This window comes from Charadrius vociferus, unplaced genomic scaffold, assembly GCF_000708025.1.
Source record: "Charadrius vociferus isolate BGI_N301 unplaced genomic scaffold, ASM70802v2 scaffold448, whole genome shotgun sequence".
Taxonomy (NCBI): domain Eukaryota; kingdom Metazoa; phylum Chordata; class Aves; order Charadriiformes; family Charadriidae; genus Charadrius; species Charadrius vociferus.
Window position 1 is genome coordinate 1,938 of NW_009649753.1, and position 72,089 is coordinate 74,026.

At 38.4% G+C, this 72,089-nt stretch overlaps 1 protein-coding gene across 1 annotated transcript; it reads right to left on the bottom strand.

Annotated features, from left to right (window-relative positions):
* Nucleotides 1-2,067: 2,067 nt before the first annotated feature.
* Nucleotides 2,068-33,247, bottom strand: MUC6 (mucin 6, oligomeric mucus/gel-forming). The gene is made up of 27 exons (XM_009890869.1): nucleotides 33,220-33,247; nucleotides 31,991-32,231; nucleotides 30,280-30,406; nucleotides 29,035-29,122; nucleotides 27,557-27,666; nucleotides 25,486-25,693; nucleotides 23,161-23,283; nucleotides 22,074-22,194; nucleotides 21,049-21,187; nucleotides 20,785-20,889; nucleotides 20,361-20,433; nucleotides 19,958-20,095; nucleotides 18,907-19,068; nucleotides 18,252-18,346; nucleotides 17,458-17,590; nucleotides 16,282-16,531; nucleotides 15,147-15,199; nucleotides 14,937-15,046; nucleotides 14,004-14,155; nucleotides 13,117-13,258; nucleotides 12,525-12,635; nucleotides 9,862-10,047; nucleotides 9,166-9,405; nucleotides 8,041-8,197; nucleotides 7,138-7,281; nucleotides 6,532-6,625; nucleotides 2,068-2,320 (listed from the first exon to the last, which is right to left on the bottom strand). Exons 1-27 carry the CDS (start codon nucleotides 33,245-33,247, stop codon nucleotides 2,068-2,070), a joined length of 3,783 nt encoding a protein of 1,260 aa, XP_009889171.1.
* Between the last annotated feature and the right edge of the window lie 38,842 nt (nucleotides 33,248-72,089).

Consider the following 72,089-nt stretch of genomic DNA (forward strand, 5'->3'; position numbering starts at 1 on the left):
AAGATACTCTTAGCTGTCTCCTGACCAGAGCACTCATCTGTTACTACTTTACTAGTTGGAGTCTTAGCTCTGGTTGGCTCCCTTGCTACAAAGAAAGGGATGAGAGAAAAGAATGGTTGAGTCTTGGGAACGATTCTAGGCAAAGCATGTTGTGTTATCTCCTCAGAGGAGACTTTCTGTTCAACGCCAGGACAACCCAGGCACATGGAGCCCGAGGGGTCTTAGTGGGAAAACTTTAGCCTGGATTTGAGTGTACACCTTCTTGCCCACCCTCCACTGGTGACTCGTTTGTGCCCAGGGTCAGCATTGGCCAAGGAGGTGGCATTTATTGACCATCATTGTAATGGGTGTGCCAGGGCCTGGGCATCCATTGGATGGAAAGCATGCCTTGTGTTCTTTCTTCCACCCCAAACTGTCCTGAGGTGTAAACTAGATACAAGTTGCCAGTTTCACTGCCTTCTGTTCCCCACACTGTGCCTCCTCAGGGCACCACTGAAAAGGGAGGGAGTGTGTGTTAGCTTGTTTCTGATTGCTAGCTGTGGGGCAGGAAGTCACAAATGTCTGTACCCTAATAAAGGTCTGTCCCCCAGAGCCAAAACCCTGAAGTGGCAAGGGAGGAGGATGCTGTCCGGGTCACATTCAGGGTCATGTCCCAGGACCTGCCTGGATCCCAGGTGTCCCATGGCAAGGGTAGTGGGAATTGAGAATGAACACCAAAACTGAAGCCTGGGTGGGACATGCTGCTTAGGAGAGAATGGTGGGAGCTGGAAGGAGCAGGCAGAGGAGCAGGCAGGGCCAGGAGAGAGCCTTACCAGGATGTGATGGTCTCAACCATGTTGAGGGCACAGTTGAGGAGGGGGAAGAAGCAGATAAGGCTGAGGTGACAGGTAAAGATCTGGGGCTTGGAGATATCCTTGTCAGTGGAACTTCTGGGCTGCTGGCAGGGCTGGCCTCTCTCAGGACAGAGGTGCTGCTGGTGGATGTGGAAGGGGTAGTCTTCTCTGTGACCACATGCTGCACATGGGTGACAACTACAGAGAGAAAAGCACAGGTTGATTGAAGGTGGCAGGGCAAGAGGGGAAGGCAAAGGAGGTGGGTAATTCCCAGGCAGAAACCCCAGGGTATGGGTTGGGGCAAGAAAGGCAGGACTGGACCCCACTGAGTCTTACTGGGCAAGAGGGTGAAATGGGCTAATGGCTCCCTCCCAAAGAAATATGGGGCAAGAACCGGGCCTGAAGTGTGCCCTCTGACAATTCAGCACCCCCTGCCTCTTCCTGGAGCTCCTGAGGGAAGAAGAACCTCTCTGGATGTGCATGTCTCCCCTCCAAGGTGTTCCAGTCTGCGCAAGAACACCCTCTGGGAGATCTGGGGTAAGTGAAGTCTTGGTTGGTAAGAAGAGTTGGTAATGTTCCTAGTCAAAGTGAGTTGAGATACTTCCTCAGAGGAAGCTGTAATTGCTGTCACAAGAAGACCCAGATGTGTGCCCCCCAACAGTACTTTGTGGGAGATGCATGGATTGGGACAGAGTGTACACCTGTCCTCCCACTACAGTAGACTTCCACACACACACTGTCATAGCCTTTCATGTTAGTTGCTAACCTAGCAATTCATGTTGTCATACAGACTCAGAGGACAGTTATGTTGTTAGCATATGGAGTACCGGACATCCTGAAGTGCAATTTCCTTTTTTCAATGTTCATTTTTGGCAGAATTCATTACAATGGCTAGGGAACACACATATTCTGCCATCTGTGAGTTTTCAAGAACTTTTAAGCATAGTGAATTTTTGCCTAAATTTGGAGGAAGTGTAGAGTATGGCCTCAAAGAGAAATGTTAGGTTTAAGATGGTATTTTGATGTCAGATGCTTGCTCCATTGGCAAGACACATAAATTTTCAATTTTATCACACTTCTTTAGTTATCCATGTCCTTTTCTATCTATTTGCAGTGTTACGACAACTAGTAAGAATGCTTGTTCTTTTTATAAGGAATACATTGACATATGTCTTGTGAGTGATGGCTTCACCTGGCAGATATCAAAAAGTCATATTTACCTACTGTTGTTTGTTTAGGCTTGCTGAACATTGTGATCCGAGATGTGGTTTGAGTAGATATTGAGGTGGTTGCCGTTTCCTTTTTGATAGTGGTCTTGAAGGGTGGTATGGTGAATCTTACTTTTTCCATCTCTGTTGAAGCTGCAGTTGAGGCAACAGGTGTAGGCGTTGGTTTGGTGGTCGTGGTTCTTTTTGTTGAGGTAGTTATGGAAGGGGTAGTGATGGTTGTAGTCATGTTTGGTGTGGTAAAAATTGATGTTGTATGTTCTTTTGGAGAAAAGGTAAATAAATAATGTGAGTAATCAATTCATGGAATAGTTAAAAATAGATAAATTATGAAGAAGCTACCCATATGCCAGAGATCTAGTTTTCACCCTTGATCTTTTGAATATTTTCCATGTAATTTTTTTGTATTCATGTTCTCATAAGCTTGCCAAATCTTTCTCTACTCGTTTCTATTGTCTCATATCTTTCTTTGTTCTCATTTTCTATGTTTTTCCTATATTAGATTATTTTTATATGACTTTTAAAAAAAAATTTAGCTTTGTTGTCACTTATCAGCTAAAGTCTGTATGGACTTTGCCCAAATGACAATTTCATTGGTTATTCAGATGTTCCGAATCAGCCACAGTTTCAACTTTCTGTAATTTGTATTACAAAGCTAAATAACATCATACTGCAGGACTTCCCTTGTTCCAGTGCATAAGTCATCTGTCACAATGGCAGCCTTTGAAGTTGTGTTTTGACTCCTGTGGGACCTCTTTTTAACTTTGCTTTCCTGATGGCCTGGGTCCAGGATGGCTTATTAGTTGAAGTGCATGTTGGTGGGAAGCTACATGTTTTTATGAGTCTCCACAAGCAATAGAATCAGAAAGTAATTTATGTTGTAGGAGTCATCCTCCTGAGAGCAGGACTCTAGAATCCTAGATCTGTTGCATTGATACTTGTGTGATTCTGCTTTGGAGCCTGCTTACATTAATTAGACTTAATAGGTTGGGTGCTCTTTGAATATGACAGCATAACTGAACCAGTTGTGGAAAAGAGGCTGAAGCTGAGCTAATAAATCCAACTGGAGCTGAGCTGGCTCAATACTTGTCGAACTTCTAATGTGCTTCCCAGATGAGCCACGCAAGGAATTTTCGGTTGTATTTTTAACCTAGTGCCTACATCCTTTCTCTTTCCGTGCACTTTTGATCTACACTTCTGAACATTTCTGATTTACAAACTCCTTTCTGGAAGCCTGCTTTGCCTGCTTCATGATTTGGAGTCTTATTCTTGGGTGTTGAGACAGCTTGCAATGCTTTCCTAATAGAGTGATATCTCAACTATGTATTGAGTGGGTTTGCTATAATTTTAGACAGTAACACTAAAAACATACCAGTTGTTGACTTTGTTGTGACAAGAGGTGATACTGATGAAGTTCTTGGAACTGTGATTTTTGAGGTTATTGTTGGATTTATAGACTCAGTTGATACAATAGCTACAGAAGAAGAAATACTGGGTACTGTTGGTAAGGTACTCGTGGTAGAGCTTCTTGTTACTTTAGGCTGTGTTGTTGTTACTAAAAGAAAAAAATAATTACAGGATAAAAAGTAGTTCTTGATAATCTATTGATAACATACCTATATAAATTGAAAATTATTTTTTTTAAAGTAAAAACACTCTCTCTATAAATATTAGTAGTAACTACTATCAAAAATCGTTACCTTTTAGAGGAAACATTTGACAGAAGTTATCCATCTACTCCTTTGCTGTTATATGCAGTGAATACAATAAACAGGAATTCTTGCAGAAGCTTTATACATTTTTCTTTATCACTTTAAAGTGAATTCGGTATAAATACTTGCGCATAGAACAGAGATGGAATTGTATTTTATTATTCCCACAGCCAGCAGTGTAATGTTTTCCAAATACCATCTGTCTTCAGGGAAATTAATGGAATTTCTAACAAATTTAAGATAAGTACAAATAGATCCCTTTCCTGGATCAGGCTATGGGATTTTGGTATACTCAGTCATACATTTCCATGAAGACCTTCTTAAATTGTTAGTGTTATATGGCCATTCACCACTAAGAACTGTGATGGAATTTTTGAGGGATTTTGTGCATCATAGAATGGTTTGGGTTGGAAGGGGCCTTTAAACGTCATCTAGTCCAACGCTCCTGCAATAAGCAGGGACACCTTCAACTAGATCATGCTGCTCAGAGCCCTGTCCAACCCGACCTTCAATGTTTCCAGGGACGAGGCATCTACCACCTCTCTGGGCAACCTCTTGCAGGGTTTCATCACCCTCAGCGTAAAAAATTTCTTCCTTCTATCTAGTCTGAATCTACCTGCCAGAGGCCCTACTAAGTCTGTCTCCATATCTCTTATAAGGACCCCTTCAAGTATTGAAAGGCAGCAATGAGGTCTCCCCAGAGCCTTCTCTTTGCCAGGCTGAACAACCCCAACTCTCTCAGCCTTTCCTCATAGGACAGGTGTTCCATCCGTCTGATTATTTATGTGGCCCTCCTCTGGACCCAATCCAACAGGTCCATGTCTTTCCTGTACAGAGGGCTCCAGAGCTGGATGCAGTACTCCAGGTGGTGTCTCACCAGAGCGGAGTACAGGGGCAGAATCACCTCCCCTGACCTGCTGGCCACACTTCTTTTGATGCAGCGATGCAGCCCAGGATACACCTGGCTTTCTGAGCTGCTAGCGCACATTGCCAGGCCATGTCCAGCTTTTCATGTACTGGTACCCCCAAGTCCTTCTCGGTAGGGCTGCTCTCAATCCTTTTGTCCCCCAGCCTGTATTGATACTGGGGGTGGCTCCAACCCAGGTACAGGATCCTGCACTTGGCCTTGTTGAGCCTCATGAGGTTCACATAGGCCCACTTCTTGAGCTTGTCCAGGTCCGTCTGAATGGCATCCCATCTCTCAGGTATGTCAACTGCACTACTCAGCTTGGTGTCATCTGTAAATTTGCTGAGAGTGTGCTCGATCTGACCATCCAACAGAGTCAAGACAGAAGTCCTTATTCACTAACAAAGATATTTCATTACTGATATCTGGAAGTGCCTAAGTACACTCAGAAAACACTGTTCTCTCAACAATTTTTTTCTTAAGATGTCTAAAAAATATATCTGGTAAAATTTTTGTGATAATTATGATGCCAATTTATTTTTCATCATTGTAAGTTATGCATGTGAAAGTGGCGAAGTCACTATATCACACAAAAAACGATATTACCTCATAAATACTTATCAGGACATATATCAGTGTGTAAGTACTAGTTTGGTCAACTACATAAACTAACCTGTTGAAGGTGAAGACGTTTCAGGTGTGGTACTAGTGCTCTCATATCCTGTTGTGTAAAGGTAGAACAGGTTAAGTTTGTGAATGAAAGCATATTAAAGTAATCCAAACAGGGCAAATTTCATATTGGATTCTAGGGGTTATATTAGTAAGATATACCCGAAAATACATAATACTACATATTACAGTGGTAAAGTTCACATCAAATGACTTAAACAATGACAATCAATACATCTTATAGTAACAATGAACCTGGGTAAGTTTTTGCTACTGTTCTTATGATTTTTATGTTTAAGGGCACCCCATTTTCCACAGAAAATGAAAACGTTGGGTTTTGTATGAAAATGAGATCTCTAGCTGACACAGGTTACAAGGTTAGAATTCTGTAATATGAGAAAAATTGTCCTTGACGTTTTTACATCTGCATGAAAATCCAAACTGTGCAGATAGTCTATCCAAAAAATTATTTAACAAGATAGGTTTTCATTGAAGTAAACCATATGGTAATAAACCTTAAGTTAAAACAATTTTAAAGAAAATCTCTAAAAAGAGATTTGCTAAGAAGAGTCCATTAGCTAGGTCTGATCCTATTGTGTATGTCCTCTTTTTTAATGAAAGATGTTGAATATATCTGAGACCCACAGCTCTGCTGGGGCAGCCCCTCATGTAGATCAGAACACCAATACACTTTCAGGAAGAGCCACATTTTGAAAAGTACTCACATTTACAATGAACATAATTTTTCATGTTGCTAACTAACATCAGTAAGGTTCATCCAGCTTCTGTATTATAGCTTTTCCTGTGCTAATCCTTCTTTTAATTAGTTCTTTTCATTCCTTTATTTACCAACTGAAGTTTTACATACTAGCAGTACAGTTAATAGGGTTATTTTGAATGAAAGTTATGTTTGGATGAACACTCATTATTCACATAGAATAGCTTGGGTTGGAAGGGACCTTTAAAGGTCATCTAGTTCAACCCTCCTGGAATAAGCAGGGACACCTTCAACTAGATCATGTTGTTCAGAGCCCTGTCCAACCTGACCTTCAATGTTTCCAGGGATGGGGCATCTACCACCTCTCTGGGCAACCTCTTCCAGTGTTTCACCTTTAATTAAGAGGTACTAGGAAAAATATCTTCTTTGAGAATATACAAATGTTTCAGTATTGTTTTCCAGTTACAGTAAGACAGAGTGTATAGGTTGCTGCTTACCACATGGCATGCATCTTTCCTTCTCATGGTCAAAGTATTCATTACGAGAGCAATTGTAACAGCCTGAAAAAAGGGGAAGAGAGGTTTCTGTTACATTTCTCAGACAACATAATTTAATTAATACTATTTATAATCTAATACCTTACATTTCTGTTATTAAAAGTTGTATCGACTGCAACATCATCTATTCAGTTAAGCATTTCCAATGCATTTCCTCTCTCAGAAGAAGGGTCTGCCTATGTAGGTTTTTTTTTTTATTTCTCCAACTATATCCATTTGTCTAATAAGTCTACTAACTGCTCTCTCCACATGTTTTCTTACCTATGTACAGTGTATTCTTTTGATTTGGTGCAAGTCAGAAAACTTCTCCTCAATTTAGGTTGAGCTCAATATAAAGCTAGATGTAGTACAGCTACTGAATTGATTATGTGTCTAAAACAGTAGTAGTAAGGTGAAGACCAGCAAAACTGCTTCAAAAATGGCATCAATTAGAATACCATGACTGATTTAAAAAATAACATTAAAAATAATTACTATGTTACTGTTTCCTGGTTTACACTAATATGGCTTATTACCTTCAATGTTGACATATTTGTAGTTTTGATTTGGACAATTACAAGGCCTGTAATGCCAGGTGCAGTTGTCAGTGTTGTAGCCATAGGAATAAGCATCACCACTTCCTGTTTTTTTATGAGAATTGTAATACTCACAATAGACAGCTAAAAAAGGCAAAAGCAAGAGAGAAATCAGAATTTTTCAAATTAATGGCATGTTATTTTCAAAGGACTAAGGGGAAGACAAAATTAATAAACAGTTTGAAGCAAAAAATTTCATCACTGAAGTTATCAGCTTCTGATGTAAATTGAAATTTAGGCTCCAGTGAAGTCAGTTTCCTTTTTGCAAATGCACTATGCAGGCATTTCCACAATTTTTAATGCATAATATAGTGAAATGTTGAAAATAAACCATCAAAGATGACAACTCTAGCATTGATTTATAACATACTCATTCTCTTTTTTCCTTCATACACGGTGTTCTGGAACACCTTGGTATCTTTTTCCTGTTTTACAGTGTTCCAGCCAACACAGCTGTCTTTATTTCCTTGACATGCACACAGAAGGTGATTTCATCATAGCTAAAATTAAATATATTTTTTTACAACTTCATACTCCCTCTGCTGACAAACTGACAGTTCACTGTACAGTGGCAGCAGAAGAAACAGCCTGCCTTCTGTGGCCACATTATTTTCTCTCTCGTTACTCCATGGTGAAAAGAGATAGAATATTTTGGTTAATTTAAGCGTAAATGAAAACCACAGATTTAAAAACCCAGGTGACTGAAGTCAACTATTTGCCCATAAAGAAAATGCAACTTAGGAGGTGCTTATTAAGCCATTACCTATGTAGCCATGTTAATAATACTCACTGTATCAATAATAATCTTTTAAACCTGTTTAAAGAGAACTTAAAGAAACTTACGACAGAACTCAGGGGTCCTCCAGTCAATGCAGATACCTTTATCTAAGCATGCCATGGCATATACTGCAATGGCATCGCACATGCATTCACAGTCCCCTCCAATATCACAACCACAAGAGTCTCGAACACAGGCCTCATAATAGGGCATACGATTCACCTGCATTGGAAAATGAATTAATGAATTTTCTAGGATTCTTTTGTGCCTGTTTGTTAAGAAGGTATTTTTTCCTGGGCTAAACGATATGTGTTCCATTAAGTGAGTGTAACTATTATTTCCTCTGAACACTTGTCAAAGCAATTGCAGTCCCACTTTATAGAAATCTTCTTAGCAAGAACGAAGGTGTCTCCACATCAACACCGGAAACTGATGATGATATGTTGCCAGGTACATATTTCTAAATTCATACTCATATACATATTATGTATAGTCAGCCAAAAAAAACATGCAAAACCCCACATTCATTCAGGCACAAGTGTCTAAGTTTGTTAGCTGTGCACTCTCCATGGCTGTGGACGAGTACAGCAGCATTATCCACATTTCTCACTTGTTTTCACCTCCTGAAAATGAAAGTTTTCCTTCAGAAGGCCTGGTTCTGATGAACCTTGTGATATTTTCATTTCGACAAAGTGGGCAATTTAAAACAAATAGAGGGGCTGATGATATCTTGCTCTTGGACTGATCTGCATCTTCTAAGTAGTGCTGTTGATTTACTGATAAGAACAAGTGTTTTCAGGCTTTCTTTAAGTTTAAGTATTCTAACAAAGGCTAAATGGTTTTAAAAGAGTAAATGGTGGATTGATCAGTGCCACATATCATGAACAGATTGACTAATTTCTGGTACTTTTTCACTCTGATATTTTTAACTAATCAGTTAAGGCCATACTTAGCATTTGTGCTTGCAAAAGGGCTGGTGAAGTGCAAATAAGAAAAGATGCAGATTAACATAAATGACAACCCCCAAACATTTTTTATATATTTTATTAAAACATAGCCATAAAATATCTTTTTAATATATATATTATTAAAGCACTTTGGGGAAGAGAAAATCAAGTGTTGGAGTGTTAGCATTTTTGTCAAATACAGATTGTGCCTATAAATAAAAAGAAAGCCAAATCAATTCTTACCTTATTGTGACAGGCAGAAAAGACTTGGCTGTTGATGATGGAACATGTCTTTTCTGCCCATGCTTTACGATAAGGGTTCTTGCTACAAGGGTCCACTACAAAGTATACATCCCCACAGAGAGGATTCTCTTTCCAAGAATTGACAAATTCCAATTCATTTGATGCCACGTATTTGCTTCGAGTTTCAAAATCATCCTTCATATTGCCATTATAGTTCCCACATAAACCACATATAGTTTCCTAGTTTAAATGAAAGCAACAATGTCAGTTCAGCAAGTTACAATTACTTGCCTTCCCTTTTGATCTGACAGTTTCCTGTGCTTTGGTGGTGAATGTGATCTACAAATACTCTCTTATACATTCTTAGCACCTTTTGCATGAGGTTTTGTCCACCAGTGGATGAATGTGTTTCTCCTCTAAAATGTAAACTGTCTTCATTTCGATATGAAATTCGACCATGCAGTTGTATAGAATACAAGCACTTCACTCAAAAATTTCATGAATGCAGTAGGAGAATCACTTAAAAATCAGCCTCAAGTGAAAATCTCTGCTGTTTTGGAGGTAGTGATGAAAATTAATTGCCAGTACAATCTCTGAAAAACCTTTGCCATTATATAGAGTCAAGGCAACTGTCATCAAATGTGCAGTTCAATCTGAATTGAAGGACAGTTTACTGAGGAAGTTATTCTGCAATACCTGTGTTTCTCTAGAAATCTTGATGAAGAAGTTCATGTGCTTATTCCAGATAAGGGTCATGTTATATTTTCCTGGGATAATGATATCAAACATCAGGTGAAGGGCGTTCTTTTTCACGTTATATCTTACTCCAGGATTTTCCCCAGAAATAGTGAAGGTTTCATCTCGCAGTATAAATGTCAAATTCTGGAATTAAATTTATCTGGATGTTAGAATGTAGCCAGTTTCAGTATTTTCCTTACTCTGTGTCACATTGTATTTGATCAGATGCTGTGCTATTACAGACTGTCTTGACATTCCCACTTAGTTTTGAAAAGTCCTGGCAGTTAGGAGAAGTCCCCAGTGAAAGGGAAAAGGGAAATATTGCACCCATTTTGAAAAAGCGTAGAAAGGAGGACCCTGGGAACTACCAGCCTTTCAGCCTCACCTCCGTGCCTGGGAAGATCATGGAACAGATCCTCCTAGAAGCTATGCTAAGGCAATATGGAGGACAGGAAGGTGATTCGAGACAGCCATCATGGCTTCACCAAGGGCAAGTCCTGCCTGACCAACATAGTGGCCTTCTGTGATGGAGTGACTACGTCAGCGGACAAGGGAAGACCTATGGATGTAATCTATCTGGACTTCTGTAAAGCCTTTGACATAGTTCCCCACAAGATCCTTCTCTTTATATTGGAGAGATATGGATTTGATGGGGAGAGATATGGGTTTGACTGGTGGATGAGGAACTGGTTGGATGGTCACATCCAGAGAGTAGTTGTCAAGGGCTCAACATCTGGATGGACGAGTGGCGTTTAATATCTTCATCAATAACATAGCAGAAGCTCAAGAAGTGGGCCTATGTGAACCTCATGAGGCTCAACAAGGCCAAGTGCAGGATCCTGTACCTGGGTTGGAGCCACCCCCAGTATCAATACAGGCTGGGGGACAAAAGGATTGAGAGCAGCCCTACCGAGAAGGACTTGGGGGTACCAGTACATGAAAAGCTGGACATGGCCTGGCAATGTGCGCTAGCAGCTCAGAAAGCCAGGTGTATCCTGGGCTGCATCGCTGCATCAAAAGAAGTGTGGCCAGCAGGTCAGGGGAGGTGATTCTGCCCCTGTACTCCGCTCTGGTGAGACACCACCTGGAGTACTGCATCCAGCTCTGGAGCCCTCTGTACAGGAAAGACATGGACCTGTTGGATTGGGTCCAGAGGAGGGCCACATAAATAATCAGACGGATGGAACACCTGTCCTATGAGGAAAGGCTGAGAGAGTTGGGGTTGTTCAGCCTGGCAAAGAGAAGGCTCTGGGGAGACCTTATTGCTGCCTTTCAATACTTGAAGGGGTCCTTATAAGAGATATGGAGACAGACTTAGTAGGGCCTCTGGCAGGTAGATTCAGACTAGATAGAAGGAAGAAATTTTTTACGCTGAGGGTGATGAAACCCTGCAAGAGGTTGCCCAGAGAAGTGGTAGATGCCTCGTCCCTGGAAACATTGAAGGTCGGGTTGGACAGGGCTCTGAGCAGCGTGATCTAGTTGAAGGTGTCCCTGCTTATTGCAGGAGCGTTGGACTAGATGACGTTTAAAGGCCCCTTCCAACCCAAACCATTCTATGATTCTATTATATTCTACGATTCTATTCTACAGACTGTTTTACCCCCTTGGAATTATCTTGTATGCTTATGCAAATCCTCATGGGAAACAAAAATATCTGTCATTGTTCCACTATCATTGTTAGGTGTGCTAGCACTCTGACTGCATTTGGTGGAAATATCATCATCTACATGCATCCAGCAGAGTAGAGGAAGTATTTTTTCATGTGTTCCTAACAATAATCAAAAAGTTACAGAGCTAATAGCACTGTCTTGAGCTCTTTTACTATCTCCCACCTTTATGTGTACTCTCATAACTTTACTCTGGTCACACTGCAGTGTTTCAACAGAAAGGTTTGGCTGGAGAATGCATTTATGAAACTGGATCCTAAGGAAACAAACTTTTTCAGCACTGCACTGACCAGGTGAAACTGCCAGTATTTAGTCAGCAATGTGGCAAAATTATACTGCTTGTAGTGACTGTTTCTTGGGATAAAATCTCGTCTGTTCGTAATCTTCTCTCTGTCAGATAATGAAGGGCTCTAAGATGATCTGACGCTATTGGGCATTACTGTCCCATAGAACTGAGAACAGTAAAACTTACCCACTTCTGGAAGCTGTCACACAGCAGTGGAAATGGGATAACTGCTCATTGCTGTAGTTTCACAGATATATCTCAGGTAAGATCTGGATATATTTTGAATTGCAGATAATTCCCTGGACTTAGGGAAACTTGGAGAGATTTTGCTAATCATCCATGATGAGAATTCCTCAATTTTATGCTATTGTTTTCCTGACTTTGGCAGGGAGGGAAGTCATATCTTTTGACTGAGCAATTCACCACTGCGTCAGTAAAGTTCGAAATTTTACAGCTTCTACATAGGCAAGAAGTTTGGGGACTGAAACATTGACATGAGAATTGAAAAAAAAAAAAAAAAAGATGGCAATTCCTACTAAAACTGAAGTTTAGCAGTAATTTCACTTACAAGACATCACTTCAAAGACTCAGCTAAAGCTTCCAAAAGGGAAGCAAACATGGGCTTAAAATACCTATTCAACTGCATAACAGCAGAATGAAGATCTTACCCCAAGATAAATGCTGATGGATCTGGAGCACGTAACCCCTGATTTCCCACAGATGACATTCTCGGTAACAATTTTGAAAGAGGAAACAGGTCTATTAACACTGCAGCCATCCTAAAAAAATCAAAACAAACCGCAAAAAGCACAAAGACCCAATAGACTCTGGGTCTAGAGTCTTCCAACTTAAAACATAAAAGCATAAAAAATTAACAAAAGCTTAAACATGTCATGACTCAGAATCATTCTGCCTGTTCTGGGAGCTGATGACCTCTGATTTGGTAGTCAAATTGACATCGCTTCCCTAAAAGATATGGGTTGCCAATATGGAATACATATGTATCAATGACTATTTAAACATGTTATTAAATCTAAAATTGGTTGCAATTACATGAAAAAACTGTGTTTTGAGAAGTAAAATCTTTTCATCTCAAGTATTGAAATAAGCAGAAAGTATAAAACCACATTAAGTATTTATAAAGATTCAAAGTGCTCTATTGGTTATAGATGCATCCTACGATATTTACATTAGCCATTTAAATCAAGCTATTTCTTGATGCTAAGATACCGCCAAAGTAAGCAGTAAGAGGTAGATTACCATAGCTAATATGTATTCACAGTTGCCATCAAACACAAAACGCTGTCCATCAAAAGTGGTGATGTGGCCTTCTCCATACAGATTACATGTTGAGGAACACTTTGATTTCTGAACACATTTCCATTTGCCTTTTGTGCAAGTGCTGGGAGTGAGAAGAGAAATCATATTCAGATTGCAACGAAATGCCACCTTAACCTACCTCTTTTTTGATACATGCACTTTCACAGATAAAATGTTCATTTAATTGACTTGTGTACACTGTGACCAAGTTACAATTAATCTAAGATCCACAACTAAAGGTTATGGACTGCCTAGAAAATTAATTCGTGATAAAGAGGAAATCTTAAGCCATTTTTGCTTTCTTTTTTTGTGAAAGAAAGAATATAAAACCCATTTATTTTTGCTCTAAATGAGAACAGATGTTACTGTTCTGTGTAGTTTGGGTGGTGTTTTTTTAATACTAGATTAGTAACTGAAAAGGGAATAAAGTACTTTGAAAATGCTGCTAAAGAGATGAAAACAATCTTTTGGGGGGTGTTGCTTCCATCTACAGAAAAGAAGGAAGATTTTGCCCTGGTCTTTGTTTAGGTGGAGTTGTTAATCCTTAACCTTATGTAGTTTACACGTACAGGCCCTACTGGATGGCCTTATTCCTGGATGTGCATATGGCAGAAATTATCCCTGAAGCCAGTACCATGACTCATTTGTCTATACATAGATATTGTCAAATGTTAAGCTTCTCTTTATGACCTCTGTGCTTTGTCACCATACTCCTTCCATTCAGCTGTTGCTGTTTCCTACTTTCCTGTCAACTAAATGCTTTTGTTATGTAGTTGTACAGGTTAGTGAAACAGAGGTTCCACAACAGAAATCTGTGTGATTCTTACCAGATCTCACATTCAGTTTGGATCTGTTCACCTTTTCCATAAGCAAGACCACCATATTCACATGGACACTCCTCAGCTGGAACACATCTGCCATCGAGATTTTCATATAGCCCATCAGCACAGACGCAGCCTGATTCACATTTAGTGGGTATCTGGTAAAGATCAACAGGTTGCAAAATGAAAAGAAGCATGAGGCATGTTTTATCTTGTATGTGAATGGTGTCAAGAGTGAACCTGTGCTAAGTTCTAGTTTTCACTTGATTTCAGTTTTGGAATTTTCTTTGTACTAATACACTAGTCAATTGAACTAGTTTCACTGAAGTTGTCAGATATACCTGTTGTGTGAGATATTAAACATACTTGAAGACTCTAAAAAATTGATCTTTTATTACTACCAATTTTCCAAACAAAGTACAACAGAAGTTTTTTTATATCAGGAAGCTTATTTCAATTCTTCCAATTAGTCTGTTGCCTTAATATAAAGGCATAAGATAACCCTATCAGGACAGAGCAGAAGGCCAGGTAGCCTAGGTCTCCTGTATCCTGTGACCATCAGCAGCAGACAGTTGGAAAAGAATAGAACAGGAAGCATAAACGTGCTTCCTGTTCTACCAGTTTCTACATGCAGCTTATGGAATACCTGAGCCAGAGGCGATAGCCATGTAGTTAAGAACCCTTAATGGATACTTATTCTATTCATTTAATAGAATCTCATTCATTAATTCATAAAATTTAATTCCTTTAATCTCTTCTTGAATATATGTAAATTTTTAGTGTCCACAGTCTGTGGAAAAAAGTCTGATATTTAATTGTTCATGTTAGAAAAAGTACGTCCTTTCCTTTCACTTGAAGGAACATAGTCAAGTTCTGAGTAACAACTAGACCATTCTTCCTCTCTCAAGACGATAAATATCCCAGAGCTGTGAAACTCACACATTCAATTCCTGTAGCCAGCATCTGACAGGTAGGGGCACATGCAGCTCCATACTTATTTTCTAAAGTGTCAGAACATGATACATATTTCTTAGGAGCTTTGCAGCTTTCTAGGAAAAAGGAGGAAAAAAATTGAGAGATTGTGAAGTAGCAATTTTACAACACAGGGGAAAAGAATACTCTTTTAAGTAAACCATATCAGACCCATACCTGCAGGATTTTGAGGTTTGCCTGTGCAACTTAGCCTCCCATTAATGCAGTAGCTAGGGGAAAAAATAAAAGGAATTTCAATGCAATTCTCTCCTAAGAAAGAATTATTTTTAATTTTTTTTCAAAATGGCTTCATGTTTCTCACCATTGGAAATATTTAATTTATGTTGCTAGCTCCTCCCCATCCTTCAAAATGGAATGAGGGTCAACTTGCCTCTCTTTACTTTTTGTAGTATACAGTAACATCAGTTTTGAAAGTGACTATTATGATGGCCTATCAAGTCATCCTTCAGGTTTGTATATAGCTGTCCAGATGCTGTTGACAAAATCTCCTACTAGGAATAATCAGATCTTACCTATTTCTAACTTTTTTCCTTAATATTTCAAAGCTTAAGTCAATTTTTTTTCGTTCATTGAAGAATTTTTGTATTTTAGGAAAGGGCAGAAGAGATGTCTTAAAAAATAAACCTTTGCTATTAAAAGAAAGGAGACTGTACTGATTTGGGCTGGAATGGAGTTAATTTTCTTCATAGCAGCTTGATGGTGACCAAAGTAGTGTTGATAACACAATGTTGTTTTAGCCATTGCTGCACAATGTCAAGGCCATCTCTGCTTCCTACACTGCCCCGCCAGTGAGTAAGCTGGGAGTGCACAAGAAGCTGGGAGGGGACACAGCAGGACATCTGACTTGAACTGACCAAAGTGATATTCCATACTATACAACGTCATGCTCAGCAATAAAAGCTCAGGTAAAGAAGGAAGAAGGAGGAATGTTCAGAGTTATGGTGCTTGTCTTCCCAAGTAACTATTATGAACGACAAAGTCATGCTTTCCTGGAAACGTCTAAACATCTGCCTGCTGACCGGAAGTAGTGAATTAATTCCTTACTTAGCTTTGATTGCACATGTCATTTTGCTTATGAAATAAGCTTATTTTTGCTTCTTAATAATAAAGAAAGTTCTTAAACTGTCTTTATCTCAGCCCACAAATTTTCTTGCCTTTGCCCTTCTGATTCTCTTCTGCCATCTGGCTGTGTGGTGCTTAGCTGCTTACTGCTATTAACCCTCAATAGAGACACATGAAGACCCCTCGTCTCCATTTTCAGTTTGTTAATCTTTAAACTCGACACACTTACCAGGTAATTCCACCAGTTATTGTTGACTGGTCAGGCAAGATGTACTTTCTATCTTCTAAATAGCAGGGACAATGAGATTTTCGAACACACTCATTCTTGTGGTTCAAGTACATTCCTTTAGGACAATGGCAGCCTTCAATAGGGATGTCAGTTGGATGACATTCCAGGGCTCTGTTGGAGAGTGACAAGCATGTCCTGTCACATGCCTGAGTGTTGTAGCTGAATGTTTGATTGCCAGTACAAGTAATGGCTGTAAAACAAGGCAAGAGCGCGTGTTAAACTTCATTTATTTATCCTCTTCTTGTGAATGATAACTGTGCTCATAATGTGCTGCATATACTATGTCAACAGCTTAAATGCTTAATGTTTCCTATTGGTTTTCTTCCTGTGGATGTGGATGTGGAGCTCTAGCAAAAAATATTGCAGACGAGGGCTTAACACAAACCATGTAGCTGTTTGAAAGTTTTATGAAGGTTAAATGTCGTATTGCTTCTTGGTGTATCTTGGAATAAAATGATGCAAAGAGAAGCTTTGAAGCTTTGCAGAAACAACAATGTATTTTTGAGTCACTGTGAAACCTGTGCCTATGTCTAAGTTGCGTAATAGCAAAATCGTATCTGCAACCAGAGTTTTTCCTAGTTCTTTCTCATGTGCAGTACAGTATAGCTTTATTTATCTGTCTGTTCCATCACTTAATTATCAAGTCCTGGAAGCTTCCACATGCTCACCTTAAAGCATATGACTAATCTTTTTCAGGTAGTCTTAAAATAACAAACCTTTTCTGAAACAGACTAGACAAGTATTCAGAAGTTGGATATCTGTTATCCCATTTCTGCTGTCCTCTTCTTTCTGTTCACTACTTTCCTCATTATTCTTAAGATGATTTGGACACTGTTTAGAAAACTGTTTTACTATTTATGTTTTTTGTTGCGTTATGACACATCTGTGAAGTCAGCAGCTCCCGGGAATATGACTTTTATACCTGTTGGTTGGCTTACTTGAACAATAAGTAGTTATTTTCTAATAACTGACAAGCAGTTTTAAAATATGTTCTTGCTCTTATTCAATTTTGTACTAGGTGAATCAAACATGAGAATATGCTAAATGAAAACAGATAGACCTGTATGAGTGCATTCATCTGATGGCAGACTATTAAGAGTTGATTCAGGTACTTACTACAATTGTCCATACTGTTTCTCCAGTTCTCAAGGATTAAACCCATTGAACTGCATGTTCGTGCATACGATCCCAGAGCAGAACAAATATAAGGAAAGGTCTCTTCGTAATTACAGGCTTGGTAGACACATCTCTGAAACCCAATAGATGGAGAGTACTCTGTTACTGGGGAGCAGACATTTGAAAGTGCTAAACCCTGGAAGTATTTAAAAAACATGCAGATTTGCTGCTTATGGACATGGTTTAGTGGTGGACCTGGAAGTGTTAGGTTTACAGTTGGACTCAATGATCTTAAAGGTCTTTTCCAACCTAAATTATTCTATGATTCTGTGCTGAATTGCAGAGGTAAGTAATGCAAAATACATATTATTGCATAGCTAAAACTGATCAGAAAGATCAGATTAATTGCCTGATTTACAGGAACAAAATATACTTAGTGCTCCAAAATGCATTTGTTTATTCGCTGCTTTTCTTTTTTAATTTTCAAAATGTTTTCTGAAGATTGGCAAATATAATAAGCTCAATTATGCACATGGGAAAATCAATACTTTGCATAGCTAAAGTTGTTGACATGGAGAACTGCAACATGAGCAAAAATACCTTCTGATTCATAGGGATGGGACCTGTGCCAATGAACAAACAGACTTTAAGTGTGGTGGAGAAATAATTTTCAAAACCAAACTTGTTCCTTAGCTCCTATGCATTGCTGACCCAGATGAGTGGAATACTGTATATGAGTACATTCTGGTCCATATTTGGACTCCCTCTGTACACTGTCTACCATAATTTCCTACCTTGTAGAAAGGAATAGGGTTCACCACAGCATGGCATCTCTCGAACACTGTACCCTTCTTGGTAAGAATGGAGCAATGAGTCTCAGCAGATATTTCTAATGAAAGTAAATCATGGACATTAAAAGCAGAAAGTTGGGGAAAAAATTAAAAAACGAAAAAGGAAAGAAAAAAACCCTGGACACACTACTCTAGTTGAGCTTTTGACAATGATGGATTGAACAAAAGGACAACTTCTTAGTTTGTTAGCTTGCAGACTATACTTTTGTTCAAACAGCTCAGTCGAGTGTGGTTGTTGGTTTGGTTTTTTTTTTTAGGACCAATACCAATAGAGACTTGAGAATGCAAAGCCTGGATTTCAGTCACAGCTCTGCTAAGCAAATCTAAGACATCCACGGACATTACAATTTCACTGGAAATATCACCAAAAATCTCTCATTCATCATCTCAATCCCAGACCTCTAGAATGAGATTTGATAAGCTTTCACTAGGTATATATTCTAGAAATCAGAAATGTCTTGTTGGTGACAGAATTTGTGATATTCACTCATCTCAGTCTCTGCTTCTCTCAAACTTTCTCATTCCCCTGGTATGGGCTAATGGAAGTGTCAGACAAAGCTAGCTGGAGAGATCAGTTACAACAGGATCATCTACTTACTGTTCAGTTGACTCAAAGCACAAGGGTCAGTATCTCTCTCCAAAGCAGGATGGCAATTTCCTGCCCTCCAGGAATCGACAAACAGGGAGGCTGTCCCTTCAGTGATATCCATGCTAGTCATGAAGTCATCTGTAGTGTCTCCATTGTAATTGCCACACAAACCTGATAACATCAGAAATACAAGGGGTGGCTGAAAATTAAAGAACGTGTACACAGTGGTCTATGTTTCATTCTATAATAGTGAGAAAATTGATTCAAAAGTTCTACATGGATTGTCAATGGTCAATGAATACTGTAGGTGAAGTAGCCAGAGAATCTTTAGGTACACATTCAATCACTGAGCCTCTGCCTTCTCAAGTTAAGATTGTTCACTTCTATTCAATGACAAATTAATACAGAAGTTTTCATCTTGTTTTTAGAAAAAGGCTTTTTCAGTGGTTTTAAATCACGTAAAAGTGGAAGGCCATGAAATACTTTTGCAGTTACATATGTTTTCTTATGTATATAAAATCTGTAATGACAAAGAATATACATTTAGACTTTTTTAAAAGCTAAAACCTCTCTGTAATTCTCTATAAATAATTAGAATGCAGGATATGGCTTTGTGGCTAATGTTGCTGTGCAATAAACATAAACATCTCCATCTGGTGCTTATCAGCTGAGAAGCTTTTGGACTCTTAGGCTCATTGTGTTTACAGTGATTGTGCACTGCATTCAAAGAACATGTATTCCAAGATATAGAGACCACACAGACTAATTTGTTGCCCCTTTGTTGTGTTGTTGTGTAGTAAAGCAAATATTGAAAAAGGCACACATAAAGTATGTGAAGAACAGTACACATGAAAAATGTCACCCATCTAATTCCTATGATTCATTTAAAATTTATTATCAAAACCCAAATTCTTAGCACATCGGTGTTCCAATGCAGGTATTTTTGTCGTATTTTTCTTTGAATCCAGAGAAGAAAGTTTATTCCTTAAAGGATGAGTACTAAGCTTTCAAAACTACACTCCCCACATTTTCTCCTCCACATGGGGACTAGATTTCTTACCGAGGGTTCTGCCTTTGAATTGCGATCCAACTTTCACATAGGCCTGGAACACAGGTGATGTTTGAACTACAATTTCCAGACCAAAGGTTGTATACATCTGAATGTACATCGAGGACTGTCTGAAAATAGTGATGTCTCCTAGAAGAACAAGGATATTCAGAAATAGAGATTTTGATGCATAGGATATTGCAAAGCAATGATTTTATTGCACGTGTAAGTGTTCTAGCATTCTGCCTACAAGTCTTCTCCTTCCACACATAACTTTCCACAGACGTACAGATGCAATGGGAAAGATTTTAATCTAAAATCTCTGCTATTGGCAATTGCAAAAGAAAAGATGCTGGATTGTGTAAAACAGACATTTAATGTAATTTGGATTTTACATATATTCCCTTTTCTTTACCTGATCTGTAAGGTAGCCGCTTAAGTTCATCATCGTCAGTAAGGAGTTCATTCTGAGAAATCACAATTTTGTCCTGTAGGAAAAGGACATGGAATCACAAGTAATTATCCAGACTGATGGTATTCATACATTCTTTAACTTAAGCAATTGTATTGTCAATGACCTATATAATAGGAAAAGATTGATTCAAGCTTTTTCTCACATGTTATTCCATACTGCTTTCAGCTTTCACTTTGAAAATACTCTAACTTCCTGGGGTGATGCAGCAACTGAGTTCTTTACTGTGGGTGCATGAACTGGAACATATTTTTAGTATCTATCCCCCGTAATTTTTCAGTTCAGGCTACTACCAATGACTTTAAGTATTTATTTTTCTAATCTGGTTACTGAAATGCTGGATAGAACCCGTGGAGGGAATAGTTACCTTTGTGGATAGGTAAATTACAGCACTAAGTGACGTCTCAGAATGAGAATAACCAGACTTATCATATACAGCCATTAGGGTTCCATTGTGTGGCAGGCTGGAACTCTGGAGGAAAACAGTGAAAAGGGAAATCTGTGAATAACAATGATTTGTAGAATAAGTGTATATCATAGGAAGACCTCAGTTTGTGTTCCAGTAGGAAACCAAAGACAGACTAAAATGTATCCATTTGATATCGTGTGTTTCTAGACTGCAAGAAATTACCTTCATAAGAATGTAAGTGCAAACCCCATGGAACCTGTATGATCTAGAATCAAATGTGGTAACAAAGGAGCCTCCTTCCAGTGAACACCTTCCAGGGCAGGGCAAGTCTTTGCAGTTCCATTGACCCATCATGCATTTACTGAGGAAAAAAAGAAATTCTATGTAAGGTTATTCTCATACTAAGGCACTATTTACCAGCAGAGGATTTGATCCTTCTATCTGGAGGTTTTGCTGTAGCTGATCAACATGCAAAATTGGTTAGTGAACATACATATACATTCTGAACTTTACTTCCACTGTTTTGAAATTTCTTTTCTTTATGCTCTAAAAACTCAGCCACTTCCTAGTAGTGGAAGATATAATTTGACTTTTCTCCTTATGCTTTCTATGCTTTGATTTTCTTCATCTATGTGTATCAGTTGAAGTTTTTCATCTTAATTCAAAGTTGCTGAACTTTTGTATGCATTGTCAGTAAACTTTCCTGAATAGATTAATCATAAAAAGTGTGTTCATTGTTACAGTCCTGAGGATCAAATTCCATTATTTATCCTTTATTTTATTTATTATAATTATGATAGCAAGAGAAGTAACACCTAAAAAATCCCCTTTTTTGAAAAAAAAATCCAAATTTTAAAAATTATTGTCTTAAGTAATTATTTTTATGTTGCAAAACAGAAGTTTAGTTTTCAGCTCTGCTTTAGTGATGAGAAATGCTGAGATTGCCAGGAAGAAATTGTAAATACTGGATATTTGTTTTATACGAATTTTACCTCCACTTCCACAGAGGAGATAAAAATGTTACTGTTTTGTGTGGCCTGAAGGAGCATTTATATTTGTACAGATTAATCAGGAAATGAGACATGTACATCTTCAATTACAAATGTATGATTTGTGGCACTTAAGGAGCTGGCCTCAGAGATGGTATGACACATGTGCAGCTGCCCTCTGAAAAGTTAGGCTAAATTTTCCAATCGCTTCATGAGGATACTCTCCATCCTCTCATGAAAGTACCTGTTGCTACTCACCAGGTCCTACATGCTGCTTTCATTGTCTCACCAGGACCATATATTTTCCCATTCAGTGTACATGGACACTGCCTAATGTGAACACATGTTCGATTCTTTGAGATGTCATCGAGAACAGTTCCTGCCAAAGAAGATAAACAAAATACTTTTCCATATCCTTACTTAGCACTAAAGCTATTACAGATTGAATGCCTTCCAAAATTGGCTTGAGAATGCTATTCTTGCACAGCCAGTGCCCATAATTAGAGATATAACATGCAGGACATTTTCTCTTAATTAAAATAAAATTGACTCTTTATAGTGATAACAGCATTTGGCTACTTTGTTATACGAAAGTGCAGACAATAGTCTTCATTTGAAATTTGAACTTAATTTGAAATAACAGTAGGCTTGAATTTTATTTTTTAATTATTTTTTTTTTTGCTATGACACTCTAATTAAGTTGGAAATTTTGAAGAATGGACACATTCTATTTCCTAGAGTACTAAGTCTAGCTTAAAACATGTAGCTGATAACATGTAGCTGACAACACATTACTTTTGACTACTAAAAAATGATGATGATAGTGATGTAAATACCCACATCATAGTACCTTGGAGGATATTCAAGAAATGATGCAAATGATAGTCATAATTACAATTTTTGAGGAAGTTTATCTTGAACTATTTTCAAGGGATTTTACAAAATGCCCATAATATTGCAGAACTTCTCTGAGGTAGGCTACCTCTTGCTGGTACCCTGAAAGGCTAGATACCTGTTTGGGATAGGAAATTACTTCAGCTTACTCACTGTATATTACAGTACAGAGCTTTAAGATGGCAGCATATTGCCCCATCACATATCATAGTCTTGTGAAGAAAATCCTTTCACAGCTCTGTTCTTGCAAATAATGACCAAATATCTTTAAGGACGATAACTATTCAAGACTCTAGTATTACTATGTTACCCAAGAAATGGCAGTTCTAGCAGCACAATGCCCTGAAATGCACTGCTAGTTCATTATTAAGAAGTCTGTTCCACTTGACTGGACATATGCCAAAAACTTTTGTATGGGCCATTTAGGACATGATGAATAAAGAAACGATACCTTCTGGACAAAAGCAACCATAGGTACAGTGACTGGAACAGCTGTACTCTGGGTTGGAACAGGTTTTAATACATGGAGAACCACACTCCTCATAGATTTGGTTAGCAGAACATTTTCCCACAGCTGCAACAAACAGTGAAAGTGTTAAGATTTCTAAAGTGTAAACATATAAGAATCTCTCATCTACCACCTAGGCTGGAGAAGGCCTTGTGATTTCTGGCACTAATGTTCTCCTATCGTGCCTCAGTACTAAGTTCATCATCTGAGTATTCATCATTACCATCATATTCACTCTAGCTTTTATTCATTTTTCATGCCCTATTCATTAGAAACTCTTTTCAGAAGCTTGAAGAATGGCAAACAGGCTATACTGCAGCCTAATAAACTAACACAAATCAGATTTGCGGTAGCAGTTGAAGGATTTAAAGAATGTAACTCTTGATCTTATGTATAGTTCCTGCTTCTAAGACATTATCTGCTTTTCAGAATGCATCTACCTAGCAATTCTAATATATAGAACTCAGCATACATTTTATTATGTGATAAATTCAAGCAGAGATTTTTCTTTACCTGAAAGAGTGAAAATAAGTAAGGGAGGGAAATAGAGGTAGTTAGAGATGAAGCAGAAAAAGAAACAATAAAGATTAAAAGGTTCATTACCTTTGTATATTTGGCATTTATTTGCAAATTCTTAGTTTCTCAACTCTGGGGGTTTGGTGGGCGGGGGGCGGAAATAGGGTTACCATTCCTTTTTTTTTTTAAAGCTTTGCCTTTTATCACTTTACTACCAGTCATGGTACTGGTCTACTGGCAACATGAAAAATGCTACGACTTAGAGAAAACCAGGCTATTATTTACCTGTGATTAGTAAGAATTATTGTACAGCTCTGTGAAGGCACACAGTGCCTTGCTATTATTTCTCTGAATCTATAAAATGTCACTAAGAATTTACAATTTTGGAGGATTAAAACCAATTGTAGACCAACCAAAGAATAAAATGGGTTACAAATTTATGTAAGACATAACCTTGGAGAAGAGGAGGGGAAAATTATTTTAGAAAGAAGTGCAATTTTAAAGTGTCAAGGATGATAATGGAGCTTCACGGGTAATATTTTCAGTAAGTATGAGGAAATAATGAAAGAAAACTCAGTGTTAAATACAAAACAAAAAATGAAGAGTGGCACCAGTATGTGAAGATCAAGAGGAGAATAGAAGAATATGACACTGGAGATGCAGGGAGAACAAAATGTTACAAGGCCTCATAAGTAACAATGGTGAGATGATAGACTACGGCAAGTTAAACTCTGACTTCAGGAATATAATTCATCTGGGATTTCAGTCATCTTATGTTAAAATCTAAATGGTAGCCAATCTTAAAGATTTTTGAAACAGACTAGGAATTAAGGGATAATGAGAAACATATTCTTGTCAAAGAAATTTATTTTATGAATTTGCTACACGTGACCATATATTCATATAAAGGATAAATAAAAATATTATTAAATTATATGCATCTGAAGGACAGTATCGTATCAAGCAAGGTGATTTTGAAAGCTTCTCTTTTTTGACATGAGCTGCATTTCTGATAATTTAATGTGTGAGTTGCTTTAGAAATAACTTCAATTTAAGTTAATTTTGACCTTTTTTATGATCTCCATATTCTGTTATAATACAATGAATCCTGCTATACAACACTGACTGTAGATTTCAGGAGGATTCAGAAAGACTGCAAAAAGGGAATCAGAACTTCGATAACAAATAGACACTTGAGTGTGTCTAATCAGGTACAGCTTGGAGAGTAATGAAAGAGTTGCTTCCTATTTACTTCCAATCAGTAGTTGCAACTAAGGAAGTTGAGCATCTGAAAATGGATTACTGAAAATCTCCTGTGAATGAAAGGGGTTATGGCAATTGTTAGTAAAAAGGTTCAAAGACTTCAGAGGCCACTTAAAAGTTCTCTCTCTTCACTGGCTAAATTTGCCAAGTACAATAGTGAAAAAACTCTACTAAGAGATAACAGCCTCCTGTTGGAAGTCTAAGAAATTCAACAGTTTTCACTTGGTGGATGTTTATTTTATGGTCATTCATCAAGATATAGGAGCTACATTTCATCCTTCTTGCTTCTCCTTTGAGGTTTCCATGCTCTCCTTCTTAACATTTTACCAAAGACTACTGTTGTCTTCTTAGGAAAATAATTTGTTTAATTCAAGATGGTAGAGACTTTTCTATCAGTTGATTTAAATTCTAGTTAATCATCATTCTCCTTCTGTGTAAGATATAGCAAGGTTAACTACAATCTCCTATGAATAAAACATTTGAACTTACAGCAGAAGTTTTCAGTTCTCCAGTTGAACACCATTTGATGGGACATAGCACATTGCCTTGAATATTCTGACAGCGTAGAGCAAGTGCAATTGTTTTGTCCTGGCTCACTGCAGTCCTGCATATCAATCTGGCAACGAATAACAAACCCATCCTTTGGCACACTGCAGGTTGGTGACACCAAGTTAAGTAGCTGAGAGCAGATCATGGCCTAAATAAAAAGAGAAAGAAAATTGTTCCTAGTAGTGTTTCCCCCATGTGAAAACCACAGTAGTATATCGCTGCTAGTTACGATTTTCTTGTTGGTTTGTTTGCCTTTCCCCCCCTATAGTTTAGTAATATGTATTTGACTTAAAATGCATGAGAAATTCATGAATAGAAGGGAATATCAATCCGTTGTAGAATAGAAGGATCTTGATATGTTGAATTAGTTCCACTTGTCAAGTTGAAAATCGATCCCCCTAAAACCGGCTGAGAACGTTACAGGCAGGCAGTATGTTGTCTCATGCAGATTCAGTTCTAGGACAAATATCCCTGATGTGAAGACAGCAACATTCATTGTCCTTTGAGCAAACATTAGATATGTTTGTATTGCCTACCAGGTTGCCTACTGCAGTATGTGGTCTCAAAGAGAAACAATGTAAAAAGGTTAAACCTCCCAGCCAACAAAAGTTCTCCACCAGATTAAAATATTTTTTTCGTTGTGAAAACAAGTAATATTTATAACCCTCTTCTTCAGAAAAGTATCTTCCTCACAGGACCCACAGAAAGTCCTGTTCTTTATTCCTGCTTTTCTTTTCAAAGAGATGCTACAAAACTAGCGTTTCCCTGTTTTTCTCTTCTGGGAAAAGGAGAATCTCAGGAGGATTCTAGTTGGCTCTTCCTCTGTACTATGAAAGTTAAACTTTTTAGCAAGGTGAATGGTTTCTATGTTCAAACTAAGATACTCTTGGGTTGCTAGAGAAGGAAGATGAAACTATTAAGGAAAAAAAGAAGAAAAATCTATTTCAAGAGAAAACTTTTAAAGCATTCTGTAATTACTAGTAACTTATAAGATGTATACAAATAAGTACATGAGAATTGCAAAGTAAGATCATATTCTTGTGAAGAAGTACAAATGGAACCAAACAGCATAATCATGCTATGTGAAGTGAAATGCTTTTTAGAGGATCGCAGCGAGTATTTCCCATTAGGTATATGGTGACTTTATGACCTCCTATGTAGAAAAAAAGAACAGGTTGCTGAGAGAAATTGTGGAATTCCCATTTCCTCAGCCTGGAAGATCCACCCAGCAAACACTCAAAACCTACTAGGACATTGGCCTGGACAACCTGCTTTAACTGACCCTGCTTGAGCAGAGAGGTTGGACTAGATGATCTGAAGAGAACCCTTTCAAGCTAAGCCATTCTGTGATTCTGTAAACCCTGTGTGGGAATGCAAAATTTGAGTTTCCCTGGTGAAACAATATAACAGGATCTTTCTAAGTAGGATTTGATCCCTGTATCTGCAAAGTCTAAGAAATAGAAGGCCTTTTGTTCTTTGCTGCTACCAAGCTTCTTATTTCTGTCATAGTTACATGGATGCATCATGTTTCGGGTACACTGATTTTCTTTTCATCCAGGACTGAAAGTGATAGCAGTTGATAGTGGCTGGCTCTGTTACAAACGCTGCTATCTGGCAATATGTTAAAAGCATCATTGAATGTCTCCAAGTCTGTACAGCTTATAATGTCAGGTCTCTAGTTATGCAACATAAAGTTCTTTAAATCTTCACTGGTTTCCATTCATTTCATGTGATGACCTGCATGAAATTTCAGAAAGCTGTGAGCTAAATGCTGGTAGGTTTATATGAGCAATATTAAATGCAGCCTCAAAAATGCCCATGGGCCCTTTTCAAAATGTATTTTAATGCAAAGAACTCCTTTTCTTTCTCATATCATGCTATAGAAATTTTCACTTTATCCATATTCATGGAATTAGATTTTATGAAACCACTGCCTCTCTGTTGTTGGTTTCTGTCTATCTTTCCACTGCTGTTAAGAACCATGCTGCAGAAAAGCCAAGATCTTTCTTACGTATTTTTTGTGAGGAATGGTGGAAACTGGTATCTCCTCAGACAGGCATATCTCTGACGGATCGTCCATTTTTTGTAAAGCAGCAAATTTATATGTATCCAGCAATTTACCTGTAAATTGAAAGGTTATAACATGTCAGGAAAAAGCCCACATGGATTTGTTTAATTGTTGCTGTGATGTAGCAAAACTCAGATTCTATTCTTTGACTGTGAAAGGTCCTACTAATTAAACTTCCTGATGATAACAACTACTTCTTTTGCCCTTTACCTGGAGTCTATTCAGTAAAGCATGCTTTTATCACCTCTGAGCTATTTCCTTATCTATCACTTCTACTACCTTGCATGATACCACCTGCTACTGTTTATCTGCCAGCTGTGTTACCTTTTGCCAGCTGCTAATTCATGCCTCTTCTCCTCATCCTTCATTCTTGTATTTTCCCCTATGTGTGGGGTTAAACTCCTCACAAGCCAAAAAATTTTGTATACGTTTTAGAACTCATTTCTGTGATGTGCATAGAAAAGCGCATCTGGCTGTGTTGATCTGAGATTAGTTTACTGTGCAATTTAATGTCTCCGTACTAACACTGTAGTTCAGATTAGCAATGTGCTTTTAAAGCAAATTTTCTAAACATCCCCACTCTGTACAATTTGATTTCCATTGTGGAGTGGTCTTGGCATAGAGGGTTCCTTTATGATGAAAACAAGCCAGAAGATGTGCTCCAAGAGCATGCATAGTAGGCTCCAACTCTAATGAGCATTAGTTCAACAGCCCAGATTAGAGTGACTCTGAAGTGAACCCCCCAAATCACATATAGTGCAGATGTCAAGTCCCCAGCACGAACTTGTTCTAAAGATCCACTCTTATTGGGACACACAACTTGTTAATGTTCTTGTCCACTGTTTGTTTTTTTTATTATAGCCTCATTCTTTCTTCTGCCTAATGTAATAATTTCCCTCACTGTGCCTTGCTATGAACATAGACTGTTCTTAAAGTGAGGTGAGAGACAGAGTGATCCGTACCAGCTGTTTCTAAAATACAGGAGAGCCCTTATCACTTGGCTGAGGAACGCACAATATTATCATCATCAAATAATAGTGTATAGCATAACCATGTGATTTTCCAACACACGAAAAAACTTCTTTACAGTTAGGGTGACAGAGCACTGGAACAGGCTGCCCAGGGAGGTTGTGGAGTCTCCTTCTCTGGAGATTTTCAAAACCCACCTGGATGCAGTCCTGAGTAATGTGCTTTGGGCAATCCTGCTTTAGCAGGGGAGTTGGACTAGATGATCTCTAGAGGTCCCTTCCAACTCTGAAAATTCTGTGATTCTGATATAGGTATGTTGTTAACATATGGGAGTGTTTTACTCAATTCTGAAACCGAGTGAGCCATCAGAGCAATGTTCATACAGTATTAAATTTCCACCTTGACTCAGTTTAACTAGTTGTCCTTCCATCTGACCTGTCCTTAGATCTTACCTTCACTCACGAATTCATTCAATTCATAACCATCATAATTTCCACACATTCCACATGTTTTCCCCATATATTTTTTTTCAGTCAAAACCTAAAATAAAATAAAAGGAAACATTTAAGAGGATCAACCTAAGTAAAATTATCTATGCAGAATTACCTTTCTAAAGCTAATTCAGTTCAAGGATCCAATTAAATGTGATCCTTCTCATTAATTTCAGTGACTTGATTGGAGGAAAAGTTTTGGAAGCGGTAACTTCTTTTCCCAATAGGCAAATAGTGATTGTTATGATTTTTTGATTTAATAAAAGAATAAGATTCTAAGACATTTGCAGAGAATTGAGGGGGATAATATTCTAAGGAGCCAGAAAATATAGAAAAGGAAATGATGCTGCTTCCTTGCTCATATCTTTGCTGACAGAGCACAAACTTTAGGGTTGTTCGCTTAAGAAATTGAAGGTTACAGGAAGGAATCTGTTTTCAGAACAAGCTTATTCAATTGTCTATTGCTCTGACGAGTAAAGTGGTAATATTACTGCTGGCTACAATCAATGAATTATTATGAAAACCTTAGATCAGAGGAAATAATCTGACTATATGTAGAATACAGGGTGTAACCATCACAGTAGCATTTCCTGTTATATCTGTGATAGTAATGCTGGTAAATCTCCAAAAGAAGTTATTACATAACAATCACCCTGTTTTAGCAAACTTACCAGTTTACAATTCAGTGTCTTTTGTGGCATTACTATCACACGTCATGCTAAGAATATGTATCCTCTTTAAAATATATAAGTGATTTTCAGGGAAAACATGAAAAGATTCAGAAGAAGGAGAGAAACAAAGGAGCTGGTAGGAACATCATACGTTTGAAACCAAAAGATGCCCAGGAGAAGCACAGTCGAAATGACAAAACTATGGCAGACACTATTAAATTCTACACAGCTTTAAACAACTTCAACAACCTTTTAGCAAAACATTGTAGCTGCTGGAATAACCTGAAGGAAGTTTAAAATCTGTGAAAGCATCCACAGATCTCAACATTGGTGGCTTTAGTTAACTACCAATGCTGGAAGTGAAAGGAACACGCAGGTATAAAAAGCAAAGTTGTTTATTTCAAGAGGAAGGGATGAAGCAGGAAAAGAATAAATATCTGAATAGTGAACACATGCAAAAAGTCTGCAGAGATCTAGCCATTTGAGTAAGTCAGTGAGAATTTTCTCTTCTGCTTTATGAGAACATTTTACTAACCATGAGATAGTCATCATTGTTCCACATCACAACTAGCTCCATCTCCATCAGCTTGGCCACGAGACGGATGTTGCGTCCATAAGGTGCTATTTGAATTCCATTGCTGGTGTAAGGCAACTTAATGACACTGTAATACGATGAGAAGCGAAACTGACCTTCTCATACCAATATTACACAGGTATTAGTTATCTTCTTTAGATATAGTACACATACAATCTGAGTAATTGCAGCAACATGAAATATAATTTTTTTCCTTTGTAACTGTAACATTTTAAGATATATTAAAATTTATGTTAATTGAAAATCAATGTCAGCAGTTTCATACGAGAATCACCAGGAGATAGTTGCATACTAATTATACTAGTGAAAATGTTTGCACAGGACTTAGCATCCTCACTTGGTTTGGTTTTATTAGGGTATAGTTAGACATTTCAAGAATTTGTAACAGCACAGTTGGTGTGGTAGAACTCTTGCTGATTACCCTGAAGAGCTTCTATGGACTACAACCTGGTAATATAGGAATTATTGCTATGACTGAAAACTGACAAAGTTAGAGAAAGCCAAAATGGGAATGTTGTAGTAGAATTAGGTTTTCATCCTTGCGGCAGTATTCTAATGCTACTAACTAACAACATTAAAGAACAAATCTATTTTGCTAAGTACTCAGTCAGCATGTGATACAGTCATACAAAAGTTGGTTGGAAGGGACCTTCTGAAGTTTCCCAGGCCAGCCTTCCACCTGAAGCAGGGTTACATGCGACACTACACCAGGCCAGTCTTGGCATTTGGTACTTGCGAATGCAGGACAAAAATTTGAAATGCAGATCATTGGGTTAAGCCCATAGATTTATACACTTTTCCTGGAACGTAAACTAATAAAGTAAGTTTTTCTAATTACAGTTTGCTAAATTAAGGTTAAAGAAAGAGCTGCAAGTTGTCTTTTTTTCGTGATGGTTATTGTAACTAGGAAACCACAATAAGATACAGACAATCCACAGTCAATTATTTCCCATATCTGCCTGTACTCACAGATGAAAATTCAACACTGCCTATCTGATAAAAATGCTGAAAACTTCCCTGGAGAAATTTCCTTGTATGGGAGCAATTTGTGTAGAAGAATGAATAATGCAGAACCCAAAGGTAATTCAGTGTAATTCCTCAATAAAACAGTTTTCTGGACACAGTAATCCTTGGAATAATGTGAACAGTCAATGGTCTCATATACAAGGACTTCTTTGTAAGCCCCTCCAAAATTTCTCTGTTGGTTGTATAGTTTAAAGTTTTTGTACCCTATATATGTGTTATCTTTAGCACATGAACTCTAAGCAAAACACAGGAAATCCAGCTAATACCTACTAAAAGGTATAAGCCATTTCATCTGTGCTTGTAGTAGAGATAAGCATAAGCAGACTGGTAGTATTGGGGAGACTGTAGTTTCCATGGGAGAACTGTTTTGGTCTGAGGTTATTTTATTATCTCTTTGCCTATACAAATGTACTCTAAGCTTGTTTCAAATAACTGCTAATGAAATACTTATCTAGAGAGTGTGAATGCTTGATAGGAAGAAATAGGAGTAGAGTCCAGTTAGGTGTGCTAACTTCTGTGATCTGCTGATTAATTTTTCATGCAAAGTAGTCTTCTTTAGTGCAACTGCTTTATGACTCCTTGCCTTCTTTAAACACTTTTTTTCACATTCATCGCAGAATCTTACCCAACACTCCTGACAGAAATGCTGCCTTTCTCAACAATGACAACAGAAGGTCCCAGCTCAATAATGATCCTCGCAATTTTTTTGTCCAGCCCACGGCGGAACTGAATGTTGAAGTCTGGGCTGGTTTCATCACATACAGTTGCAAAGATATAGTTGCAGGTCCCAGTGAAGTCATACTGGTATTTATCAAAGGTTGAAAAATGCCCTCCACCCCAGGTAGAACAGGAATCCTTGCTCAAAACTATGAAAGTGAAAGAGGAAAATGGTTTTAGGTTTCCTAACAGCATATTTGCTCATTTTGATTGCCATTTCAAGTATAAATGTAACAAAAAGCTAGTAAGTTTCTACTCAGATTAATTATGTAAACAACATCCTAGCTAATTTTTTTTTGTAACCTCAAAATTTTATCTCAAGTCAGGAAGTGAAACAATAGCTGAAGTCAGAGCAATATTCATATTTACTGTAAGCAGAGGAGAGCTCCCTAGCTTCCTAGATTGGGAAACACCCTTCCATCTCCTTTGTGGGTAATATCTTCCTATTTCAGTCTGCTCGATCCGTTTGCAAAGGCAACAGCTTGCTAGTGGAGAGACCTTTAACATCTCAGGCACAACATTTATGAACATCTATGGCATTACTGTATCATGATTCATTGCATAGTCAGGTCGTTAGATATTCAAAGGCAGTCGTCAAAGCCCAACTTGTTAAGTTCCCACTTTTTTTGGCTCTGTGTTTGTATGACAAAGTTCCAGACAGCTTTGTAAATATATGGTATCAGTTTTTGTTTATAAAAAGTAATCACTTTTCATCTGAATGGACAGAGTTTAGGAGGTTGAAATGAATAATGTTAAAAGAGATACAACTCCAGCGCTTGATGTTAGATATTTCTGTACCTACTTAAAGCATTTGAACAGTCCCTCTGAAGTTGATAGAACTTCTGAAGTAAGTAAAATCATGTCCTTGGTTATATATTTCCAGACTCAGATTGTTACTTTTCATTTTTCAATTATTTTTGCTTATGGAGTTATATGAAGCTTGGGTATCTTACAATATGTCTTAGAAGCATAAAGTACCAGGTAAGTTTGGCAAAGTCTACCTGCAACTTATATTCACTGCTTTGTCTTTACAAAACATTTTTTTACTCTGAAAGAGTGATCAAATGACTACAGAGTGCTACTGTTTGGTTTTTTTTCTGGTCATGTAGAAAATACTGTTTCCCAATGAGCTGTTACCTGTTGGCAAAAAGTACTCCTCTTCCATACTTCTGTGCTGTCTCGAACGTCTGACTGGAAAATAGGAATCGGCTAATTGTTATCATTGATCCTTCATGCCCAATTCCAGCTAGTTTAATATACTGTGCTTAAGTGATACTGACCAGCAAACCCCAGCTTTTTTAGAGTGTGCCAAGGAATGATTACCTGGGCTTGCACAACGGTCAGAGTGCAATAGGTGCCCCTTTCTATAAATATAGGAGTGTCTTTAGTGTATTTGTTTTATTTAAATCTTATCAGAGAAAAATAACAAATGGGTATGTCAATAACTCAAGAAAGTTCAAAACTAGATTATATATTTGCCTTTTGAGTTCAGTTTTTATTAAGTGATATCTAGGGATTTTCTTTTAATTTGTGTATATCCATGCCTTACTGTTCCTTTTGCTTTAAGAACAGATGGAAGACAGAGATGAGTTGCTGAACATTACTTTTTTGGGGGGGCTAATGACAAGTGCGCAACTATTTTTAGTTTGAACTTCATGTAGCTTTTCCATGTTTATTCTGAATGAGAACTCGCATAATTTAAGCCACTCCCTGCTTCTTCATCCTAAAGAAATGCAAATAGTAAATTTGCATTTTATGTAATTCTTTTTGTTCTACACCTCTGCATTTTCCCCAAACTAGATTAAGAATTTCGTTGTTAACCACTGAAATGCAGCAACTTTTGGAGTACACAGAGTTGCTTTTTAACAGTATGCAACAGTAAAGCACAGTATTTTAATGTAAAACATGAAGATTCTGGATTACTAGTAATGTCTGTAAAAAGAATATGATAGAAAAATTTGTTCAGAATACTAGGACTGATATCCACATTTATTTTAGAAAGTATCAAGTGAAAATTGTTTGTTTTCAGAAGGGTTAATGCCTTCTGTATCCTGTCTTAGCAGAGGAACAGCACCTCCTGTAAAATACAGTATATCATGTTAGCATGATGACATTTATTTGTTCTTGTCATGATGTGGAAAGCTGAATGTTTAGTGAATTAAATTTAAATTAAAGTCAGTGCCTCACATTTCTTCAGAAAAGAACTTGTGGAAAGTTGTATTGGTTCTGACCAAGGGTTGACAGCTCATTTGGGTTTTTTTTCCAGCAGTGATCATTAAGAGACTGCCCAAGGGAAGAGTACCATCAGGTCAAGCACGTATACTTCTCCAGATACTCTCTCAGTTATTTTCAGTTCAGGGGATTTTGTGAGGCTATTAGGATTTGTCTTACTCCCCCTGTGCTCTGGCTTCCAAGTACTTCTCCAGCCTCCTTTTGAACCAAAGTGAAATTTCTTTGTAACAGAAAATACCATAATCACTGCTGCCAAAAGTGACCATTTTAATTATGAGTAAACATTTTAATGATATCCACCTTTGTAACAGTACTTTTGATAGCTGATATTTTTAGTACTTTAAAACTATAATATGCTAATTATTTCGTGCTTCAGCATGGCACACATTTTTATGCAAGTAAGATACTAGTATCTCACTATTGTTCGTATTTCTTTGACTCAGAAGGACTAGCACAAATTTGCAGTAAGTAGGTGGCTGGAGTTAATTTTGCTTACAGATTTGGGTGCATACACACAAGCCATTCTTAGGAGTTAAGGGAAAACTTCTGGGAAACTACCAGAGCTGCGGCAACAATATCTTCAGCTGGCACAGCTGGATGTTGAAGCGGAGATCTGTCCATACCCTGACTCCCCACTGGCTGCTGGCTATAAAGGTGAGGAAGAACTATTTCATACTCTGATCTTTCGCTTGCACGTAAATTTGTTTTAATCTGCAGTCTTTAAAATAATCTCATAGATCTAGCCTATATGGAGAAGCAGCTTTATTTAATTTCCTGGATTTTGCAGCATCAAAACAATCTATTTCCTAAATTCTTAGATATTATTAGGCAGTAATTTGTAGAGATGAAAATCAAACAGATCACACAAATGACCTCAATAGCAAATTTCTAAATGTCAAAGGCTACTAAACTGCTCACAGTTTCTATCCTTTGGCATCAAAACCTCAGCACAGCACACTAAAGCACTTTCCAGTTAGTGTAAAACTTACCAGAGCAAGACAAGATATTTTACCATCTTTTTATAAGCAAAATCTTCATTTGGAATTTCTAAATATAATGCTTTAAAACATAAGGTCCTTTAGGCAAGGGTTTATTTTTGTTATGTGTTTTGTATAGTGTCTTCTGCACTATGGAATTGATGCTGAATGGAGTTGTTACTCATAGTTGCAACGTGAATATTAAATACCAGGTTTGGCACTTACTTCTTTGCAGAGATTCTTTCTGTTTTTGGAGAAAAAAGTGGGGCAAATAGTTTCCTTCCAAAGCTGTGAAAGGAAAAAGATAACAGGAAGAAGTTATTCTCTGAACACAAGGAAGCTGAATATTTGTTTGTTTATTTATTTATTTTTAAACACGGTACAGGTCAAAGCAAGGTCAGCACATATGAAGTATGCCCTGCCATACAAAACTGAACAGAAATTATAGTGGAAAACCACATAATTCAGCTTGTAATAAAAAATTCTTCTGCAAATGGTAAAATGTTGCCAGAAATTGTAGGCAATATGAGATTTCCTGTACCTCATCCTCAAATCCTATGTTCCTCATTAAAAGAACGTGGGATAAATCTTCCCTTGTGTTTTTGGATTCTTATTACACCATCTCGCTAGAAGTAGTGGAGGGAACAGCCAGAACTGGGAAAATAAGGGAAAAGTAATGTCCCATGTGTTCTTCACAAGAATCATGGGATCTGCAGCTGAAGAGTGGGAAATCCCCAGGCCTAGTTGTTGCTTTTGCTGTTCATGTTAAAGCAGAATGACAAAAGCTGTTATGTGCTGCCTTCTACACACTTGTCCACAAAGCATGTTCTGGTTATGAGAAGTCAAGGAAAGTTTAGCAAATACGGAGTACAGTGTGGGCCCTCTTCTGTGACAGACCCAGACCTACTGCATGTGCACAGCTGCACCATGTCCCCATACATACTCAAAGGCTCCTTTACCTGGCAGCTTGCTTCCTGCCCGAAGTGCCAAGAGAGTAAGATAGATGTTGAAAAGGGCCACCACAGCCAATGTACAAGCAGCGAGCCCTGTGCAAGGACACAGGTGGTGCAGGCATGGAGTGGGCTTTCATAGAGACAGTAGCTGAATGGTAACAACCAAAGCAAGCTGTAAGAAACAGGACCCGGAGTGCTTCAGAAGCATGCTACTAATTTTTAAAGTTCCAGTGTTTCTTAGCTAGCAGAATTCTCTATTGTATGTTTCGGATCTTTTGCAACAGAGAAAATAGGAAGCTATATTATGGCAGAAGGTTTCTTTAATCACATAAGCCAGGCCAAGTCTACATACATATCTATATATACACTAGAGCTCTGCAGGCTTCTGTTACTTCCTTATACACTGAAAAGAATAAAAGCCCCTAGGGAGCTCACCAATTGTAATAGACTCTCTACCCAATTGCACACTGTGCTGCTGAATGGGAGGTAATACTTATCATGTGGTATTGCAAGGATTGCAGGAAAACAGGTGAGTTTCTGCCTTGTATGTAAGTCTAGATTAAGGCACAAGAGGGCAATTTGGAGAATAAGAGTTTCAGCACATGCCTTTGCTTTGAATCTGAGATCCAGATGTCTCCAACTTCCCCACCAGTTTATGTCTCAGTTCTTCTCTGAAATAATACTGAAAAAGACATTATCTGGATAAACTGATCTAAGCTTTTAAGAGCTAAAATACTATCTTGGTGGAATTGCGTACGATGAATATCTAGACAGAGGGGGGAAAAAATCAAGGATGTAAGTTCAGTGACAGAAGTACTCCCACCCCAAATGTTGTTCTAGTAGCTTTAAATGACATTCATCTCAGTCAGTTGCCTAGACTCTCTTCACAGGCTGTGAAAGTAAATACAAATTTACTGAGTACAATTGGACTTGCAAAATATGTGTCTAAAATGGCACACGTGGAATATACACAACAGTTTTATTTCTCTCCATTGGTGTAAAGGAAACCTTAAGTGACTATCTGTGGTGTAAATGCCAAAGCAGAAGTTCAGTGGGATGTATTCCCTCTATCCTCCTTCCTAGATATTGTGTTCATTTCAGTGGGACAGTGGTCTACAAAAAATGAAACTCAAAAGCACAATGTAACATAATTTTTCTAAGTTGGAGTAAGTTCCCAGCATAAGAACTTCTTGATAAACTACACAAGAACATTTTCACAAGAATGAAAAAGCACAAAGAGATCTCATTAGCTGTTGAGTTGCAAGCTGCTATACCTACTGCATGGCCTGCACTTCAACTTCCACAGCTGTCTGACACACTCATCAGAAAATAGCTGTAGATCCTATTCATGCTGCCCTGTCCTCTATAACTGGTCAGCACTGACCAATAATTGTTTGAAATTTTGCCACTGTTTCAGTACATCCTCCATGGTAGTCCTGCAATGCGGCAGGCATCTCCAGAATACAGCATGCTTCTTCCTCTGTCCTTCCAAGTTCCCAGTGAGCCGTGCGTAACGGTAAGTACACCGCAAAAAGTAGTAGAGTCAGTTTGTGTGGCTATCGAGCTAACACTCTTTACACCTAGAGTTGCTGCTGCCGTTTTTGAACCCCTTGATTTTGATATCTACATCTGTTCAATAATCTATTTCTGTTGGTTTAACAGTTTTGGAATCACTACAGTTTAATCCCAAACTATGAACAATACATTAATGGGATTTAATAGTGTGTAACAGCTCCCTCCAGCTGTTACAAATACCCCATGTTTTATATCTAGATTAAAAAATTGAATGTAATAATCATCCTGGATTACATGGAGTTGTGCAAGAATTGTATTGAAAATAACTAAGGATATGAAATCCACTTTAATATTTTGTTCAAAGAATGGCTAGTAAAACAAATACAGAGCCATTTGCTGACTATCTGCCAATCGGTCTGTATCCTGTCAGATCAAACTATTAACCTAATTACAGCATGGTAATTATTCTCAGCATTTACATTCTTTTTCTCACACTAAACTCTGAAGAGATTAGTAAAATCATCCTGGCAATGTTATTAACCCTTCACAACCACACGAAATGGCAGATTGTATAAATGCAACAAGTCTTACGGCCCCAGGCAGAAGTTGTATCTAGCAACCATTTAGGAATTTTCCACTGAAAAGGTTGTCCTAGTGGTAAATGAGATTTCTAAAGTACTGAAATCTTCCCTACTGACATTTTACTATTACTGCAAGTATTCTGTTTTCCTTTGAGAAATGGGATGATTTTGAGTTGACATGAAATACTTAATTTTGAATTAGCTCAATAGAACTTTAAACAGACTTTCACTTTTCTCAGATAAAGGAAGTTTTACTTTCAATTCCTACCCTACTCTAGTTGGCCCAATTTCCTTGAGATTTGTATCTGTCAAAATGCAGTTTCTGTGCAGTCAATCTGTCTAGTTCATGACAGTAATACTATCCAGACAGGGAACCCGACTTACTGTGAAGAAATAAGTAATTTTGTTCCTATACTACAGTCACTATGAGACAACGCTATGGGAAAATACAATTTTATGTTGTAATGACTTCAGTCAAAGTATTTCACATCAGCTAAATGAATGAAGACAAAACATTCCTATGTGATGAAATGAAATATTTGTTGTACTTCCAAACAGAAATAATTTAGGATTTTTGTTCTGTAAAGGGTTCAGTTTTAATCTTCTCATTTGGGACCAAAAAAATGCTGAAATGTCAGAAGTTCTGGAAAAGATAATAGTTTTAAAATAACTTATGCAAGCAGAAGATGAAATTTAACAGCAAGGGTCAGGTCAAGGTCAATTTAACAGCTAGAGTCATCGTTATAATAGTAGTAATCAGTTGCGCATGTCCATGATCATTTCTTTTCAATATGAATTATGAACTCCCTTTGTCTCTAGCAAAGCAAGATGTTTGAACAGCATAAAACATGGTAACTTTCTAGTTATATACTTAGTAAGAAAAACATATCACAAACGTACATAAACATCTCTTAAGGATCTGTGCATAGTTTTCACTATTGAAATAGCTGAAGTGTAGAAGCTTCAATTTAATCAATGAATCAGCATCTCTTATTAAGTAAAAGCTAGAACTAACAGTTTTAATCTGGTTTTAAACTTCTGCAGTTTTTTTTAAAATCAGGCTAATGCATGTTTACTGCTTTTCTTGAACTATCAGGGGAAAGAGGAAGTGGGTCTTCTAGTTTTAATCAGACTTCACATCAAATATATGTTCTTACAATGAATATTTACATATCTACTTAGAGACAGACTCAAGGTATAGAATTTGGATGCAGATCCATAAAGAGGAGAATTGGAAGCCTTGCTTTGATTTAACTCATTCTGAAGAGACAAGACTTGTGTCTACAGTTCAAAAGAATGAGCATCCTGCATGTTGGCCAGTTTTAGAACATACAGAGCAACTTCTTACAGTTCAGATATGCCTCCAAAAATCGTGTGATTTCAAAATCTTACTTAACAAAATGAAACCTCTATTTTCATAGTCTCCAACCTCTCATGGCATTTCAAGGCCCCAAATTGTTCATACATCCCAAAGTGAGAAGGCTGTTCTGTAAGAATTTCCTAAATCCTACTTTTAGGCTTTTATGTTTACATTCAACTGAATTTCCATCCTAGACAACACAGTCCTTTATAGATGAGACCCTATTTGTAATTGCCAAGTTTATACATAATGCTTGTGGCTGAATAGGGGTCGACAGTAATTTGCTATTTGATTGTGAATATTAGTATTTATAGTAATACATCTACTCATCTAACATATGAAGTCATATAGATTAAGAACTTGCAGGCATCTGCTTTTGGGGTTAGGTCCCATGTTCGGGTATTTGATTTGATCTTGGTTACAGTGGTGCTAATACCAGATTTATATCAATATAGCTGAGATTAGAAATTGGCTCTGTGAGTCTACAAAAGGGTTCAGTTGCTTATATTTTAATTTTTTTTAGGGCTACAGTTTAAGTCAGTGATTTAAGAGTAATACACGTCCTAGCGCAATTTGAGCTATATGGCTCATTAAATGTAGTAAACAATACGGTAGAAATAAATTTAACTTTGTTCAAACTAAAGCAAGTGAAGTATGCTTTTTAGCAGCTTGCAACCTGTTCTTGACGTCAGAACTGTAACAATGGATAATTACAAAGAATATACAGAAGAGATAAAAGAAACCATTATCTTAACCAATGCCAAACCATAGCAAAAAACACTCACTCTCAAAGAATCCATTGAAAACAGTACAGGAAGAGGAATTAGTACCTAAGGAGTCAATGAACTTACTTGTCTTTTTAAAAAATTACACAGTCATCTAAAATTCAAATGACTTGGATCAAAAAAGTAAGACAGACCCCTCTAAAAGACTAAAGAATTACATTGAATAATATATGGAGGAATACTTTAATAGTCATGTAAAATTTTCAGACTGGAATCATTTGCCTGTTTTCCAGCACAGGATCCTTTCTATCACATCATTTTTCAAAAAAGTAATGCCATTACAGAGCTCATAATTAAAATGCTTTTTGCAGTTTACATAACAAAGGAAAAAGGTTTTGATCATCACTCTACGCAGAAGATACACAGCTTCCACAATGACATCACTAGAGCACTACGTCATGAACATCTGAAAGATGAAGGCACTCAGCAACTTGGAAACACAAGATAAGTCCATTAAAAAATACTCCCTGTATCAAGGGAGCCAGTTTTATGGAATGATCCAACAAATCAGTAACCATGTTTCTAAAAAAAGTTAAGAACAAATACTTATATTTAGGTCATGTATTTATTAAATATGCAGTTGTGTTTTAAGATGCAGCGAGGGAGAAGAAAATGTATAAACTTAATTCTCATGTTTGTGGGAAACCAAGCAAGACCTGAACCTCCTGTGTTGTAATATTACAATGGAGTCACTCACTTTGTTTCAATACATGCGTATTTTCTTTCAAATCATATACCAAGAGGAAGACAGGCATTTTAGACTTACCGGCAGATTGCAGAAAACTGCAGAAGATGAGCAGTATTACTGTCGGAAACATGATGCATGCCCTAACTGGAGAGTTTTTTTCAGTACTCTCCTCTGTTCCAAATAGGCAGTGCCACTGCTGGCACTTTCTAGGCTTACCTCTTCAAGCTTGGATGCTTTATATATAGAATTGCAATGCCCTCCCTCATTCCCATGGCTTTCAGAAACTGCAACAGCAGAGTACCCGCCAAACAGGATCTCCTCTTTATCAAGTTCAACACACCTAAATGCTATTTAGAAAGAAAAGAAAAAAGAAAACACAAACCTCCTCCAGTTCATTATCATTCTTATAAGGTTTTTATAATGGCTTCTATTTGTAGCAGCTCAAACACATTTTACTACATTTACTGAACAAATTTGGTATTATACCCAAAAGCCATATGCAAAAAGACAAATAATACACAAATTACAATCACTATCTGATAAGGAGAGGAATAATATTGGACCAGTACACAAGGTGGAAGAATGAAGTACAGGAGTTTTGGAACTGCTGGAAAGAATGTGTGGATAAAAGATGGTAAGGCGTGAATGAACAGAGATACAGATCTCAGATTTTTTTTATTAACTCATCTTTCATTAGCTTTTATTCACTCTCCTGAGTGATTGTGTTCATCACTCCCTTAATGTACCATTTAAGCAAAACGATAAACTTTGCCTCAGTAAAAAGGGCTGTCCATGGTACAAGCTTCTTTCCTGAGTCTGCAAGGGAGCTAAGTAAGCTCTTGCCTACCACCTTAGCACTGGCAAGGACAGTTACAACATGGGAAAGGCTATTGCACTGTGGTACTCTGGCAACTCTGACAAGTTCATCTCTACCTTCCCACCAACATCCCATAAGAACAGTTCCGGTTCTGCTACAACACTTGGATCTCTCAACATCGCAGCCAAAACATTGAATGCACTGGATACGTTCACTGTATCACTGCCACTACTGAACTGACACAATACAGGAAGAACTTGCTTAATCGTGTCATTTTTCACTAGCACAGTAACTGCTTCAGGAAAAAATAGTCTAATTACAAGACAACATTCCTCATAAAATGTAAAAGGTATGGATTACCTCCATACTAATCCCTTCAGTCACAGAATCACAGAATCACAGAATCTCCTAGATTGGAAAAGACCTGTAAGATCATCTAGTCCAATCATTAACCTAACACTGACTAAACCATGTCCCTAAGCACTATATCTACACGACCCTTAAATACCTCCAGGGATGGGGACTCCACCACTGCCCTGGGTAACACGTTCCAATGCCTGATGACCCTCTCAGTAAAGAAATTCTTCCTAATATCCAATCTAAACTTCCCTTGGCGCAACTTAAAGCCATTTTGTCTTGTTCTCTCACCTGTTACTTGACAGAACAGGTCGACTCCCACCTCTCTGCAACTTCCTTTCAGACAGTTGTAGAGAATGATAAGGTCTCCCCTGAGCCTCCTTTTGTCCAGGCTAAACAAGCCCAGTTCCCTCAGCCGCTCCTCATAAGACTTGTGCTCTAGACCCCTCACCAGTTTCATTACCTGTCTTTGGACATGCTCCAGCTTTCCTTTTTCACCTATGCGATAGTTATTTTATGTAATTTTTTACTTTCCTGGATCCCTATTGTTTTGTCCTTCTGCGGTATCATTCCTTTGCTTAAAAACTGGCTCCTCACCATATTCTCAGAGTTATCACTTCTGAGTGATGGGAAGAAGAACGGGAGAGACATTGACCATCCTTTAGTGTACTTTCAGCTCTGGCTCAACCTGGTTGTAATTAAAAGAAAACCCTTAAATGTTAAATGAAATTAAGGTCTGCCTTATTTTTTTTAGCTTTTCTTTTTATTCCCACCCACCCCCGGCAACTGACGGGTAAAGTATATGGCTGTTGATAATAGAATTGTGACCCTTAATTCCAAAATTTCTGTGGAAAATTTTCTACATCTGCCTGATAACAAACTAAAGTAAATCAGCAAAATCAAGAAAAATTATTTTTGGTGAGAAAAAAAATCTGTTTAGTTAAACCCCAGACACTTAAGAATTTTACACCAAATATTTGACCACATCTGCATAAAGGTCATTAGCATATCACATGGTTTCAACTGGTTTGTGAACATTTAGTATTAAAATCCTACACAATATAAGACAAGAACAATCTCATCACCTTTGACTCAGTTGCCCTTCATGCATCATTTTTTGTTTACAGATCCTTTTCACAGATTTCACCTTTATGTAGTTAAAATAATGGAACTTTTAAAATTAAATGTAATGATGTGAGAACTACCACTTGACTCCAATATTTAAATCTTATGTGTGACTTTTATGTAGCTTCCTTCTGGGATGCAGGAGTTCGTATACTTTAAAAGTGTATGGTAAGTGCTCAGCACTTTCTGAATAAATAGGACCTTTTCCAAAAGGTGTCAACATAAATACCCTGTATCACTTATCACTTCTGAAAATCTTGAACGAAGTGTAAAAATATTAATTCCTCACAACGGTCTAAATAATTAAACTGATACTACAATAAATCTGTAATTATTAAGGTTTCACAACTGTATGTATCACATTAATTTCTGGCAAATCAGCTTTAAGTTCTTATTCATGAAATCCAAAACAGAATTTAATTTTTCACACTTTTATAAAATAACTGCTCTGTGAAGATCAGGAATTGCAGTGCTCCCTAACAACTCAATCTTGATCACTGATAGTGTCATAAAAATTTACGTTCCTCTGACAGAAAAGATGAAAAAATTCCATCACTGTTGTCCAATAGGTATATATTTTCATTTGTTACATATTTGCACAATTTGTGAAGCAGTAATAAATTAAAATAGCTAATATCAATAAGCATTCCATGACTGGCTCATTTCCAGACCTGGGCACCTGAGAGCAACATTTTTGCTATCAAAGGGACTAGACTGACACCTCATGGAACTAAGATCACTGGTAATGTGTGAGAAGGTACCAAAACCTTTATATACCACCTAACAGCTAATTTTCCTCTTCACGACATTACCATGCCTTCAGGCTTTTCTCTGTAGCCTTCATGTTTACCAAAACATTTTATGACTTTATTATATGAACCTTAAGAAGAAGTCATGAAATGCAAATACTGACAAAAGTTATTACAAATACTTATCCAAAATATTGTTGTTTTCAGTTCTCCATATTTGTAGCAATTTTCTCAGATGACACTCATTCTATCTGAGAAGTCAGGATAAAGATTTTACCTTCAGCTATTTTGGCAGGAATTTCACTGAATCAGCCTATATACTTATGATTTAGCAAGTAACTTGTTCTTTTATGAGGACATCCAATGATGATGTAAATACAATTAAACAAAGGTATCCATCTACAACAACATTTAAGTCAGGACTCCAGACCAAGAAAAAAACATTTGTTGCAAGACTATGAGAACTGACTAAGTGTGTAGTACGTAGATAATTATTTTATGTGGAAGAGATTAGTGAAAAATTGTCTATCCAGCTGTAGTGAGAGGATAACGCCTCTAATTAATGGGGTTTTGTCCATGTCATAATTATAACTGATTTAGTAACATCATTAACTGTCAGAAACTGGCGTTGTACGGGTGAGCAGAGATTATTGTGGCCATATACATTATCCATTAAAAGTTTCTCAGTATTTAGATATAGTTTACTTTCCAGCATCATGTATACTTCTGGGATGTTTTGAAATGTCAAATAAACTTATGTTAAGCTAGAAATTATGCATATTGAGAGAGTCATAACACTTTAACTAAGTAACAGAATATCTTGCACAGTTTAATTTAGGAAATTATAGGTATATCAATTCTAGAATATTTTGATGCTTTTATGAAGATCCCTAAGAAAACATTCCATTTCCATCTTTGTGTATGATTTTAGCAGCCTTGCACATATTTGGATAAATAGCTACATATCTTTATAAAGAGTCAACCCAAAATACAGCATTTGATTAGCGCTAGGCTTTGTGGGTGTTCAAGTAATTTTCAACTTTTGAAGCTTGTAAGATTCCTTTGCTCCTTCTGGTATGTAAAGATAAGGCTACAGCTTGATAAGCAATCTGACACAACAGCTGATCTGGTGGGGTTTTTTTCTTTGAGCTCCAATATTTGATTTTCTATATTATTGAAATTTTAAATCATTGTAAGATATATTGGTTTAACATAAGACTTAAAATCATAAATACTTTAACTTCCAAATTGTTGTAGATGACTGGCCTTCAAACAAATGTTTTGGAATATTCATGATAGCACCTTTTATGTACAATGAACATTACATTTGATATCTTCGAAATGCTATATTTAGAATTAGGTAAAATAAGGCTCTTGAATACAACTGGGTTATCTTCCTTCTTTATGACTGAAACATTCACTATGACTGGTAGGGCAATCTTAGTTACTATCCACAGTCAAATGAACTGTAAAATTCCAATAGGAAAGTTTGACATTCCAGGGACACTTGTGGGGATTTTTTTTGGTATAGACTGTCTCAAGGTAACACTATTTCTTTTCTATTAGCATACCTTAACTATAAGCATATTTGAACATATTTGGTATGAATACAGACTTCTGTCTGAAATCTTTCAAACATGAAATTGGAAAATAGGATTGCCATATGAAGGAGATTTCAGGTCAATTTTTATCCAGTATCCTGTCCAGAAGAGCACTGCAAATTTGCCTTAGAAATTTCACGATAGGTATGACAGAATGTTTCCTTCAGTATCTAATCCATTTTTAAATCTTGGTAAGATCACATTGTGGAAAATTAAACACTGTACAACAGCCACAAATGGGGAAGCTCCTCAGAAATATCTCACTTTCCTTAAAGAATTTTACATTTGACAAGAGCAAAAGCACATCCATATATCACTCAAGATTTTGGCTGAACAGTAGTATCTCTGCTGTGTAAGGCAGAAACACTAAAGTCCTATAGGGACAACTGAGTATACGCTGACTGCATCTGTCATGCAAAATTTGAAAATTATTAATATGAACAGGATTTAGCTGCAGACTGAACAAAGCTTTAAAGAATGAATGAATGGGAATTTTGTTGTGGACACGAATAACCAAACCCAAAACCAAGTAACCTTTTCACTCTACTATTGTGGAAAAGAAGTGGAGTACTTTTGATTTCTCCACTACAGTGGAAAGGAGTTAAAAGGATACATGCTGTAACACATACTGAATATTTTATGTCCTGGTCTTCTGTTCTCACAAAAAATAGCTTAAGTGAAAAATTAAAGAAAGAAAGACAAGTAGTCAGTATTAGGTATTTTACATAAAACTCTTTAAATAAAGGCCAGAAAATTCAGTATTGTGAACATATGACAGGAAGGAAAAGAGGGATGCAATGGCTAGTCAAGTCAGAATGAAATGGGGAAGCATTAGTGCTTCACCTTACACAAAGTAATTTCATTACCCTTCCACTACTTCAAAATAAACCAAAAGATAAATATAACTGGCATTACTACGCTAAACATAAGAAAACAAGCTCCCATTTTGTCTGCTTGTTTCTCATTGTTATCTTTCAGGTAATTCAGCCAGGGAGCAAAGGATCACATACACCGCTGCTTCCCTAGGCTAAGTTTATTGCACACGTGAGGGGCTCCTGTCTAGTTGTCTGAGTAGCTGGCAGGCAATCAGTCAGGCAAGCAAAACATAGCCAGCTGGTTGCCTCTGCTGCCAAGATGCTTTCCAAATAAACCCACAGTAAAATAGATACGCCTTCTGAGAATGTTCCAATTGTGGTAAACAAGAAATTTTCCACTGAGAAATACTCACAAAAAATCATAGCCAGCTACGCCCTTATCCTCAGCCTATATCCATCCCCTGATATTTATGTCATTCTCTATGCCTTTCTACCTGCCTCTCTTTATGCTTTTTGTACACTTAAACTACTTCCCCAAACAGTACCTAAAAGAGGCCCAGAGTGATTGTGCCACTAGATGCTAAACAATCCACCTTATGGTTTTAGTAGCAATCTACACTTCCTGCTATCCTTTTGGTCACTGAAATCAAGAGAATTCTCTTTCTTGGTACCTAGAAAATGGTCCATAATTCTGGAATTTATCAGATCCAGTCTTCAAAACAGATGAGATACTTCACACACAACCAGAAAAAATGCTAGTGAATAGACTGTTAGGGATGCCATTCACTTGGAGCCAGCTCTGCTGCCCTTGGGTATCTGACTACAGATATTTAAATGTAAAATTTCATTTAAAAATGTAAATTATGTTTTGTAACAATGTACAGAGACACAGTGTCCATAGGATTAAGAGGATTTAATTTCCTGTTTTACAGTGCATGTAGACGAAAAGTGAAGACAAACTGAGAAATAACTAACAGCACTTTTTTACTGTTCCAAAAGTAGCACTCTTTCACTGTTCCAAAAATACTTTTGTACTTAAATGACTGTAAAGTCAAGTCTTTCCCATATACTTGTTAAGAAAAAAATGTAGAAAATAATTTAAAACTTATGCCTCTAAATGTGGTAAAGACTTCATCAATTGGTACTTAACTTTTAATTATAATTTGTTGGGGACAATGGCCTGAGACCTTCCCATGTTGGCTTTATGCCTCTGGCATTCACTTTGATGAATATCTCAGATACTATAGCTGTGGGGACCTCAGTTGGTGTCATTCACGCTTTGTATCCTGCCAACATGAGAGGCTGAGAAAGCCTGCCACTCCCACAGTTCTCTGAAGCGTATCTGCTGCCCTGAAGACAAACTTGGACAAAATTTTTGAAGTGTTTCTGGAGTAAAACATGTGGAGAAAAAAAAAAAACAAAACACACAAAACAAAGTGAGGCCCGCTACTGTGACAGTACGCTCTCACATGAGACCGTGTTATCCTTCCTGTGCACAGGAACACAGGGAAGGCAAACTCTATTTACTCTCATCTCCCACACTCCCTTCTCCTGCTCCTGAATCCTGTGTGGTTGGACTCAAACTGGTTTGCATTCTGATCCCTGGAGCAGTCTGGGCTGCACAGTTTGTTCTATAACACTCAATCCTAAATTCTTGTTATTTTAGCTACAGCACTGACAGAAAAGAACAGAATGATACAATTGTGGAAAGAGAAACCATAGAGGCAATGTCTCCTTTATTCATGTCTGTCTTCTATCTCTTGATACTTATGTATGACTTTTCAATTAAAATTTCCATCAAACACTGTAATTGTGAACAAAATCTGTGCAGTATCTCTTAAGGTCAAATGTATCTTCTAGTGATTAAATCATCTGTAGACAAAGACATTGATTCTTTTTTAATTCTGATTTTAATTTGCTTCTAGTAGTGAGAATAATGGTATTCCTTCTTGCTATTTCTTTACTATTCATGATGACCTCATATCAAAGTCTAGAAACTGATTAGACTTTATACTGAACTACATCCAAACTTGATGTGCTTGTTTTTTGCCCAAATAGAAAATGTTGATACGATTTATTTATTTTTTTTTAATTTGTAACATATTTTTCCCCTCCAGGTTGTATTAGCATGGAGGACATTCATCCTATGAGCAAAAATTTAGGAAATTTCAGTGTGGTTTTTTTTCCCCCCAGCTTTTAGGCTTTAACAATTAATCAGTATACCTTTTCTAAGGGAAATTCGGGAATTACCCTGAATTATAAGCAGCAGTTCTCCTGGACAGCATGCATTTTGACTCCATACAATACAGCAAAGGAATGGAAAGCGTTACATATGAAGGCAGCTGTGGTCCAAATGCTTCAAGCTTAGTTAGAACTCAGTTTGTTAAGTCACATGAACAGGAAACAGCCTATGTTCTCCTAATTGCTATACTCATAACTGCTATGCAGCTGAGCTAAATCTGTAGTTTGTAATTAATGTTCAAACCGGACTTAAAAGAAAAAAAAAAGTTATCTGCCACTCGTTGCATCACAGCTCTATTAATTTAATAATCAGACAGATTTTATTACCAGATATAGAATGAAAAGCAAATATATTATGTGAACCAGGAATCCATTAAGTACAAGCTTTGACCTCTACTAGTAAGGAAGTAAAATAAAACCTGTATTTACACAAATATTAAGAGCCAGGAACAGGAAGTCAGTGGCAATCACTTGTTTAACTTGCCTTTTAATGTGTGTGCATTTTAGAATAGATAGTCTCCAATTGATGCTAATATAACATATCTGCTAAGATAATATGGTCAAGCATATACTTTTGTTTACCCTTTACTTGATACATTCTGATCCTTTTGCCCTTTTATGCATTTTGGTTGACTTGGATTTAAAAAAAAAAAAAAAAGACATATTCTCTTTTCCAAAGCTCATAGACTTCTGAATTATGATAGAACAGATTTGAAAAACATCACATATATCTTGTTCCAGTTCTAAATAAATGAAGTTATTGGGAGAATGAAACAAAGTTAAGGGTTTAAAAAGCATGAAGGGATTAATGAAGTTAGTTTCCATGCATGCAGGTTCGAGAACAATGGACAGTATGGCTATTTTTCCCATGACCAGAGAGCACTATGTATGGAGAATCGTAAGAATAATCGTAAGAAGAAACCATACGTTCTCTTGCAGCAAGAAAGAACAACTTGCATCACTTTTGCGTGTCTCTACTTTTGACCAGTACAAATATATGATGGAACTGCAGCTGCAACTTGCAACTATTATTTACAGCTCCTTGGCCTCTTAGTCCATATGGCTGTGTTTCTGTCATGTCTCTTTCTGTCAGCTGATCATTTAGTGTATTAAGACTTCACTGAATGCAGAGACTGACAGTGATTTTGTGTTTATTTTCATGCAGAATAAAGATGTCAGCACTATGTTTTCTCACAAAGATTCGACATTTTTGTCCTCATTTTTCATCCTAATACATACTACAGATTCAGATCTGAAAGCTTATTGCTTCTGGGTGCAATTAAATGTAATCAAATCTATATGCTATTATCAGTCACACTGTTACAGTAAGAACAGTTTTTCTCACGGGGAAAAAATCCCACTATTTGAAAGTTCTGTGTAATTAAGTGCACATGCAATCATAATACTCTGAGGTTCCTAAGGAAGATTAAACATAATAAAGTATGAAGAATCAGTTGAAAAATGAGAACTAAATATTAAATTGCCTTTATTTGGCAGTTTCAATTTGACAGTTTCACTTTTCAGTTTTTAAACTGAGCATAATATAGCACTGAATTGCTACATTGTGCCATATAGTTATATCTTTAGTATCTCAAGCTTGGATTTTCTCCCCTTGGCTCAGGTGGTGGGTGTCTTATATGCAAATGTACATGACAAATATAAATAACTATTTCACAGAGTTTAGGTTGGATCCAGACTCAATTGTAGTCCTTACATTTGTGAGTATGACTACTCCCTTGTGCTCTTTGTTAAAATAATTGCTAAATTAGTAGTAGATACTCTCAATGACTTGTTCTCCACCTTTTTTGTTCTAGACATTATTTTCTTCCAGGTACATGTTCCACTACTTTAATTATTGACTTGAAATCTCTAGTTTCTTATTGGCCAGTTTAAGAACAAGCAGAAACATGCATGTATGCTATGTATCTACAATACAATATAAACAAGATATTTGACATGTATTATCTATCTAAGGTGCAATATGCTGGTATTTCCCTAAGAATTCAGATCATACATTACTAAATGCACCTAAGATCTTATCCAGATAAGCTAGATGATTTAACTATTACAATATGGCTCAATGTATTTTCCACCTGTTCAAGATTTAGCACTTTAATACTGTCTACTTGCTGAATCAAATCTTAAAAAACCAGCAGTTAGTAGTTAAATGACCATGATAAAAATTCTTGTCAACAAGTGTCAAACTCAACAGATATCTCAACAATAACATAAACACGATTCACCACATCAGGAAATCCTTGAAAGTTTAAGGCTTTGAAATATTTACAGCAATGTTCTTTAATGGATCCAAATATGAGAATATACAAATGGAAATTCACTCTGGATTTTTTATTGCTTATCGTCAGTGAAGATGAAACCCATCTGTTCTTTTCATGTTGCCTTTCATGGCTTCAGCCAATTTTGAAGCATCTGGATTTAAAGCAGTCAGGTTATTGGTTCTGCCAAAGGAAATGTTCACTCATGGCTACTGGCAAGGAGGGAAGGATGAGAAACTATCATCATTACTAAAGTATCGGCATCTAAAATGTTCACATTTTTAAAGAAGAGGGATTAAAAAAGACACATAATGGTTACCCTAGCTGTGTTCTGCAGACTTGGGTGACATAAAAGATCATCAAGGTCACTCTTTCTGGATCTGACAATAATGATGATCCACATAAAGACCAGTAACGTACCTTGAGACTGGTCGTTGAAGATTGCTACTGAGTTGAATACCTCATTGGACCAGGGAATCTTTGTCTAATCACCCATGCAAAATGGTACTGCACCTGCTGTATCCAATGTAGCAATACAAAAGCAGAACAACAGCATAAGAATCACAGAATGGTCAGAGTTGGAAGGGACCTCTGGAGATCATCTAGTCCAATCCCCCTGCCAGAGCGTGGTCACCTACAGCAGGTTGCACAGGATGGTGTCCCAGGCAGGTTTTGGATGTCTCCAGAGTAGGAGACTCCATCACCTCTATAGGCAGCCTGTTGCAGCGCTCTGCCACCCTCAAAGTAAAGAAGTTCCTCCTCATGTTTAGATAGAACTTCCTATGCTCAAGTTTGTGTCCGTTACCTCTTGTCCTATCACTGCGCACATCTGAAAAAAGACTGTTCCCATCCACCTGCCACCCTCCCTTTAAGTATTTATAAGTATTGATAAGATCCCCCTTCAGTCTTCTTTTCTCTTGACTAAAAAGACCCCAGTCCCTCAGCCTTTCCTCATAAGAAAGATGCTGCAGTCTCCTAATCACCTTTGTAGCCCTTTCCTGTACCAAGAATTTGTGGAAATTATAAAGGATCTATTAACAAGGCAGTTACAAAGCATCTGTGACTTATGATCTTAACAAATCAATTTCTTGTTGCTTTTGCCAGGATCAAGTGTCCAAATGTGCCAGCAACTTACAATTAGCAAAGGCATGGGAGATGCTCATGAAATCATGAGTCTGAGACAGACACCTCCAAATCAAAATTCCCATTTTACTTGGGATTTTTTTCCAGCACTCCATGGAAACTGTTTTCCAATTTTCCACAGTACCATGCTTTGCTGATGTCCTCACTTTGGGACCATCTGAGAACTTCTGAGCAGTTTTAAGAAGTTTGGAGCTATATGGCATCCACCTGAGAGCAGATCAGATAAACTCAACTCATCATGCCCTGGAGTCAAAATCCAAACATTAGGCTTGTACATTTTTTTTGATTCCTCAATTTTTACCAGGTTTCTACTTCAAAATAATAATAATAAAAAAGCTTAAGTTCTCTCGCATCTCTCTGACACTGAAGTTCTATGGCTACCAATGCAAAAATAAGCAGAAGCATTGCAAAAATAGGCAGAAGTATTCAAAAATAGTAAGATGTTACTGAGATGTGATTCTATCCTTTCTAATGACAAACTAAGACTTTTGTAATTATCTGTCACATTTTGACATATGACATTGGGGCTGTTCTCAGCCTTGCCCAACTAAGATGGGCCTGAGGCACTGAAAGCCTACTATGCAATAACATTGATGCTAACTGAATGAAAATATACAGAAGCATTCATCAGTGGAATAAAAAAAAAACCCCAACAACCAACACTTTAATTATGGCCGTAGCAGCTTGTTTGTGGTTTGTGTGGAGTGAAATAAAGCGTTAAAGAGGCACTCTCTCTCCAACTACTAGAAAGTCGTTAGCCAATTGCTTTAGCTATGTTAAAAGCAGCACATCCAACTACCATGCAAACTGAAACTGTTAGCCAAAAGTTATGTCTAGCAACTCAGGACTACTGCAAACACACAGAAAGGGATAAACAACAAAATTATTTCTCAAGATACAGTGATTTACTTAATTTTTCAGTATTTCTCTGGAAAATAATCTAAACCCCATGATCTAAGATCTCTAGAAATTCTAGACTATTCATAGGATCCTTTGAGGGATGGGGGGTAACGCCCAGCTTCCTTGTAGTGCAGTCCTACTTGACATGACTTACGAATTTAGTGTCATTGCAAACATCTGCTGCAACATTTCCCATCCTCCAGCAATTGCTTGTGACTCATAAGGTGCTGTATTTTGTAACTGGAGTGCTTTCACCTCTCAGACTCGGGAATTTAACCAAAACCAGCTGCATCTGAGCCTTCAACATTGCACTGTGGCAAGTGGAATCGTACTAAGTTGAGACCTTACAGTGACCTTCTCAATAAAACTGAGTTTTCCTGAAAAACAGAGTAGAACAATTACCATTTTGATAAAATAATAATTAAAAATAAAAAAAGTAATAGGGGAAAAAAATGGGGGAAGACTGTAAATACAACTCGCCACCCACAGAATCCTCACAGCACAGCCTTTTAACTTGGGGCACATTTTCTCCTCAGCAAACCCCCATGGCCTCAGCCACCCCACGCACAGTTCCCTGTGGCTCCTCAGGACTCTTGCCTCTGGGAAGGCATACCTGCTCCTCACCATTCCCAACAGCGCCATGTATGCTATGCTACAGGCTCCCTCAGAATTCACAGAATTCACAGAATGGTTAGGGTTGGAAGGGACCTTTGGAGATCATCTAGTCCAACCCCCCTGCCAGAGCAGGGTCACCTACAGCACGTTGCACAGGACAGCGTCCAGGCGGGTTTTGAATGTCTCCAGAGTGGGAGACTCCACCACCTCTCTGGGCAGCCTGTTCCAGTGCTCCACTACCCTCAAAGTAAAGAAGTTCCTTCTCATGTTAAGATGGAACTTCCTATGTTCAAGTTTATGTCCATTACCCCTCGTCCTATCACTGGGCGCCACTGAAAAAAGACTGCTCCCATCCCCCTGGCATCCTCCCATTAAGTATTTGTATGTATTAATAAGATCCCCCCCTCAATCTTCTTTTCTCTAGACTAAAGAGACCCAAGTCCCTCAGCCTTTCCTCATAAGAAAGGTGCTCCAGTCCCCTAATCATCTTCGTTGCCCTTTGCTGGACCCTCTCCAGCAGTTCCCTGTCTTTCTTGAACTGGGGAGCCCAGAACTGGACACAGTACTCCAGATGCAGTCTCACCAGGGCAGAGTAGAGGGGGAGGATGACCTCCCTCGACCTGCTGGCCACACTCTTCTTGATGCACCCCAGGATGCCATTCGCCTTCTTGGCCTTCTTGGATTCAGTGATCCCCCTGTGATCCGTAATGCCTGTGGTCAGTCTGTCAGAGCTCCCTGAAGCCATCACTCAGAAGGGGGCACTTGCTGTAAGTGACTGAAGGAGTGTGTGGTGGGACTGGGTGCACCCTGGCTGGCTGGTTATCACATGCAGTGAAGTGGGAATGGCATGCAAGCATTGGGCAACACCGAAGTTTTTTTTATACCAAAGTATAAATGTCTGTCAGTGACGCTGGCCTGTGTGAGCCTGATGGAGTTTGTTTAAAGCCTGGGTCTGTTTTCTGTCTCGGTGTTGTGTACGTGCCACTGCCTGCAGCACTTCTGTTTGTTCTCCTCTATGAGCATGACAACCTGACTGATTTTTAACACCAAATTTTACTACCATAGTTTTAAAATCTGTTATAAATAATAAGGATATTGAGATATCTCAGAAAAACAAGCAACCCAAACTTGGTAAACATTGGGTACCTGCTGGTAGAAAACAAATTATAACAGCTATCAAAGACTGTGTTGTTTTTACAGCTGTCCATATTTGAAGCACACAACATCCTTGCATGTGAGTAAAAAACTCCCCCAGCCCTGTTTCCCCAGTTCAATTTGAACCTAAATCTTCTGTGTTTGTAGCATGCAATTTTGAAACTCTCTGTTGAAGCACATCAAAATAATCAAAAAACTAAGAAAACACAAAGGTCATTTATGTAGATACAGTGTATCAAACTGAATTCAGCTATGATTGATTTAGTCTGCTTTGATTATTTAAACTTTAGTCTTAATTTTTCTTAAATTCTTTGCTGTAATTTATTCAGAAGTATATATGCCCTGCTTTAAAATCCATTTACCAGTGAGATGTCAAAAAGCAGCATCTTTTTGATGTAATTTAAATCTAGCATGCTAAGAAGACATGTTCAGTTCGTATGTTCTAGTCCAAGAACCAGAAATAGAATAATAGGGTTTTTTTTTAAAATGTTTTTCATTTTGTAGATCAGTAATAATTTTGTGGGGTTGGGGTTTGTTTGTTTGGTTTTTAATTTTTGTTTGCTGTAAGTATTATTGCTTTAAATCTTAGAGGGTCAGCAGGCACTTTGCTGTCTCTGGAGTCCAGGATCCTGAGTAGGTTAATAATCTCCAGCATCACTTTTATATCAAGGAATACAATAAAATTTAAAATGTTTACTCTTAGCTGAGTTTCCAGGGCTTTAACTACGCAATCAATAGAGAAAGTATGTTTACATACTGCTAGCAGTCAGTGAGTCACTATTTAGTATTTGCATTCAGTGATGATATTGTTAATACCAGATTGTGATATCGCTGCAAGTTCCATACAGGTTTTTTTACACTGCTGGTGTAACAGCCGAGTTTATCACATCTTATACCTATGTTATCTAAAGAAATTTTCAGGATATTGGTATAGATTCTGTATAGGTTTGTATAGATATTTGTATAGATTTTTTGAAGGACCAAACTGAATCCTTTGAAGCAAAGCAGATGTGGAGAAAATGGCTGCTTGACTCTTTTGGCAGTATTTCTTTGGTGGGATTGCCGAACTTACAGGAGAGCTTTCAGAGTAGTGTTGCCTACCTGAAATAAGAACTAAATAAAAGGAGTTTTGACACTGTCCCACATGGCATCCTTGTGTCTAAATTAGAGAGACATGGGTTTGACAGATTGACCACTCGGTGGATAAGGAATTGGCTGGATGGCCACACTGAAAGAGTTGTGGTAAATGGCTCGATGTCTAAGTGGCGACCAGTGACGAGTGGTATTCCTCAGGGGTCGGTATTGAGACTGATGCTCTTTAACATCTTTGTCAGTGACATGGACAGTGGGATTGAGTATATCCTCAGCAAGTTTGCCAATGACACTAAGCTGTGTGGAGCAGTTGACGTGCTGGAGAAAAGGGATGCCATCCAGAGGGACCTTGACATGCTTGAGAGGTGGGCCTGTGCAAACCTCATGAAGTTCAACAAGGCCAAGTGCAAGGTCCTGCACATTGGTCGGGGCAATCCCAAGCACGAATACTTGCTGGGTGGAGAACGAATTGAGAGCAACCCTGAGGAGAAGGGCTTGGGGGTGTTGGTGGATGAGAATCTCAACATGACCTGGCCATGTGCACTTGCAGCCCAGAAGGCCAACCGTATCCTGGGCTGCATAAAAAGAAACGTGGCCAGCAGATTGAGGGAGGTGATTCTGCACCTCTACTCTGCTCTGGTGAGACCCCACCTGGAGTACTGCATCTAGCTGTGGAGCCCCCAACATAAGAAGCACATGTACCTATTGTACATGTACCTACGAGTCCAGACGGGGGCCATGAAGATGATTAGAGGGCTGGAGCACCTCTCCTATGAAGACAGGATGAGAGTTGGGGCTGCTCACCCTGGAGAAGAGAAGGCTTTGGGGAGACCTTACAGCAGCCTTACAGTACCTAAAGGGGACCTACAGGAAAGATAGGGAGGGACTCTTTATCAGGGAGTGTAGTGATAGGAGGAGGGGTAACAGTACGCTGAAAGAGGGTAGATTTAGATTAGATATTAGGAAGAAATCCTTTACTGTGAGGGTGGTGAGACACTGGAATGGGTTGCCCAGAGAAGTTGTGGCTCCCCCATCCCTGGAAGTGTTCAAGGCCAGGCTGGATGGGGCTTTGAGTAACCTGGTCTAGTGGAAGGTGTCCCTGCCCATGGCAGGGGGCTTGGAACTTAATGATCTTCAAGGCCCCTTCGAACCCAAACCATTCTATGATTCTATGAGTCTATGAAAACTTGAAGAGGATCATAGAAACCAAAATCTTATTTGAAGACCTCCTGACACTCAGAAAATTTGTGTTTATGTGGCATCCAACCATTGCTCAAGCAACCTAGTCTAGTGGAAGGTGTCCCTGGCCATGGCAGGGGAGTTGGAACTAGATGATCTTTAAGGTCCCTTCCAACTCCAACCATATTATGTTTCTATGAGTTTGGTTTTGGCACTTTTAATAGGTCTTGCCAGTTAATTCAGGCTCTTTGGATCCAAGCCAGTTCTCTACTTCCATTTAAAAATAAATGTGAAAAAAAAATGCTGTTTTATAAAACTAATTATCAGGCATTATCTAGCAACTGGTGTGGGATTTGTGAGGATGGAAACTATGTTTTCTTCTACAGCACAACAGAAAGTTTATATGCAGGGTCCACTCTCTGTACATTGGATAAAAAATCACTTTCTTTTTGCTGTGAGGATGATCTTCTATTTTCTTCATAAAGTGCTATCCAAATAGATCTTAGTGAATAATCTTAAACAGTGTATATTCCATTTTTTTTCCTGAATTTTAGTTCAGCATGTCCTGCTTTCATATTTTTCACTTGTATTTCCTTCCTATTAAAAAGTCTATAAAAGTAATGTTAGAATATGAATAAAAACCATCTAAGAATCAAATAAACGTTCAGTCTGGAAGGGGTCCTGGCTCAGGCAGAGCCACCTAGAGCTGGTTGCCCAGTACCATGTCCAGATGGCTTCTGAGTATGTCCAAGGATGGAGAGTCTACCACTTCTCTGGGTAACCTGTTCCAGTGCTCACTCACCCTCATGGTAAAGTGTTTCCTTATGTTTAGATGGACCCTCTTGTTCTTCAGTTTGTGCCCACTGCCTCTTGTCTTGTCACTGGGCATCACTGAAAAGAGCATGGCTCCAATCTTCTTAACACCCTCCCTTCAGCTGCATTGATAAGTTCTCCCCTTAGCCTTCTCTTCTCTAGGCTAAACAGGCCCAGCTTTCTCAGTCTTTCCTCATATGTGAGATCGTCCATCCTTTAGTTATCTTTGTGGCCCATTGTTGGACTCTCTCCAATATGTCAATGTCTCTCTTGTATGGGGGAGCCCAGAAATGGACACAGCACTCCAGGTGTGGCCTCACTAGTGCTGAATAGAGGGTGATGATCAACTCCCTTGACCTGTTGGCAATATGCCTCCTAATGCAGCCCAGGATATCATTGGCCTGCTTTGCTGTAACGGTGCATTGCTGGCTCTTGTTCAGCTTGGTGTCCACCAGGACCTCCAGGTCTTTTTTGCAAAACTGCTTTCCAGCTGGGTGCCTCCCCACCACCTACTGGTGCCTGGGGGTTGTTCCTTCCCAGGTGCAGGACTTTGTACTTGCCCTTGTTGAACTGCATGACGTCCCTGTCAATTCACTTCTCCAGACTGTCCAGGTCCCCCTGGATGGTAGCACAACCTTCTGGCATATCAGCCATGCCTCCTAGTTTTCTGTCATTTGCCCCATCATTCAGATCATTAATGAAGATGTTAAACAGGACTGGACCCAGTACTGGCCCATGGGGTACACTACTAGTTAATGGCCTCCAACTGATTTTGTGCCAGCTTCATCGGCTTGTCGATGGGAGATAGTGTCAAAAGCCTTACTGAAGTCTAGGTAGACAATATCCAATGTTCTCCTCTTGTCTACCAAGCCAGGAATTTAATCGAGGATGATCTTCTATTTTCTTCATAAAGTGCTATCCAAATAGATCTTAGTGAATAATCTTAAACAGTGTATATTCCATTTTTTTTCCTGAATTTTAGTTCAGCATGTCCTGCTTTCATATTTTTCACTTGTATTTCCTTCCTATTAAAAAGTCTATAAAAGTAATGTTAGAATATGAATAAAAACCATCTAAGAATCAAATAAACGTTCAGTCTGGAAGGGGTCCTGGCTCAGGCAGAGCCACCTAGAGCTGGTTGCCCAGTACCATGTCCAGATGGCTTCTGAGTATGTCCAAGGATGGAGAGTCTACCACTTCTCTGGGTAACCTGTTCCAGTGCTCACTCACCCTCATGGTAAAGTGTTTCCTTATGTTTAGATGGACCCTCTTGTTCTTCAGTTTGTGCCCACTGCCTCTTGTCTTGTCACTGGGCATCACTGAAAAGAGCATGGCTCCAATCTTCTTAACACCCTCCCTTCAGCTGCATTGATAAGTTCTCCCCTTAGCCTTCTCTTCTCTAGGCTAAACAGGCCCAGCTTTCTCAGTCTTTCCTCATATGTGAGATCGTCCATCCTTTAGTTATCTTTGTGGCCCATTGTTGGACTCTCTCCAATATGTCAATGTCTCTCTTGTATGGGGGAGCCCAGAAATGGACACAGCACTCCAGGTGTGGCCTCACTAGTGCTGAATAGAGGGTGATGATCAACTCCCTTGACCTGTTGGCAATATGCCTCCTAATGCAGCCCAGGATATCATTGGCCTGCTTTGCTGTAACGGTGCATTGCTGGCTCTTGTTCAGCTTGGTGTCCACCAGGACCTCCAGGTCTTTTTTGCAAAACTGCTTTCCAGCTGGGTGCCTCCCCACCACCTACTGGTGCCTGGGGGTTGTTCCTTCCCAGGTGCAGGACTTTGTACTTGCCCTTGTTGAACTGCATGACGTCCCTGTCAATTCACTTCTCCAGACTGTCCAGGTCCCCCTGGATGGTAGCACAACCTTCTGGCATATCAGCCATGCCTCCTAGTTTTCTGTCATTTGCCCCATCATTCAGATCATTAATGAAGATGTTAAACAGGACTGGACCCAGTACTGGCCCATGGGGTACACTACTAGTTAATGGCCTCCAACTGATTTTGTGCCAGCTTCATCGGCTTGTCGATGGGAGATAGTGTCAAAAGCCTTACTGAAGTCTAGGTAGACAATATCCAATGTTCTCCTCTTGTCTACCAAGCCAGTAATTTAATCATAGATGGTTATCAAGTTGGTCAAATGTGACTGCCCACTGGTGAATCTATGCTGGCTGCTCCTGATGACTTGTCCTTCACAAGCCTGGAAATGGCTTCCAGGATTAGTTGTTCCTCCACCTTTCCAGGTATTGAGGTGAGGCTGACTGGCCTTTAGGTTCCTGGGAGTTTCCCTTACAAGAAATACCAAGGTCTCACTTTGTATATCACGTGTTCCAGCCTTCAGTTTGCTACTGCAAAAGCTTAACACCTAAAAAACTTTCTGTGGCTTAGTGGAGTAATTGTATTTTGATTCCTTAAGTATTGTTTAAAATACTAGCACCTCCAACATTCAAAACATTTCAGGAATTATATTAAGTTGCTCTGATTTCTTTGCATGCCTCCCATTATTTGTCTGTGTATCCTTCAGTAAGATAACAAAATTAGTTCCTTAAAGAGAATCATTACTATTAGTTAGTAACCATTAGTTGTTCAAATAGCTAAAGCTAATTGCTTTTTATTCTAGTGATCTTTCTTTCCTGCTGTCTGAGGACATGACTTCTGGCCAAGATCCAGAAATCCTCCCTCAACTCTCTCTTCTCCTCATCCCTTTCATGTGCCAAGGCCTCCCTTATTTCTGGACCATGCAAAAATATTAGATGCTCTCTGCTACCGCCTACTGTGCAAGTGCTCTGCCTAAATGCCAGGCAGAAGGACTGCCATCACTGGGGAGGCTAGCAATTAGGAAAAAAGTTGATGTCTCTAGTCCAAGGCAGAGAAACTTTCAAGGCAGTCAGAGATGGTAAACAGCATTCTGTAGAAGGTTCAGACCTAGAGGTCTCCTACAGAGCTTAGACTGGATTCCTAGCTCTGAAGTCATGGGATGCAGAGGCTGTTTCTGTTTTAAGGTGAGCTTTTTCTGCAAGGTCTAAAATGCTATGGCTAATTTGTAAGATTTGCTTTTTCTGCCCTCCCCAGAGTTGCACAGCAAGATGACTTCTACTTTAGGGTGGGGAGCTATCGTTCAATCTCTTCTATTCTCCACTTCCATTATTAACTCCCACTACCACTGGCACCGTTCTTTTATACTTCCTAAGCAGCCTATGGTTAACACTGTTCTGCCAGACAGGAAGAAACTTATTTGTGACAACCCAAAGATGAGAATACTAGGGGAGGAAAAGATAGCACTGAAACTGTATCTGGTTTTACTGATTGTTCGACTGACAAGAGTTTATTGCAGGACCTGTGTCTCTCAGGGTACCCCTAGCAATCATTCACCAGCACAAACTGATTACTTCCTCTGTACCAGCCCGTACTAGGTATGGGTCTGTGGTTGTTTTATTCACCTTTAAAATCTGTCACTCTGAGTGACTGGTTGCTTTTTCAATGCCAAAAGCAAACCCTGATTGAGCAGCCATCTTCTTCCAGTGCTCTTCTTCTGTCCCTTACTCCATGTAGCTTTGCCTAGTCTGTGCTGTGTAGGCCTTTGTGTAGGCTCAGAAGGCACCACAGAGCTGCAGCCATTTCTCCTAAGAACAGCTTTATGCTGCTAGAAAATAATTCCCACATCTTCATGTGTGGTAACAACATTTATGAATGGAGGCCTATTAGGGTGTTTCTTTGGGGTCAGTTTGTAACAAAAGGTTGACATCCTTAGAGCACTGCACAATTTATAAATCTACCTGGTATGCGAAGGCTAGGATGGAAAGAAACTAATTTGGTGTGCACAGCCCCCTCCGAAAAGCATCCCATCTGAAGAGTATGTAATGCTGTACAGCTACTTCATCTCTGTGAAAGGAAACCCCTAAAATTGCAAAAGTAGGAGGTCTGATATGCCAAACAAGTGGTAATTTGGAAAACAAAACCTTTCATCAAGCAGAGCATGTACATACAATGTAAAGGGGCAGGACAGATTTTTTTTCTTTTCTGGTCTATTTGGTACAAGATAAATAGGTAATTAAAATGGTACTTAGTGACCCTTCAGATTCACATTAGCTCATGTGTTTGGGGAGTCTTAATTTCTACTTGAAAGGCTTGAACAAGACTTTCCTTTACCAAGCAGCCTAGGAGAGGAGTGTCATTCTGTGCCATGGTAATTCATATGAAAATGCTGTCTTCAGACATTTGGAGAGGAGATATGTAGATGACTGCCCACATACCTAATCCTATATTTCTGTGAGCAAAGGTCAAAATTATTTGGTAAATGGTATAACAGCATGCAGTAGATAAATGTTGTAATAGCAAAATTTCCTCTTGTCTGCCTATAGGCAAAAGTTTCTTGGTTTCCCTCCGTGTGGGACCGGAAATCCGTTTTATCGTACAGAGAATCCGTGTGCCTTGGCAGTTCTACAGTTTAAACTTGATTGCCCACCCAGAACTCCCTATTGTAATCCTTAGGTAGACTTGGCTGCTTCTGCATGCACTCCACTGTCCCTTAATTTATTAATATTGCTTCATTTATAAAGTTCCGTAGACAGAGGTGACATTTGTATGGTTGCATTTGGATGGTGTTTGAAATATTGCTGAGTACAGAATGGCAGTCACATTTGACAGCACAGTAACAGCACTACCCATATTTTATATGCAATTGTGCAAAGTGATTTGGGCATTTCTGAGTTCGAAAGCCAAAAAATTCTTCTTCAATCCATGTACAAATTAATTATTTAGGAAAAAACGTTCACAAGTTTTCACTTTTGACTTGACATATAACAGGAAAAATTTGTACCTGGCATACGTGGACAAGGTCTACTGCTTCTTAGGAGTCATTCTCTGGATTTACACAGGTGTAGCACAGCAACATTTATCTACTTGTAAATATATATTTATGCATATTGATATATTTGTTGATGTAAGAACTGCACAAACATCAATGGTACATTCCAGATGAACAGTAAGCAAGAGGTCACTGTGTACATCATTGACAGTTGAAGAGCAGGTATGCCAAGTGCTTGGATTTTTTTAAATTCCTGCTTATACATGAGCAAGGAAGTTATTTGTAGAAATCTCATCACCGAATCGTTGAATTTGTCCACAGTGAATTTACCTTATTTAATTTAAATTTATCCACTATTAATCAGGTGGTAAAAGGAAACAAATAGCTGGGGGGAAAAGAAGTCTTTTTTAAATTACTGTTAAGAAAAGCAAATACACAATTTCAGTGAAAGTTATCTTTTCCTGGTTTTTAAGATTTGAGATATTTAGTGCGATGTATTATTATGATTTTAGCAAATGTCTTCTTAATATTCCCATGTTTCTTTATCTGGAATTTTAAAAAGAAAACTTGAGAGCAATGAATCAAGGCCTGTTTTACATCTGAATTCAAGTTTTGGCGTCACTGTCCCTTCACTATTGGACCCTTGGACCCAGACAGAACTTCAAAAGGAGGATGCAGCTTCTCAAGTCTGAGGCAGCATGGAGTGCCTAGGGCTGGGGCACTTGGTCTTTTGGCCTACCAAGAGCTGTGATGTTGAAGAGCTGTGCCTCCAAGTGAAAGAGCTATGGGGGGAGGTCAGCAAACTGCAGAATCTGAAAAGATGAGAAAGTGATCAACTGGCACTTCTTTGAGACACTGCAGCTTCACGATCCTCAACCTTCAACTGTAGTGGAGAGATGGGAAGAGCCTGTGCTTATGAATTTGGAAGGTGGAGAAAGGCAAAGGCTAGAAGCTGGTCATGTCTCAAACCAGAAGGAAAACTCCAGCCCAACCTCATGACTTGCAGTTACAGAATAGGCTTGCTGCCTTCATAGTTGATGAGGAGCTGGAGTGCCATCAAATGGAGCATCTCCTGTAGCTGACCCAGAGCCACTTGGGACCACTAGAAGGAAGTAGAAAGTGTCATGGTTGGAGACTCTCTACTACAGGGGACAAAGGTCTCCATCTGCTGAACTTACTTGTCATTTAGGGAGGTCTGCTGCTTGCTGGGTGCTTGAATTTGGGACGTTGTAGAGAAGCTACCAAGGCTCGCCTCACACTCCACCTACTATGCCCTGCTATTCCTCCACGTAGGTGCCAAAGATACTGCCAGGGGTGACCTGGGAAGTATCAGGCATGACTGAAGGGCACTGGGACAGTGATCAAGTGCATGGGGATGGAGGTGGTATTCTCCTTGATTCTGCCACTTAGGGGAAGGATCTGAGGAAGATTTGATGGATCCCGTGGGTTAACAACTAGTTGTGCAGCTGGTGTTGGCAGCAGGACTTCGGTTTGTATGACCATGGGACCCTTTTTGAGGGTCCACAGCTGCTTGTAAGAGATGTGATCCGGCTGACTGAATGGGATAAAACAACCTTTGCCAACAAGCTAGCCCATTTAGTAGGCAGAAATTTAAACTAGAAACAATGGGGGAGGGATTGATTCCTCAAAAATCAACTAAGGAAGTTAGGGAGAGGGTAAGCAAGTCAATGGCCCAGGTGGTGGGAACTGAAGGGGCATAACAATCAACAAAACAGATCTGCAGTGGAATCTCAAGCTTAGACGTGAAGAAGAAAGTGCCTGCAGAGCAGCCTTATGGTAAAAGCTGTCTTGCGTGTTCTGAGCAATCAGCATGCTCGGGCGCTTCTCTGAAATACCTCTACACTGATGAATGCAGCGTGGGTAACAAGCAAAAGTCAGAACTCTGAGTGTAGTTACAGGGCTGTCACCTCATTGGGATAATGAAGACACAGTGGGATAGCTCATATGATTGGAGTGTACCAGTGGAGGGATCCATCAAGGCAAAATCCAGCTGTTGATGCACTAAATTTCTCTCATAAATCCAATACCTTCTCAAAATGAATAGTATCCAGTGTGATCTCTCACTGCTGTAAAAGGAGAACAAAGGTTATAGCCAAGATAAGACAAATGGTGATGATAAAGTAGGAAGTGGGAAATTTAAGAAATAAAGGATCAGAATTTGCCAGAAGTAACATTAAGAGAATGACCTTACTTAAGAAACTCTTTTCCTCTGTTTACATTTAGATATTTCTATTTTTAAAATGTTTAGTGAACATCTTTAAAATACTATAGTAAATGAGACAAAACAATTTAGAGTTCTAAAAAAAAAAAATGAAAACTTCTAACCACACAGAAAGAAAAACAACAAATAAGAAACAAAAATTAAATGCCACCACAAGTAAAAGATGCTGAGGCTAGAATGCTAATAATCAGTGAGAACATACTCCAGAATATAAGTCTAAATTTTGTACTTTGACATCTAGTAATGTCAAAAACAAAAACAGGAGTGGGATGCTTACTTCATGACTGACATCTGATTGAATTTAAGACAAACATCTTAATGTATTTGTTATTATAAGCAATAATAGTATTTTAATAGTGTCATATTAATTGAGGAACTGCCTTGTCACCAAGTGCTCTGAATGGAACATCAGCAGTTGCTGACTTGTTATTTTCTTTGATGCTCATTTATGGCGAGGTGCTAGCCTTATCTTTTTTAAAAAATCTTCTCCAGTGCCTCCTTGGGCTAAATACAGATGAAAAATAAAATTAATATCTATTTTAAAGTATTACTTCAAAACCAAAGCCGTAATTATAGCCACGAGACCCTAAAAAAATCTTAGAAATATGGTATGCTTGAATGCCTGAATGCAAAAGTTGAAGTCACAACATAATTTTGGGAAGCTAGTAATAGAAGGAATATAAACCTTTTTTTCAAAAACAAATGCTAGAAAGGTATTTAATGAGTGAGTTGTCTACCGACAGAGTATCTTGGTATTCTTTTTTCTCCAGAATGGTCAGTCAGCCCAGAGGAAAGGAAGGCAATGTTTCCATTTATTGACTTTATATCTAATAGTGAATTTAAATAGATTTATAGGGTGACTGTTAATCTCATTTAGGGTGGGATAGGAAATCACAATCATCCAGATAACGTGGTAGCTATATTCTGGAAATTTCTATTCCATTTCGGTTGCTGAAAAAGCATAATTTTTCAGGAAGGATGTGTGTATGACTAGTTGTAGAATACAGATGTTATCTCATTTATTATGGGGTCAGAGAGTGCCCTGAAAAGCTGATATGTAGTTCTAATATACCATCTCCATTAGTCAGATAGGAAAAATGCTATTTGAATTGCAGACACAATGAAGTTACTTAAGCAACCATATGCATTAATGGAGTTTCATGTCTGGTTTTTCAGTGCCTAAAAAGTTTCTGTTAGGGACCACCAAAAGGATTTTTACAGAACTCAACTAAAACCTGCTTTTGAACCACCATAATAGTTGTTGAAGCCAGTGTATACTTTAAAAAGAAAGCCCAAATGACGATTACCTTTTCCTTCTCACTTCTCACAGACTGAACAATAGAGCTATCATGGTGAGTTTCTTAGATTCTTAACTAAAAATCAACAAGAATATTAGTGTAATGCTGTCTAGCTAGAATGAAGTATGCTCTAGACAACTGGGTGGTACTCAGTAATCAAGACCTGTACGTCTATAGTATGATATACGCACCATCATGCAGGAGATGGGAGGTTTCTCTGTTAGGATTTTTCACAGTTTGAGCAAGTCTTTCATGATACCTGGTTAGATTCCAAACTCCTGCTCTTAAATTTTTAATATCTGGTCTTATGTAGCTTTGTAATTGTTCATAAATTAAGGCTTTTGTTATAAGATGTAGACTGCATTAAGAATGCCAGCTAGAAATATGGCTTGGGTTTTTGAAAAAATATGCTAGTGGTCTCATAGGTGAGTCATTTCTTTGTGTGATTTCAAGACCTTAAAAACAACACTGATAAGATTCTTTAATTTACCCTAACCAGCCTGGACATCTAGCCTGCAAAGTCTGATTTAATGTACAGAAAAAATGAAAAAGGAAAATATAAGAACTGTACTTGTTTTTATAGTGATAAAGTTTTATGGATAAACTCTTGGTGTGTGTAGAGTGTGGCTGAGCACACTCTATGTGGTATGCTTTTGTTGAAAAAGGGAATGGGCTCTCTCCTGCCAAGCAATACAGGAGATCAACTACCCTGCTCATTTATCAGAGCTGGAAATGCAGGTGAAGAAATTTACAACAAGAAACTCCCAAATGAGGCCAATGAGCAGTCTTACTGCACCTACAAGAGACAGGTCACAGATGTCCGTTACCACTTTTCTCAGTGTGTACCATGTGCATGGACTAAATGGGGAAAGCTTAGTCTGAATAAAGCAAGATGCTCTGCATTCTTACTTAGCATTAAAAAAAAGGCAGTTTACTGCTTCTGAAAAATGTAGACTGTAGATTTCCTTCAGCTAGTAAGAATTGTGTCAATAGTCAACCTATTGACTAGAAACTATTTTGATGTTAACTTCAGCTCAGCTGAATTGTAAACAATATTTCTAAATAATAAAAGTAACAATATTCTGCTATCCTCTTTGTGGTTTAACAGGGCCAGTAATCTACACTGGCATCTTATTTTCTATGTGATGGCAGTTTGGGAATAATGAAAAGAGTGCAGGAAAAGACAGAAAAGATAATTTTATCCAATTGCTATAATTACCCCTAATAGACGAGTAGAATGACTGTTCATCACTGTTCATAGTGTCAAGCAATGCCAGGCAATCTGTTCTGGGGCATGGAATAACTTTTTGTTGTTTCTTACTGATGGGAACATTTGTCATTTGCAATTGCCAGACTGTACATATGTTGGCATTAGTTAAATTTTCTGTATGCGTCGACTATTTTCTGCCTACCAAATGATTTGTGGCTGAAAGCAAATCTGAGGAATTATAGTCTTCTCTAAGAAGTTAATCGAGAGTTCTGTTCCCTTCTCAGTCTGTGGGAATACAAACCCATGTCTCTTACATTTCACCAGGGTGCACTGATCACTATTAATTGCCTCCTGGTTTGTGCATCAGTACTCATCAGTTCCTGCCTTACTGGTGCTGTGCAGCAAGATTCATGGAAACAGAAATAAAGCAAATGAAAAGGAGAACACTCCTGTATCTTCCTGGGATACAGCACTCATATGGAAGGTGGAAAGACCTAGATATTCAGCCCTGCAAAATTCTAGTTCAGTAATTTTATATTACGCTGTCAATCAAAACCAGGAGTAATTCTGGAATTTGTACCTGTGTTACACTGTCATCAGCATTGTTATAATTTCACACATACTTGGATACAGTTTAAGAAGGATTAAATTCTATGTCCTAATGGACTTCATACAACACCAGACTAGGGAGGTTCATCAGCAAGGTTAATGGGAGGTTCATGGCCATATTCCTGTGTTTGTTGCAGTTAGTTGCAAAACCAGAAGTACTAAATGCTTACAGATCTCAGTGCTTAAAACCTGAAACCAGAAACTTGAAAGATGTGTTTACAAACACTTTTTTTTTTTTCCCACTGTGGATGATTCTGAATAGAGGCAGTGTTTACTTCTGTGTGCGAATCTGTTTTCCACTAATCCTTAGCTTAGGAAATTGGAACTTCAGATTTCTGAGGGCTACATTGTGAGAAATTCCTTGTGTAATTAAATCGGTGTAGTTATCTTGGTGGTTTTTCTGTCATAGCAGATTTTAGTAACTGACAAAAAGAAAGGGAAAATTTATTCCTGATAGTTATGTGTAATATGTTATCTTGTTCTGTGTTATTTAAATAGTCCCACTGTGATGTCTGTGACTTCTACCTATAACATGCAAGGCAAGCAGCACATGAAAAGTGTGGTAGAAAGTGGTCTTCATGTCATTAGCTATGTCTTCTACAGCTCACTCTGAGCTAGTTCTGCACGCTCACATTGCTTCTACTTTTCTCATGTTTTTTGATTATAACTTCATTGGGTGGCAGTACAGTTCCTGCCCTTTTGGAATTGTCGTGTTGCTGCTCCAGGAATGTCATGATCCCAGAAAGTAAACCCCAGCTCGCTTCCCTCTGGGAGTAGCAGTTCTTTCCTATTTTGGAGCAAAGTCAGTCTCACCTTTAACCAGTACAGTACCATCGCATGATTTTCACAACCAGCATTATTTGCTTTTACAGTTTGGTGGCTCCTCTTTTTCCCCTGAGATATGTTTGCCTCTCCTGGGACACAGCTATCCTGTATTTCTGCCTGCTAAATCAGGTAGAAGGAGAAATTTAAAACCTTGCAGTCATCATTATTCTTCTATGTATCTGGGGCAAAAATGCATTGGATTAATTTAAATACTACAATTTAAAGAAAACACTTGAAATTAGACCGTGAATTTTCAATGAACACTAATTAAGTGTCTCGTGGCACTGAATCTGAAAGCTAAATCATTACATAGGGAAGTGTCTGCAGAGTTTAATTCTGGATCCTTAATAGGCCATATTTGAAGCCATCCTGTTACTCTTGTTTCAAAGAAACCTGTGTAAACCAGCTTTTCCTACTGGTAGTACCCAGGAGTAACTTCCTCAGATAGGCTGGTTGCTGGTGATTGCAACAGGCTTCCAGCAGTTCTGTGACTGTAGAACTGTGAACAATGCCAGAAGTGAAAGTTGGTTAATAAGTTACAGTGCCCTCAGGTTAGTTTATTGTGAGTGACCTGGATCAAGGTGCATGCTTTACAATGCAGTAGTTCGCAGTGTCTTGTTTTGAGTGCCCACTTTGAAGTATGTTGGAATATATGCAGTGAAAAGCCAATGGGAAACCAGCAGCTCATGTACACTACTGTAGAAAAGTAAATAACAAACTTTTGTAGGTCACAGACTGTTTTATTGCTTTTTTTCAGGATTCTGGAATTTGGGCAGCACAATTGGCTGACAGAGGAGCTAATTAGAGGTCACACAGGGCATGAGACTGGCAACTGTCACCCTCCTATGGGAACAAGCTGGGGTCTGTATTCTTTGGACTTGCACAGGAATAAAGGGAGCAAACATGATGATGAAGAGAGACTGGTATTACTGTTTGCAGACTCCCTTTCCTCCTTTCTTTGGTCAATGAATTCCTACCATGGGAAGGTCCTTCCTATTGTTTTCCATTTCTTGTGCAATGTTTCTATTTTTTCACCCCCCCATATGTTGCCAGTGAATTTTGACAGGATACTAGTGCTTAATGTTTATTCAAATAGTTCCACCTTTGGAACACAGTTTAAAGGCTGTCTGCTGCTTGCACTTTCTCACAGTGCTAGGGAGGCAAGTGGTAGTTTTCCTGTGAGAAACAGGGAAGTGATTCATCCAAGATTACAAAACCTATTGGCGTTATTGCTAAAGAGACAGCTCTGTACAAGACTCTCTCTGAAAATGGTACCTATAGGAAAGGAATTTAATTTTTCACTACGAAAGTCGTGGTCTTCTGATCAGAGTTACTTAGAATACTTAGAATAACCTTTTCAAGTTCCAGCTCTCCCCACTGATCAACCCCAGATGGCACAGCTAATCCTCTGATGAAAGCGTGGCTTCTGTCTACAGTGATGCTTTTGGTATTTGTCTTCTTCCAATCAACCTTTTTATCCATCTTCACTTGCTCCATGTGCTCACTTTCTTCCCATCTATTGAGATGAGACCTGTGCACTACAGAGAAGGTAGCTGCTAGATGTGAGTGCCAGAGCACATCTGGTGACATTGCTCCTGACCTGAGTTCTTGGAGATTGGGTGCCAAGCTGGGCAACACGTCCTTCTTCTTAAGTGTATAGTTTAGAAATAAGGTTATAATTTCAGCAATGCAATGTATTTGCCCACATCAACTGATCTTTGAAAATCGCGTTCCTAGTTTGAGGCAATCCAAGGTAAAACAGAGGAGCTTAAACTACTGCATAAATTGTAGAATTTACTGTGTAAATTATGATGCTGCACAAATTACTGTGTTTTACCTGCCCTTTCCATCAGTCAGTTACTGCAGCTCCACTAATTCCATTTATCGTGGCACCTACCATCTGTACTTTGTTTGCCGGTGGTGTGTGTGTGAGCGATGGAAGAGCATAATGGAGCAGTGGTGACTGAAAAGCTGCCTATGGAGTGAACGCTGCCGCGGTGAGAAGCTGGAAGCAGGCTGCTGCAGCAGACGGAGTGCCGCAGTGAATCAGTCAACTGAGCACAGCCGATCACAGTGAACTGCCGTGTTTTTGGACTGCACACGAAGATCCCTTCTCTCAGCCGCAGTTGTTGAGGGACTTGCAGTTCTGACTTAGCAGAACTGGCAGCCCCAGCTCTCGCCTCTGTCTGCGCAGTGGGTCCTCTCAGTTTGCAAAGACCAACCAGGGTGGTTGCAGGAGAGCTTAGTTTGCGAGTCAGGAGGCTGCGTGGGTTTTGAGAACCGTTCCTTTGAGTGGCTGAGCGCCGGAGCCAGGAAGTCTGGGGAGGAGCTGCAGATACTCCCGTTCTGGTATGCGCAGACAGATGGAACTGATTGCTCAGAAACCTTTGACCTGGAATGATCTTTAAACATCACAAATAACATGTTTTCTCTCTCACTAGTGAATTAGTGTCTCAACGTAGTGAAAAATAGACCTGATAGGGTACTGCGTTCTAGGGCGTTATATTCTTCTGTCAAACTAATCCTGCAGATGACTATACGTTTTCATATTACTGCCAGATTTTTTTTTTGTATTATTGCTCATTAGGCTTAAGTAGCTTGTACACTTCATACCAGATATAACTGTTTTTCAGGGGTATGTAAATAATCATTTTAGAATACAGGGATTACTCCTAGCATGAAGTATTTTTAATGTTTTCTGTTTACCTTCTTGATAGTTATCCTAATATTTCGAAGCAAAAGGAGTGGCTGCAGTACTGCTGGAGTAATTCCAGATATCTGGATAAAACATAGTGTGTAAATGGATTTCATTGAACATCTCTGCAGGAATAAGTGTGTGTATATACATATGCGTACACACTTGTAAAGCAAAATGTAGTCTAGGATCTAATCTGAAAAAGATTTATGATTTCCCTTGTATTAGCTTAATTTATTAGCCCCACCCAATGTTGAGGCATAGTAAGCAAAAAGGTTCATTGCAGCTGTGTGCATCCAGCTTTGGAAGTACATTTATTCAGCTGCATGCATGTGTGCAGACT

Coding starts and splice junctions, on each gene's coding strand:
- MUC6 (XM_009890869.1), bottom strand. CDS start 33,247: ATGGAAGAGGAGTACTTTTTGCCAACAG. Junction 22,195..23,160: donor TGGTTGCTTTTGTCCAGAAG/GTATCGTTTCTT, acceptor CTTCTTTGGCAG/GAACTGTTCTCGATGACATC. Junction 21,188..22,073: donor AAAGCAGCATGTAGGACCTG/GTGAGTAGCAAC, acceptor TTTTTTCCTCAG/TAAATGCATGATGGGTCAAT.